General features: G+C 28.8%; 9 protein-coding genes across 9 annotated transcripts; 3 read left to right on the plus strand and 6 right to left on the minus strand.

The window, feature by feature from the left end:
• Nucleotides 1-9,076: 9,076 nt before the first annotated feature.
• Nucleotides 9,077-9,847, minus strand: OCT59_010649 (uncharacterized protein; the record flags this gene model as incomplete). Its single annotated transcript, XM_066136047.1, has 5 exons — nt 9,077-9,255; nt 9,329-9,366; nt 9,470-9,498; nt 9,735-9,774; nt 9,840-9,847. 5 exons carry the CDS (start codon nt 9,845-9,847, stop codon nt 9,077-9,079), a joined length of 294 nt encoding a protein of 97 aa, XP_066000721.1.
• Nucleotides 9,848-16,684: 6,837 nt separating this feature from the next.
• OCT59_010650 (uncharacterized protein) lies at nt 16,685-16,900 on the minus strand (the record flags this gene model as incomplete). The annotated part of the gene is made up of 1 exon (XM_066136048.1): nt 16,685-16,900. The coding sequence occupies one exon, from the start codon at nt 16,898-16,900 to the stop codon at nt 16,685-16,687; it is 216 nt and encodes a 71-aa protein (XP_066000722.1).
• Nucleotides 16,901-18,251: 1,351 nt separating this feature from the next.
• Nucleotides 18,252-19,454, plus strand: OCT59_010651 (uncharacterized protein; the record flags this gene model as incomplete). The annotated part of the gene is made up of 1 exon (XM_025330895.1): nt 18,252-19,454. One exon carries the CDS (start codon nt 18,252-18,254, stop codon nt 19,452-19,454), a length of 1,203 nt encoding a protein of 400 aa, XP_025166730.1.
• Nucleotides 19,455-26,413: 6,959 nt separating this feature from the next.
• Nucleotides 26,414-27,277, minus strand: OCT59_010652 (uncharacterized protein; the record flags this gene model as incomplete). The annotated part of the gene is made up of 5 exons (XM_066136049.1): nt 26,414-26,646; nt 26,840-26,936; nt 27,005-27,021; nt 27,089-27,203; nt 27,275-27,277. 5 exons carry the CDS (start codon nt 27,275-27,277, stop codon nt 26,414-26,416), a joined length of 465 nt encoding a protein of 154 aa, XP_066000723.1.
• A 3,854-nt stretch (nt 27,278-31,131) lies between these two features.
• On the minus strand, nt 31,132-34,950 carry OCT59_010653 (uncharacterized protein; the record flags this gene model as incomplete). Its single annotated transcript, XM_066136050.1, has 9 exons — nt 31,132-31,447; nt 31,518-31,566; nt 31,622-31,768; nt 31,834-32,082; nt 32,150-32,276; nt 32,339-33,082; nt 33,143-33,562; nt 33,630-33,872; nt 33,940-34,950. The coding sequence occupies 9 exons, from the start codon at nt 34,948-34,950 to the stop codon at nt 31,132-31,134; spliced, it is 3,306 nt and encodes a 1,101-aa protein (XP_066000724.1).
• A 4,464-nt stretch (nt 34,951-39,414) lies between these two features.
• On the plus strand, nt 39,415-39,869 carry OCT59_010654 (uncharacterized protein; the record flags this gene model as incomplete). Its single annotated transcript, XM_025332818.2, has 2 exons — nt 39,415-39,487; nt 39,556-39,869. 2 exons carry the CDS (start codon nt 39,415-39,417, stop codon nt 39,867-39,869), a joined length of 387 nt encoding a protein of 128 aa, XP_025166728.1.
• A 3,192-nt stretch (nt 39,870-43,061) lies between these two features.
• On the plus strand, nt 43,062-43,631 carry OCT59_010655 (uncharacterized protein; the record flags this gene model as incomplete). The annotated part of the gene is made up of 3 exons (XM_025322245.2): nt 43,062-43,205; nt 43,286-43,331; nt 43,429-43,631. The coding sequence occupies 3 exons, from the start codon at nt 43,062-43,064 to the stop codon at nt 43,629-43,631; spliced, it is 393 nt and encodes a 130-aa protein (XP_025166727.2).
• Nucleotides 43,632-47,457: 3,826 nt separating this feature from the next.
• On the minus strand, nt 47,458-48,081 carry OCT59_010656 (uncharacterized protein; the record flags this gene model as incomplete). The annotated part of the gene is made up of 1 exon (XM_025328430.1): nt 47,458-48,081. The coding sequence occupies one exon, from the start codon at nt 48,079-48,081 to the stop codon at nt 47,458-47,460; it is 624 nt and encodes a 207-aa protein (XP_025166725.1).
• Nucleotides 48,082-48,121: 40 nt separating this feature from the next.
• OCT59_010657 (uncharacterized protein) lies at nt 48,122-48,874 on the minus strand (the record flags this gene model as incomplete). The annotated part of the gene is made up of 1 exon (XM_025311954.1): nt 48,122-48,874. One exon carries the CDS (start codon nt 48,872-48,874, stop codon nt 48,122-48,124), a length of 753 nt encoding a protein of 250 aa, XP_025166724.1.
• Nucleotides 48,875-53,612: the final 4,738 nt, after the last annotated feature.

Below are 53,612 nucleotides of genomic sequence, written 5' to 3' on the forward strand. Positions count from 1 at the left end.
CTTTTGCGTCAGGACCTTATTAACGCCTATAATCTAACTAACGGTTTTCAGCAAGATCCTAACGAAGTTCTCTATCAAGTCAGTGAGACTACCACCTCACCAGAACCTGAAGTTTTAAGTGATACCACATCAGAGAATTCCGAGGAAGAAATTCCCCATTTACATATTCCTTTACCACCTATATACAACACACCGAATAACCCAGCTCCAGTAATCCCACCGGTAATTAATATGGCTCAACCTAACCAGCAGGACTTTCAGCAATTACGAGCGGCAATTGCAGCACTAACCCAGGTATTGCCAAATACCAACAATGCTTTGGTCGGGAATACACAGGCCATTGCCAACCCTCCAAGACGAGAAGGAAAGGTGGCCGAATTGCCATCATTCTATGGAGGCAATCAGGACCCGGTCGCATGGCTGGAAGATTTTACTAGAGCTTGCAATGCTAATGGTATAGCAAACGGCCGTAAATTGGAAGTGGTACCGGCCTATCTTAAGGGTGCTGCTTCTACATGGTGGAATGCCAATCAGGCGCTACCAAATAATAACCCTAACAAGATCACTATATGGACCGGCAATAATAACAATACCGATTTTATTCAGAATTTCCCAGCGGCTTTTAGGACTCAGACTCTAGTCGAAATCTGGACTACAGAACTAGAGCAAAGACGACAACAACCTGGCGAGGATGTAAATACCTACGCCGCCGCCTTACAAGAATTATACCGAAGGGTAGAGACGAATGCTTTCGCCTATCCCGAAGCAATCAAGGCTCGGAAATTTGTAAACGGTCTATTGCCTGACCTATATGTCACCGTTAAGCCTCACAATGATCAAACGTGGAATGGCGCGGTGGATAGAGCTAAAGCGTATGAGTTAACGCATAGGGATCAGGGCGCTGTCAGCGCATACCTCAATAAATTTACGCCGATGACAACTACAGACCATACCGGCGATTTACTTAAGGCCATCCAGGATTTATCTAAACAAGTGCAGTCGATAGGTAATGGATATAGAGGCTATCGGAATAATAATAGTTTCCGAAATGCCAACCAGCAGCAGACGGTCCAAACAACGCAAGGTAGACCGAATCAGGTCGTATGTTATTCATGTGGAGAGCCGGGACATATATCTAGGACTTGTCCGAATAGAAATAATGTTGCTGGACGTCCCAATAATATTCCAAGGAATAATAATATCCCGCAACCAACAAATACAAATGACCAACTTGCGCAGATACAACAATTGCTGGCCCAATTGGTACCGCAAGAAAGTACCGAAGACCAGCATTTAAACTAGGAGGCGTACCTCAGGAGGGTGAGCGTACACGCCAGACAACAATTCCCTCGAATTTGACGTTATTGGAAACATATCCCACTACGAGAACTACCCGAAGCAAATCTAGACTTGATCCGACTACTGGAACCGTAAAGGATAAACCTCCGGAAGAAGAGACAATAATACGAACCATACAAAGCTCTGGTAAATCTAAACAACCAATAAGGTCGACTGGAGTAAAGAAAGTCGAACCTAAGAAGGTGGTTAAGAAGAAGTCTGCCGCTGTAGCCCCAATTTACAAAATGGTAGAACCATATACGCCGCAGCAGTTCTTTGATCAAAAGGCCGATATTACGAATGGCCAGTTGCTGGCAATGAACCCAAAGTTCGGCTTAACAGTGGCCAAACAGCTAAGAAAACCGGTTGTTAGGACAAAAACTGAAGAACAAGATAAAAAACTGGTTAAGAAAGATGATGAAATTCCGAATAATGGAAATGTTTCCGAAGTTGAAGATCTCATGCAGGTGGCTAATACCGCCGGACCGAATGATGATCGAACTTCGGCATTATATTGTGAAGCCTCGATTAAACACATAAGATTCCCGCTGATCGTTGATTCTGGATCGGCTGGAAGTATTATTTCCTTATCATTATTGAAAGATTTAGATATGGAAATAACGAAAGCCTCAAAAACTATTATGGTGAATGTAAATGGAGAGCGTCGACGACCATTGGGCGCTGTAACTGACATACCGTTGAAGATACATGAATGCATCATTCCGATGGATGCCATTGTCACCGATGCTAATTCATATTCTGCTATAGTCGGAAATGATTGGCTGCGTAAGACCAAGGCCGTTCTGGACTATAACAACAATCGGATGACCATCAAGTGGAAAGATCAGGTTTTAGAAGTGACCACCGAATGTAGAGAAATGCCCCACCACATAACCAGCATCGAGATACCGAATATAGAAGCCGAAGAAGAGGTTGAGGATGAATCCGAAAAGGAAGTTGATGAAGAAGCCGTAGAAGAATCGGAAGAAGAATATGAAAGTGACGACGAGGAGACACAAGAGCAGCTATTCTGTAACGCCGGATATATTACTCAGGAAAAGGCGCAAGAAATCGAAGAAGAATTAAAAGAAGGAAATTTCGTCAGTAATGAATATTACTACCAGTATGAAGAAATTGAAAAAGGAAAATTTCATACCGGAAAATTGGACGAAGAACAACATCGGAAATTCGATGATTTTATGGAACGATATCAGGATCTGTTTGCCTGGGATCCTAACGACTTCGGAAGAACATCGGTAGTTACACATAAAATCGATACCGGAGAAGCTACCCCGGTTGGACAAAGATTCTACCGAACATCTTATCAAAACCAGCTGTTCATAAAAGAAGAAATACAACGATTGTTGAACGCCGGTTTAATAACTCCATCAAAAAGTCAATGGACTTCACCAGTTGTAGTGGTGGAAAAGAAAAACGGCAAGAAACGTCTTTGTGTGGATTATCGGAAGTTAAATCAAGTAACGAAACGAGACCGATATCCCTTGCCGAGAATCGATGACATGCTGGAAACGTTATCCGGATGTCAATGGTTTTCCTCCCTTGATCTTGCCAGCGGGTTTTGGCAGGTCGAACTTAGTCCGAAAGACAGGGAAAAATCGACGTTTATCACCCGTTTCGGAACCTACGAGTTTACGGTTATGCCATTCGGCCTATGTAATGCTCCCGCCACCTTCCAGCGCTTGATGGATACAGTATTACGGGACATATTGTGGCAATATGTTGTGGTGTACATAGACGATATTAACGTGGGCTCCAAGACGTTCGAAGAACACCTACAACATTTGGAACAGGTTTTTCTTCGATTAAAATTAGCCGGACTGAAGCTGAGTCCGGAAAAATGTTTCTTTTTCAAGGATGAAATCCCGTTTCTAGGACACGTTGTAAGCCGGAAGGGCATACAAACCGACCCTGAAAAATTAAAAACCATTAGGGAATTTCCCATACCAAGAGACTTGACGCAGTTGCGAGGATTTATCGCTCTAGCGTCTTATTATCGTAAATTTGTCAAAGGGTTTTCATCGATAGCCGAACCCTTGAATAGACTTTTAAAGAAAAACACCCCGTATATATGGAGTGACGAACAACATGATGCTTTTGAGAAGCTTAAAACATGTTTGATGACGCCTCCTATATTGGCTTACCCAAATTTCGAGAAGCCATTTATTCTTTATACAGACGCATCTACCTTCGCTTTAGGTGCAATTCTATCCCAGAAAGACGAAGACAAACGCGAACGCGTTATAGCATACGCAAGTCGCACTTTAAACAAGCACGAACGAAACTATAGTATAACAGAACTCGAGTGTCTTGCGGTAATTTGGTCAGCGAGACACTTTCACCAATATCTGCATGGTCAGAAATTTACGGTGATTACGGACCACGCTGCGTTACGATATTTAATGAATTTATCGAATCCTGTTGGCAAACTCGGACATTGGTTAATGACTTTGAACGGCTATGAACTTGAGATTATAAACCGCCCCGGAAAACTTCACTCCAACGTCGATACATTAAGCCGAATAAGAACTTAACGCATCTTCGTTGAAAAACTCTATTAACCACCCGATTTGCATATATACGACGCCGATTTATTGAATTACCCATATTTTTGACTCAACATGGATTTAAACACCTACTTCTCACTCATACACTTTTTGACGACACACTCAATGCCAACACACCTCGATACGCAGCAACGTGCTTCTATTAAACGAAAATCGAGATATTTTATTATCTTGAATGATCAACTTTATAAAAAGAATAAAGTTAACCCCAATAGACCGATACGAGTTGCAAAAGAAAATGAAATAGAGGATATTCTATATCATATGCACTCGGATCCATTAGCAGGCCACTTTTCGATAGATGAAATGTATCGAAGGATAAAAATTCGATACTACTGGCCGCAAATGTTCAATGACGTTCGCCGATATGTGCGAACCTGTGATGAATGCCAACGAAGGGGCAAAAATCGCCGTAATGAACCTCTCCATCCGATAAAGGTCGGACAACCATTCGATAGACTAGGAATGGATATTGTCGGACCGTTGCCTAAGACGAAAAACGGCAACATGTATATTGTCGTTGCAACCGAATACCTGACCAAATGGCCGGAAGCCCGTGCAATTCCCAACGCTAAGGCATCGTCAGTTGTCTCGTTTTTCTACGAAGACATTATATGCCGCCACGGGTGCCCAAAAGAGCTATTAACTGACCGTGGGACGCATTTTGTAAACGAAATGCTAAACTCCTTATGCGAAAACCTTGGAGTTAAGCATAAATTGTCTACGGCGTATCACCCGCAGACTAACGGGTTGGTAGAGCGCTTCAACCGAACGTTATGTGAAGCCCTTGCCAAATACGCCAATACAAATAAAGACGATTGGGATTTGTACCTATCATCTGTTTTATTTGCATACAGGACGAAAAGCCATAGCACCACATGGCATGAACCTTTCTACTTGATGTATGGCCGTGATGCTGTGCTTCCAATAGAATTCGCTGTTTCCACTGTGCAAAGTAAATGCGCTGGGGAAAATTTCCAGGATGATCTCTTTAATCGAATTCACACCCTTACTGGAAAGGTGATAGTTGATCGCCTTGAAACACAAGATAATATATGCAAGGCGCAACAAAGGCAGAAAGAGCAACATGATGCAGGTCTTTCCGAAGTGCATTTTAAAATCGGAAACCTTGTGTTGCTATACCAAAGTCAACTAAGAGGCAAGCAAAAATTCCAAGAAAGATGGAAAGGCCCCTATTATGTGCATGAAATATTAGGAAATGGCGCATATAAGTTGCGCACAATTGAAGGAAAGGTTTTAAAAGTTCCGGTGAATTCGGAACGGTTGAAATTGTATCACCAACGCATATAGACTATCATGCATGAATGCATGATTGATGATATAATGAATGCATGCATTTAATGTATGCTAAAAAAAAAAAAAAAAAAAAAAAAAAAAAAATTTATTTTTATATATATATATATATAGTTATTTATTTTTTTTTTGTTTATTTATTATTATTATTATTTTTGTTTATTGTTTATTGTTTATTATTATATTTATATATTGTTTAATTTAAAAAAAAAAAAAAAAAAAAAAAAAAAAAATGGCCGAAATAAATGCTTATCAAAGAATCTTGGAAGATTTGCGACAATTACAGCCAACCGAAATTGTGGCATATCCGCCACCTTATACGATTACCGCAGGCTTGGAAGAAAAATTTGATTTAATCAATGCTGCCATAGAAAGGTCCAAGCGCATTGATGACCGAATATTAATGCTAGCAAATGTCTACTATTTAGGACATTTTCTGGAAGTAGAAATTCGGGATAATACAAGACGCGGTCAATTTCTACAACAATTATCTATACATTTCCGGACGATTGCTATCCGAACCTATTATATATTTGAGGTCTCCAGAGTTGAACAGATTATGAGGACAACCCATACAACCCCCACTATGATCCGGAAGCTAAGTATGGCAGAATATAAGGATTTGGTCTTTAAATCCATCGAAATTTTCAACGGGGTTGAAAATCCGGGAGGGAGTGGTGTTAATCGAATAATCACATGACCGGCGATCATGTTACGAATGTTACGAATGTTACGAATGTTGCAAATGTTACGAATGTTTAATATGTTTAACATGTTAAACATATGCAACATATTAAATATATAACACATATTTAACATATTACATTTGTTAAATATATAGCATTTATTTAATATTCTTAACATGATTAGCATAGAATTTATTGTTATAAATACATGCGTTCTAAATCAATGTAATAATAGATAATTCTGTTATATTTTAATAAAAGTATTTATTAAATAAATTATCTCATTTTTATTTTTATAGTTTGTTATATTTGTGAGTCAAATATTGCGTCTGAGTGTATATGCCTGTGTGTGCAATACCGTATTCGCATTTGACTGAAATTTCATTTTATTTTATTGTGTAACCTTCGTAAATTGATCGACAGTGATACATTTACTAATATTTACATATAGTTATTTTCACTTTGCGTTCATTAATATTATTTAACATTTATTTTATTCAATTATCCTTCTGCTTACCATATACCCATACGCTTATTTTTAAGCATACAAGAACTGGCTTAACAATATCTAACCTTAATTTCCATGCGATCAAGTAGGCCAAAAATGCAAATGAAAATTTAAACATGGTTACTTGGCTTATAAATAATATATATTTTGAAAATTTGAATGTATATCGTTATGTAGTACCAACGTGATCAACATTCGTGTAATGCAAACTTATAATATATCTAATAAATGGAAGGAACCATTTAAACCTTTCAAATTTTGAGGTTGAGGAAGTTAACGCAACACTGATTATCAAGCTGGAACATTTCGGACGCTCTAACGGTTCCTGCTGCCAATATTTTTTCTCTTCAAACTCTTCATCTTAAAAGAAACCAATCATAATTTAAACTTAAATATAATTTTACGCGTATGTATTATAGTGTTACAGTGTACAAATCTGGTTAATTTTTACAAGTAAAAATTCACCTTGTCGATAGTAAAATATTATTTAATTTGAGTTAAAAGGTACGTGTAGTTATCAACGATCTGGAGTAAGATTATCTTGAAAATCAACCATAATATTATCCAAATCGGATCACTTGTTTTCCCTTTAGTAGGAGAGTAGCCTGTGAACAAATAGGGAAAAGACAAAAAGGGCAAATCTAATATACAACCCCATGTGTGATGCTTAAGTCTCGCTTTTATCCCAAAAAAGGATATTTTTATGCCGATCATTTAATTCTGGCCAGAATTAAATACGACACGTGATTTAACGGACAAACCCGAAAAAAAGTTTTGTCAAATAAGTCAAAATGACATTCAAAACCATCTTTGATGCTTAAGTAGACTTTTAGAGCAGGTAAAAATACTTTTTTAAAAAGTTTGTATATTAAAAATTTTTATTTTACAAAATTTTGTTAGATTTAAGCATCATACGGGGGCGAGACACATTTATCCATTATCCATTAAATATTATGTCTAAAATAAAACTTTAAAATATTTGTTACAACTTACAACGTAAACTCAAAACTAAACCAAAAAAAATAGAAACCAATAATATACTCTTTGCAGAAACCCTATCAATATAAAAAATATGTTAGCGATATTTTTAAAATATACCAGACATATGATAATCATATTTATGTTATCTCTGTTTTAACTATATGTTGACAATATGTTGAACATATAATATAAAAATCTGATTTTTATATAGTAACTATATGTTAGTAGGGATTGGAACCGGTTAAGGTTAACCGGTTAATTAACCGGTTAAGGCGGTTAACCGGTTAAGACCTCTCAAAAAACGGTTAACCGGTTAATTTAACCGGTTAAATTAACCGACTAATTAACCGGCTAACTTAACCGGTTAAAATACAGATCATCCTAAATTAGTAATTCCTAGCCAACTTCTAACTTTAACTTTACTAGCATTAACTTTAATTTTGCCCACCCTAATAGATTCGATGATAAACCTGCAATCTTATATTTTAATATAATATATTGCATATGATATTTATAATTTAACATTATTTATGTTAAAATATTCTAAAGTTATAACCTTGATTTATGCAGAAATCAGCATATGATCGGGTATAGTATTTTAAATAAGAAAAAATGCAAAAATTTGAATATTACAGTGGCCATCAGAATTGGAATGGAATTTCGGATAGAACTATAAATATAATTAAAAAACTTTTCAACTTAGTGCTGATACCGGTGACCACTGCATGACTGGGTAGTAAGTAATTACAATATACTGTATGTAATTTTTTACTAATGTATACATTTTAATATAAATATTTACCAGAAATTACTCTTAAATAATACTATTTAGTTAAAAACACAAAAATTTATCTTTAAATGCGCGTTAAAATACAAAAAATAGGCCTCTAAACACACGTTAAAATATAAAATTTATATATTAACCGGTTATTAACCGGTTAGCCTCATTACAAATTAACCGGTTAATTAACCGATTAATTAACCGACTATTAACCGGTTAGACGCTCTAATTAACCGGTTATTAACCGGTTAAGCTTTTTTTTGACGGTTCCAATCCCTATATGTTAGAGACATGGTAAAAATATTATTTTGAACATTAAAATTATATGACTATTATATGCCAAATATGTATCAGAGATATGATAAAAATATTATTCAAAATATTAACTTTATATGGCCATCATATGGTAAATACGTATTAATAATATAATAGAAATTTAATTCTATATAGCAATTATATATTGAAAATATATCAATGACAGAGTAATAATAACAAAATAATATAATAGTCATGTGTCAAAAATAATAAAATAATATAATGATTGTATGATAAAAATTTCGATTTAAACCTCCAATAAATTCATGTACGACTTGATTTTTTGAAAGAATTTTTTCTCTAATGTAATATAATAATATAATGTTAGCGATATAGTTGTCTAAATTGACTAAACTGCAGTGTCATAAAAACTATTTAAAATATAACCTTGATTAGCCTCATCATGTTTGGTGTTACATGTACTTTTACAATCGTGAATAAAATGAACTCAAGGCACGTGATCAATAAAATTGATTGGAAAGATTTGAAACCAATGTGATTCTTCCAGTTCCTGAATATTATAAATTGGGCATCTTGATATAGAATCAATATAGTTCGTCACCTGAAACTAATTAAATAAGAAAAAAGTGTAATATTGACCATTATTTGCTTTATGTTGAATAATGAATTCAATTTTAGCATATGCGACACCTTCAGATTCTTCATGTAAATCTACAATATATCGGCAATATGAAGTTTTAATCGTGCTCTCCCTACTAAAATCCACGCGTCCAGAAAATTGGCTGTCTAAAAAAATAATAAAAATAAACATAAGTTTTGTTAAAATAAAAAATTCAAAAAAGATTACTGAAATGCCCACCTAAATTACATGATTCTACGCATCCTAGTACTGGTCGCCTATAAAATATATAAAATAGAAGAAATAACAAAACAATAGGAAGTTTTGTGGAATGTCAATAACTATTTCATTAAAAAATGATTTAAAAATCACTTTTCCTACCAAATTCCCATGCGTCCAATATTCGAAGACTACAAAAATGAATAATAAATAAATGAAACGTCAGTGAATGTTTTGTCAAAAGAAATAATAAATAATAAAAAAAAAACTTCACCCACCAAATTTTTCATGCGTCTAGATACTGTATTTCGTCTACAAAAAGAAAAAAAAGAAACTTTAATTGTTTCTTTAAAAAGTAAAAGAGAAAAATGTTAGAAAAGGGTTCTTTTTTAATTAACATAAAAAACTGCTAAAAAAAATGATTTACCCACCAAATTTTCCATGCACCCAAACATCTAAAAAAATGCCTAAAAAAAAAAGAAATGAGTATTAGTAACCTTCATTAAGAGAAATAACTTGAAGAGAGACTTACGAAACCATGTTCAAGGAGATTCAAAGCAGCCGCTAAAAAAAAGTAAAAGAAAAAACCAGGGGAAAAGCAAAGAGTGAGAAAAATAAAAGGAAAAAAGAAAGCTAACGAAAAAAAAAGATTAAGCTTAAAGCTAACGAAAAAAAAGATTAAGCTTAAAGCTAACGAAAAAAAAGATTAAGCTTAAAAAAGCTTAGTCTTTATCAAACTGCAATTTGCGGATCATTAATATTGGATGATTTTTGAAATAAACTATTCTCTTTTGTATTTAGTGATTTACATACGATAATTTCTTCTTTCCATGCATGTTCTCTTTACATTATTTTACCCACTTAACTTTATTTCTTTTTTTAATTTTTTTTTACATTATTTTACCTTCTTAAATATTGAAACTTTTTTTTTTAATTTTTTTTTAAAGTTTTTCAAATTGAACCTTTTTTTAATTATTTCTTTTAATTTTTTTTTAAAAAACTGTCAAACTTTTTTTGAAAAGCTTTGAAATTTTTAGTATAAGATTAGAGATCATAAGCTTTCTCACCAGCTGGCAAAATGTATGAAATTTCTTTTAAATCACAAAGAAAGCCTTACTAAAGTCATCTTTAGTGTAGGTCTAGTAATACATTGCCTTAATTGAGCGTGGCTACGAAGTTTGTGATTATCTGTCTTTTTTTTGTTATTTTGTAATGACAATGATAATGGTGTAAAAAATGGTAATTTTTTACGATTAAGGATGTGTAAAAGGCGTAAAAAAGGAGAATTTTTGATTAAAGGACATAGGAATAGATGTAAAAAAGGATGTTGTAAAAATTAAAAAAGATGTAACAAATCAATAAAAAAAGAACGTAGTTACGTTATTATTATTTGTGCAGATTGATTAGTCATGAATTTTATTTTTATCGTAAACTTAGCCAAAATTATATAATCAAAATTATATACTAGTTTAATATATACTAATTGTATATGCATTTGGAGTATGGTATCATTGTTATCACTATGCAATTACAAGTATTATATCATATTCATTCATATTCCAACAACAAATTTGAAATATATTAACAACATATTCAAAATATTCACTATATCATTAGTTTAAGTACATGTTTTAACATACTTCAAAAATATTGTAAAATTATTTTATTCATATTACAAAAATATTTACTGCATTATATTAGTTTAATTTGAAATTTAAACATATATTAAAAATGTTATAACATTATTTTATTAATATTACAAACATATTGCGTATATTACAATATGTACAACATATATATACCATCTGTTAGTAACATGTGGTGATTATGTCTAACATATTTTGTAAAAACCAGAGGTTTCTGCAAAGGCTAATAATAAGATTTAATAATAATATGAAATGTGTGGCCGATAAAGAAATACCCAATCTTTTGCTCTCGTTCATGCAGTCCCGTTACGTAAAGTAGGGTTCAAATATGGAGATTAAATTATGTAGTACATATCAAAATTATCTAAATTAAATGGAAATTCACGTATTTGTTTATTTTGATACTTTATTAAAGGGTAAATGTGTTTCATCTTTGAAATATATTATAGAATAAACATTTAAATAAATAATCTAAAGGAAAAAATTTTTTTTTTTGACAACAAACAGCTTATGCATCATGGACAATTACTAAAAAACGTAAACGTTTAATAGTACAATTATAAGTATCCTTTAGTATAGGAAACTCTTTTTAAATTGTTTTATGATGATTATCTATCTATAGTGGCATTGATATAAAAATGATTTTAAAAATCGATAAAAATTTAGTTTAATAAAGAAAAACAAATACGATTAATTATTATTAGGAGCAAGTAATTTTACTAAATGGATTTTTTGGAGATTTTATAAAAAAATTTCAAAAATTCGATGGTATGTACACTTTAAAAGAGATTTGCTTTTTCAATAGCTATTGGTTGATTTTAGTAAAAATTTAGGATCATTTAATACATATATATAGAAGTGATCAGAGTGTATATATAAATTAAACATAATCCGTATAAATAATAAGTCAAATAAAGAATCTAATAAATATTGGCAGAAAATATAAATTTCCTATAAAAATTAAAATATGATGTAAAAAAATTAAATAAAACAAATAAATCTATAAATTTACTTAATTAATAAATTGTTTAACATAAGTTTTCATAGTTTTCATAGTTTCATAGTTTTCCAATTTATGTCATACAGTACTATCTAACGCTAATAGATAATAATTATTAGACAATTTTTTTTTTAAAAGAAGCACAAAAAAATAAATAAACTCCATAATTATACGATAATATCTTACCTCTTACTATTTTGCAATAAAATTATTTTTCATTAAAAGCACAAAAATATTTTTTTTATTTATACAATGAAACTTATCCTAACTAAAGTAATGATGATTGATGTCATGTGATTTTTAACTCACCAAGAAATCACAGGCACGTGATCAAAAATAGCCGATGATCCGATTGATTCGACTGATCCGTTAACAAATAAAACTTAGCAGCCACTATACAACTAAAGTTGAATCCGTTTCGGACTCAAAACAGGAGTTTTAAAAATTATAATAAAAATATTATTATAATATAAACAAATAATTTTAAAAAACACAATAACTCGTATCATGGAGTAGAAAAATCAAAAATTTTTCTGGAGGATTAAATTTGGCAATTTCCATGATCATAGATATTGTAATTAAAAATCGTGTAGTTTCTAATTTCTGAACGTTTTAAATGTCTCTATTAACAAGTGAATGATATAATAAAATATGCATAAGCGCAATATTTAATTAAACAAATTACATATTTATTTTATTTTATTTTATTCTAAAGAGTGGTAATCCATGCCCAATTCAATTATAGCTATATGTTATTAAACAAAGTGAACTATTTGGTATAAAGAACTAGATATTCATCCCGACGCCAGGACCCCAGTCACCCCACCCTTCGGATAGCACTATTTTAACAGTAAAACTACGCTACTGTGGTCTGTAATGATCACGTGTTTGAGTTTCTTCGGAATGAAAACTAGAAAAATGATCATTTATCGGAGTTTTTTCCAGAATTTTTTTATAGGGTCTCCAGTTCATTGAAAAAAATCGCTATATCAAAATTTATATATGTTTATACATAAATTATCGTGAAATTCGTTATCATATCGCATAATTCTGCTGTACTCTGATTTTCATGGACATTGGATTTTATTTATTTGGCGCCAATAATAGCACGTACCGATGGTGAATGACTTTCCTTTTTAGTCGTCATTTATTTCAGTCCTGTACTAATAGTAATAATTCTTTTGATCATTGAATTCTTGCAATTGTAGATTGTCATCAATTTTGAATATAAAAATGAATATCAGAGGTAGTGCTTCGATCCGGATGAAAACTTGAATATTTTCATGTGACGATTATGGCTGAGAAAGATTATGAATTTCAGATTTAAACAGACTATAATTTAAACCAACATTAAAGTATTATTATCCCAAAAATTTATACTAATTCTGGCCAAACTCATAGTGCCAGCGAAATTTAATGAAATTCAATCCGGATGAAAATCCGGATAAAACCGCTACGGATCGAAGCACTAATCAGAGGTCCGTTTACAGGCAGAAGGCACGCCAAAAGTTAAATAACTTGAAGGGCAATAAATTAAAAAAGTCATTTCTGCGAAAACAATAATTTCTAAAATATAAAATCACGATTACGAAATAATATAGATAACTTTTAAACAGACATAGATAAACAATACTAATTTTAAGTTTCTGATTGAAACTATAAAGATCATTCGGCGTAGTGGCCATTGAAAGAAATGAACGTCGATTTCACAAACAAAATGACAAAATATTTATATTTTGATATTAAATGGGAAATGATTTCAATGAGTCAATATATGGCTACATACAACCTATTTTTGATAATAAAATAATATTAAAAAAAAAAACACATATCTATTATGATAAATTTCGTGTTAATAAAATCGGTCAAATCTTTTTTATCCCTTGCTTTATTACTGTTTAAGAGGAAATGCGGTTAACGTTATCGTTATAAAGCCTCATTGAAAGTGCTCGATGCGCGCACAAAACTATTTGGTAATCTCATCATAATAATTGGTGTGCACAGAAAAATTTAAGTTTTATGATCGCATTTTTATTATTATTAATTATTATGACTATATAATATCCAATCAATTGCAGTAATTTCAAATTTTATTGAGAACTTTTTTAAAACGCGTAATATTTTATTACTCAGCCATGATGATCATCTTTGCAATTTTTTATATTACTTTATCAAAAAAATAAAAAAGAAGCAAAAATAAATGAACGAAATATTATTTATAGATTAAATTACCTTTCTTTTTTAAAAATATTACTCTTAAATAACAATATTTATAATATAAGAAATTCTTTGGATGTAAATATTCGTTTTATATTGAAAATCCAACGAAACAAAACGAATTAACGAAATATAAATAATCAAATGCAAGGAGTGATAAAATGGTATCATAATTGTCTTATAATTATAATTTGTTTTAAATTATTATTTTTTTCTTATGGTAACATTTTTATGCACAACGGATCAATTTTCGAAGGTTTCAAATAAGTTATATTTAAATCGCCAAAAAAAAAAGTTTTAAAAATATCTAAAAATATATATATATATATATATATATTTGTTGTAATCAATCATGTTTTTTTTCCTCGTTGTAATAATAATTTTACATTTTCTATATACTATTATCCGCTAACAAAAGTTTCGCTGGATTTTCTGTGTACAACAAAAAAATGTGAAGATTTCTTCGTTTAATAGACTTTTTTAATTGTTAAAGAATGGACACAAGTACCATGTGTTTCAGTAGTAATGCGCTTTTTAAATTACATTGGTGTTATCAATGTTGATCTGTAAACAATAAGTTGTATGACATTACCCCTTTTCGATGTCAATCACGTAGAATGTAGAAATATTAATTTTGTACTGTACGTGTCATAATCCGTTATTGTATCACATAATATAATATTCAACTTTTCTTTAATTTTCGTAATTTTTGTTTATTACAACGATATGATTCTGAAAATAAAATAAACATACTCATGTACAAGGCGTTTTTGATTATAATATTTCCACTTTTAGGCTAATCCAAATATTCGTTACAGGTGCCACGAAAAAAAAACTTACGGTATAAAAGGTATTCATATTTAGCTTAATTACCCAAGAAGACGATACATTCGGTTTGAATCATACCGATCTGGCCGATTGGTTTTAATTATGGATAAATTCGGCGACAACGAAATATTCGGTATATACAACATAGCGGACATCCCTATTTTATCACAATACTGTTGTCGATCATTTGCCGATCATTTATTCAATTATCACATAATATAAATACCGTTGCTAAAAAAATTTACATAATAATATATGCTTAAATTTCACAAATAACTTAAATTTAGTTTTAATTTATTGTGTATTAAATTTCATTAGAAACTTTTTAGCTTTTATTAATTATTTGGCATATATTTATTCATTTTACGAAATTATTCACTAATTATGTTACTAATAAAAAACCTGCATTATGAATCAGATCACTGCATTATTTTTTTTTATAGATTCTACATAATATAAAGAATATTTGTGCAAATTCTTAAGTTTCGCACTCGCATATTCATCTTCGCACTTTAATTTTTGTCTTATGATCGGCAATAATTAGTGAATTATCATATACAAATAATATATTTATAATATTATTAAAAATTGTGCAATTAAAGTCATATAATAATTTAGTGTTTTTACTTAGATTCCATTATTTTTTTGCCACATTATTTGAAAAATATTTGTGATTTTGCAATAAGTTTTTAAAATCCGGAATTAGTGATCAGCAAATGATCGGCAAGGTGATATGAGCATGTCCGCTATGCACTTCGTTATGTTAAAAAATTGAAGAAAATGATTTGTTATCTCAATGAAGCAAGCCGATAGTGTTTATAATGATTAATCACGCACTTACATATAAATTTATATTCACGAACCAACTGTCCTCCAGGCAAGGCTTGGAATATTAATCAATACAATCACTGCCATATAATGGTAATTATAGAATAATTATTTAAATAATACCTAATTGCTTGTTTACTTCATTATTATCATTATTATTAAAATGTTTGCAGTATAATAAGATTAACAATCAGGTATTGTCTCTCTCGTTTTTTTTCAAGTTGAATAATGATTTTTAAAATGCTTCGTTACTTTATCATCCTTATAAGAAAACTCTTTGTCCAAGTCCAAATATATTTTGTACTTTTAAAAATAATTATCAAGGAAAAAAGCCCAGTTAAACTTAAATAAACTTATAATTTTTATTTTCATATGATGACTTAATCTGCAGAGTAACAATTTATACTTATCAGACCTTATTTGCTTACGTAAGAAATACATACTGCATAAAACTCTTTGTTTCCAATTGCTGTATTACTATGATGATACAGAGATAGTATAAATAAAACAAAGTATTTATAAAAATTTCTATTTGTAAAAAGAAACACAATATTTGTTATAATAATTCATAAAAAGATATATTATATATAATATATTGTAGTTATATTCGTAACTTTTAATTGTACTAAAAAATATTACAACCAACGAAATCAACGATAATTAATTGCCCTCTGATCATACATTCTATTATAAACTGGACGATAAAAATCTTTATAAGATAACTTGTATTTTGATTTTACACTCATTAATTGTTCAATTTTTAAACAAAAAGATGTATGGAATTGAACTTAAACAAGGCGATGAACAACAACAAGAATTTTTGACTTTTAGTAATTATCAACGTAAATAATTTAGAATCTAATTTGAAGGAGTATTTATTAGCGTAAAAACAAATTGAGAGTTCAAAAATTCACAAGTAATATGGTAAATTTGATAATCGTTTTGTGGATTATAGAAGAAAGCCATTTTAATGTTGTCATTTGAACGGTTGGACGAGCTGGTCAATTCATTTAATTGTTCAATATTAGTGCAACCTTTGGCGTAAACAACTTCTTGATCGTGTGTTGGATTCATTTTTAGAAAATTTATTTTAGTAAAACTAAAGACGATTGGTTGTGAATTTTTGATGAGGAATTAATGCTTATTTTATAGATTTTTTTATACTGATTACATTATTATTACAGTTAGCCAAAATAATCGATCGTAATGATTGATAATGAACAATCAGATAATTTCCAAATTTTTCTAAGTTTATGCTGTCATAGCACCTTTATTATCTTTATTATGCTACTAAAAAAAAATAAAAAGGGAAAGTTTCAAAGAGAAACAGATTTTATAAACTTTGTGATTCTGATGCATAATCAGCAAAAATTGCGTTGTATCCAACATTTTTTTTTTCCATAGAAAAGAAGTGAAACAAAACAAATAATATTAGTCTCAGCTACAACGTTTTTATTAGTGACCTCAAACAAATTAGTCACCACAGAGTTGTACAAATGATTACCAAAAATGAAACTCCGTTTTGCTCCGGACAATAATTGATTTGTTTTTTTTTGAAAAGAGTATTTAGCTTAAAAAGCTATTCCAAAATTGGTTAAATCTGGCGCTAAACGCGAAAGAATATCTGATATGGTATGCTGATTCCGATTGTTGCACAATTAGTAAATTCATTATATATAATAAAAAAAAAAAATATGCTATATTTTTTTTATATTATCAAATTATACAGTACGATCGACATTTTTTTTTTTTTTTTTTATAAAAGGCGGGTTTTTTTCTTTTTTCTTTTAAAAAAAACAAAAAAAAATAAATTCCATAAATAAGAGTATCAATTAACATTTTCTTGATTGTCTTAATTCAATACTATATTGAACTTTTCCAATTAAAGAATAACGAGATAACCACGCATAAGTCGCATAACACACCTAATAAAATTACTTGCTCCTAGTAATAAAATATCTTATTTGTTTTTTCTTTATTAAACTAAATTTTTTATCGATTTTAAAATTATTTCTCATTCCAATATCACAAATCACCATCATATAACAATTTAAAAAGAGTTTTCTAAACGATAAAATTAAAAAAAAAATATTTTTAAGTTTCTTTTATATAAATATATTAAAGTTTAGGATGCTTGTCTAAAGTATCCATTCGTGCAAATATATTGATTATAGTTCTCAAAAATAACTCTCTACTCATTTTCCCTCTTCTTAACCTAATTTATTTAATTAAAATCGCGAATAAAATAGCATATGTTAGTAGATTTAAATTAAAAAACATTTCTTCACCTCTATTGTATTTAAAAGGATTCTTTTTTTGTCTGTGATAAACCTCCTCTCATACTATCTAACTACTACATTGTTATCAACAATTAAATGCTGCGACTACTGTGCCAATGATTCAACATACTAGTACACAAAGTAACATGCAAATGAATGAATGTAAATTTTTTCATTATGCACCAAACGATGATAAGTTTTATCATATAACTAGCCAAATCATTTTACAAGGCTCCGTCTCTTCGGATGATCACAATTATGATCATGGGTTCTTTTATAATATTAACCCTACAACCAATTATTATGTCTCATGCAAAATACTTCCACATTCTTTGATCATTAATATATTGAACAAAAAAATATATGGAATAGATATTGCCATGAATAACTTGGAGCGAGAAGAATCATTATCTTTGAATCAAAAATTGGATTTGGAACAAGACTTGAAACAAGTTCTTCCTTTTCATCTTACGCATTATCAATTTCTTAATAGTAGAGAAATAAAAATGAATTCTGATCGAAACTTAAATCCTTCATACGGTGATAATACACAGACAATTTCATTAACTGATAGTCAAACTAATTTTGAAAATGGCTTTCCTCAACAAACTAGAGTTATTAATCCACAACAAGAAGTTTTCAACAATATTCCACAACAAATCCCTGAAGGATTACGTTGCAATGGAAATATAAATCCATTTCATGGAAATGTTGGGAATAATGTAATGGTAACGCAAGGAGCTTCAATCGCCAACAGCCAAAATAATGATTTTCTTCAACCCATCAACCCCCCTTCAACATCTGCAGCGCCACAAAATAGAATTGCATATGATGTGATTAATTCGCAACAACAAATTGGTTCCAATAATATTCCGCAACACATTGCTGATAGAGATATGAGATCGAATTATCATGGAAATATAAATCAAAACAATGGTAATGATAGTCAGAATGTAAATGGAGCTAGAAACTTTACTTACACACAGCAACAAATTGACATCAACAATTATTATGGAAATTCAGATTTACATAATGGTAATAGTGAGAACAATGTGATGACAACGCAAGCTAATGACTTGACATGCGATCACCAAAATGATATTCAACAAGTTGATCTCAATAATAACTATGGGTACACAGACTTGCAAAATGAAAATATTGGAAATAATATAAGGACAACGCAAGCTAACGGCTTGACACGCGATTACCAAGATATAAATGATATTCACCAATTTAAACATATCAACGATAATTATGAGGACACAGATCCGCATAATAGTAATATTGGGAATGATTTAACGACAACGCAAATTAATTCACCAAGTTACTCAACTACAGCAACAAGTTGATTCCAATCATATACAACCTCAGTAATGAACCTTGTTGATATTAATGCTTTACAGGGTTAAAATTGACTGGCTTGTAAAAAATAACTTAAGGGTTAACCTATGCAAAACAATTTATTTTTATGTTGGAATGAAAAAAAGGATAAGATAAATTTGAACATGTGTAAACATATGAAAAGATAAATTACTTAAGTTTTAAATCATTAAGAATTATCCAATTACTATGATCCAACTAAGGGCTTTTTTATTGTTTTTTTTTTAATTAAAATTAGGGAAATATGAATAATATATATTATAGTATGGAAAACATGAATTCTGCCAAATGTATTTTTGATTGAATATCTTTGTTTTAAATAAAAACTGTATTGATGAAACAGAAATGCATTTGATTATAATTATGTACTGTACCTATCCCATCACTTGTTTTGATATTATTTTATTTTATATTGTCTGTTATTTAATAAGTTATATTATAATAATTAAACATTTGAATACCGAAAATGCTCTTTTCCTTCACAGAAACGCTTCATATAAATGAATTGAAGAAGCAAAGAATAAGTTAAATTAATTTTCTATCAGGTATTCAACATTAATTTTATTAATTTTACAATTTTCAATTTTAAGTTAGTAATTATTTATTAAACTATTTATCATCCTTACACTAATGCTTACACTGATCCATAAATAATAACATGTTAAATGAACATGATTAAATGTTAATTGATGAGTATGATAAACATAACAGTAAAAGCGAACAGGCCATTGACAGAAGATTCAAAAACACAAAAGATGATAATCGAAAAAGACGCTATTTATGTGGTAAAAAGTTTTTCAAGTATTGGTGTAGGAAAAATGCAAGGTCAATTTATTCAATACCAAAAGGCAGAAGTAAAATATTCGTATGAGTGATTTTTGTATAAAGGTATTAAAAATAAGTTTTATTAATTAAGTGTATAATAGATAGAAATTCCAAATAAAAGTATTGTAGTTACAGCAAGACAGACACTATTCGGCAGAAGTTATAGAGTAATCTAAACCTAAACTCAATTATAAGCATTTGGCAATTGTTAAGAGGAACGTGAAAATGCGCAGGACAAAAAAATTTTTAGTGAATTAAATAGTTTTTTGAGTAGAGGGTAGAGATGGAATCGGTTCAAAATGAGTCGACTCGAGTAGATTCTGGAACCGATCTTAAATTTAAAGGATTCTGGATCTCTTGGGCTTAACTTGAACTTCAAGAACCGACTCAAATTGAGTCATCTGACGATCACACACCAACTAATCTACCCCAGTATCGCCAGAAAATTTTTTCACCCCCACGTGACTTTGGCCGGCATTATGAGATTTGGCTGGAATTAAGAAATTAACCATGTGACGAATAACGTGTGACAAATAGGATTTTAGACACCGAAAAAAATCAAGTTCCCAGAATACTTATAAAAAATGAGAAAGTGGAGTGATGTGACGCGGGTGACAAGTTATTTAGGGTCACGTGGGGTGAAAAAATTTTCTGGTGAAGATACACCAACTATCATTTGAAGAAATTCTGATTGATCATCATCACATGCTCTACTTGTGTCTTAAATTTGATGCACGTAGCTGTCGTAGCTCATATTTTATTTCTTAGAGCCGATGTGGAACCGAATTAGAACCGACGAACCGATTTCCATCCCTAGTAGAGGGTGAGGAAAGCTTCTAAATAGACTTATAATTAATTTTGTAATCCAATACCACGGTGTTGTAGAGAGTGCATATAGTGACGCATTGAAAATATATTGTCACGTGATTGATGATCCTGCCATATACGAGAACAATCGGTCGGAAGCGAAGTAAAATCGAGTGATATAAATATTTTTTCATGTGAACTGGCCTAATTTAAGTAAGTTAATAAATAATAATCTCATAACAAATTAAAGGATAATACTTGGCGTAATGGCCATTGAAGAAAATAAAATGGGTGAGTGAGTGATCATTGATATTGTCTCTTCACGAAAAAAATGACGAAATATTTATATTTGGTATATTAAATGGGAAATGATTTTTTTATGAGCCATAACAATATTTATATTTATTACGATAAAATAATTAAAAATTCGGTTAAAAATTTACCCCTTTATTATCATTTGAGGAATCTATTAGGAAATATCATATAAACCATATTTATCGCTTATTAAAAAAAATTTTTTATCATATGAAAGCGCACATACTAGTTATTGACAATCCCACATTATAATCATTGGCGTATGCTGTGTATCCAAAGAACAGTCTCATATGATAAGAGTCAAACATGGTAATAATATTAAGAATCAATGTTGAATTGTTAAATAATACAAAATATGCGGCTGATAAAGAAATGTCCAATCTTCCTTTTGCTCTTGTACATGCGGTCCCGTTTTCGTGAAATTAGTGTTCAAAATATGGAGATTAACATGTAGTACATATCGAATTTATCTAAATTAAATGGAATTTCGCGTATTTGTTTATTTTGATACTTCATTAAAGGGTAAATATGTTTCATCTTTTGAGATATATTATAGACCCTCTTATTATGTAATACCATTCGTTTATATTTACGCCAATATCATTTAATTTGGGGGCAACAAACCCAATAGAAAGTGAAAATTCCCTCGAATATGCTGCTTAATTACTCAGGATGCACTTAGTGTTATTTTTTTTTAATATTCTTATTATCACTTTTATGCTTTACGTCTCTAGTAACTTTAATTTTTTTAAGGTTCAGATAGGTAATTCTAAGTATAATTTTTGACAAAAAATATATTTTAGCAGTCTAATGTGTTTGCTGCTTCCAGGATTGTAAAATGTTTGTCATTAGATTTTTATTTGAATACAGTCATTTTAGCTTGATAAATAATAATTGTACGATCGTATCATAGGGCTTTTCAGTTGCATATTTATTTATGTTTATGTCCAAAATAGGGCTAGTTACATATGTTGATCATTATTCGTAAATTTTTTGGAGTAATACGAATGTGGCGTATAGTCATGTGAAATGATATTCAGAATTGTATATTTTGTAAACCTACTACTGCGTATATTAGTATGTTGCATCAGCAAAATTGTCACGTGATCGAAGAATTTTCTTTTTTTTTCTTTTTTTTGTAACGCATTTCTCTTTATTAAGGATAGATATCCAATAATCGAAACCATACGTGCAACATGATATGACTCTATAACAAAAATTAATCTATCCTAATACAACAAAAAAACAAAAAACAACAAATAAAAAAAACTGGATAAACAAATCCTTCACTCAGCCCCACTATAAACTAAACACTATCTTTCTATTTAACAAATAAAACACGAAAACTAACGATTACAGGAAACACTGACTAATACTAGACAATGCACAATGGCTAAATTTAGCCTAACGGAGCCCGACCTTTTCCCCACGTCAATTTTTCTGGGTGCTGTTTGGGTAGTTTATTGAACTTGTTAATAGACTTATCATAACAGTTCTTTTTGCGCGTGCTATAGAACTATAACAATGGTAGACTGCTATCTGGGTTGCTACTAATCACTATAAGAAATATGTATACGGAAAGGATACGTTTTGTATACATTTTTTGTACGTTTCTATAGATTCCGTATACAAATTCCGTATATTTAATAAGCAATTCATTTTTGAACATTTTTTAAAAAAGCTAATGTATAAGAAATGTATACGGAAAAAATTAATCATGCGGAATGTATACGGAATTTTTAAACTTAATATTTTTAGAAGATAATTTTACAAAAATCCCGTATCATAACACGAGATCACATGATTGTTTATTGTTTTGTTATGATACGTTTTTTGTTTTTTATATAAACCCTTACTTTGATGAGTTTGATCTTCCGATCTTCCTTTCTGTCTTTTCTTTCCTTTCTCTTTCTCTTGTCTTATTTTTGTTATTTTTTCTAAATTTTTCTTCTTTCTTCGTCACCCCCTTTTAAAAATAATTTTTTTTTTCGTATCTTACTTTAAAAAAGTTTTTTTTCGTCACTTCCTTAAAAAAAAATTTTTTCTTTTATTCCCACTCTTTTTTTTAAAAAAAATTTCTTCTTTCTATTTCTTTTTCCTCTTTATAAAAAATTTTTTATTTTTCTAACTTTGACGTCCTCCCTTTAAAAAAAAATTTTTTTTGGTTTATTCTTTATTCCCCTTTCTTTTTTATTTATATTTAATTTCATAGGCCAGCAGATTTTTTTTTTGTGAGAATATTCAGTTTCTTTTTTCTTTTTTGTAGATCAGTTTGGGAGTCCTTTTTTTTTGTAGGATGATTCAGGATTTTTTTCTTTTTTTAGGTCAGTTCAAATTTTCTTGTTTTTTTGTAAGTTGGGTTCAGATTCTTTTCTTTTTGTAGGTTGTTTCAGTTTTGTTGCTTCAGAGTCTTCTTTTTTTGTAGGTCAGTTTTGGATTTATTTTGTTGTTTTGGTTTCTTTTCATTAGACGCCTCATAATTCTTTTCTTTTATGTAGGTCAGACATTCTGGAGTTCTCTTTCTTTTTTTGTAGGAATGCTGACCTTTGGTGACTTGGACTATTGCAGATACTATATGGGGTTTTGTTTCCAATCTTTTTTTTTTGTTCTTTTAGGTTGTTTGACTCCAAATGAACCCGAACTTATAGATAATTTTGGTTGCAATAGGTGGTTTTAATAAGGAGGGAATTTTCATAATGTATTTGTACTTTGTTTATTTTTTATTTTTTATTTATTGCCGTTTTCAGAAATGTTGACATTAGAATGTCGATCATTTCTATAAATCGAACACACCGAACACACCGAACACAGCAATTAAAATTAAAAAAAAAAACAAATTTTCCTTTAAAAAAAGCAAAATTAAAACTTTAGTAATATATTTTTAGGTAGTGTGCATAAAAAAATGTATAAAAATTATATTATTTGCATATATGTATTCACTTGTATTTGCTTGTATTTGCCAATGTTCGGTGTGATCGGTGTGTGTTCGGTACAAATTTTCATATTTTCAATTTTATTCATATCTAAAAAGTGACAAAAATAGTTTTTATATAAAGTTATGCATGAATACTTCAAGTTTGCATAATTTTTTGTATGTGTTCACGGTGTGTTCGGTGTGTTCGGTATAAAATGGTCAAAATTTCAGATTGTCAACATTTCTGAAAACGGCAATAATTTAATAAAGTAAAATTAGATTTTATGTAAATACAATTATAGTAAACTGTAATACAAATAGTAAATTCAGTGACCAAATCGTATAAATTTCGTGATAAAATCAGTGATCAAATCATGTAAATTCCATATAAATCCCGTGCAAATTCCGTATCCAAACCATATTTTTAGTGATACGGAATTGTGCATTTTTCCGTATCCTATTATGATACGTTATTTCTAAGGAAAAAAAATCGTATAAAAACTTTATAAAAAACGTATCCAATTTTTTTATAGGGAATCTATCTTATGTATAGTATTTTTTAATTTATATTATATGCTATAATTTATCCTAATATTAATGTAATTATTATAACACTGTTGCAAATATTAGGGTGAGACGTTGGGATGCGCTGTTAACTATGTAAATCCAAACTATATCAAGTCGCCTAAGATTTTATATAATTAATGTTTTAGAGTCTAAATTTGATAAACAGAATTTTCATAATAAATTACTATAAAAAACACTACATTTTTTTTAGATGCACAGATCGAACAACTTCTTCTTTCTCAAATATTTTCACACTTATTAGCTTCTTCAAACTATCTTTACAAAATTACGAAACTTTTTTTACATTTACTGGTAAATTATTTTTCATTACAGTCATTAATACCTATAAATTGTATTTCTTGAATTAGATTATCAATTTGTTCATTTCCTGTAAAAAAAGTCAATCCATTTTTTATATTCCATCTTTTTTTCCGTAAAAGGTTCATATTTCCGGAATTAATAACCTTATATCACGGAATCTATCGAATTATTTTCATTTTCCGTGAAAAATTTTTTATAGGGTCCATGGTTTAGCCCTTCTTCCTTTTGGTAATTATGTAATCATTTTAAAGCGGCATAGCTGGCTACAGTACAATGGTAAATGATCTCAGTCCCAAGTTATGTTGAAAGTATTTCACAGCCTATACTACTGCAAGACTGTAAATCCTTGATTGCAAATCTCATATTAATGATTTTCATATCCCTTATTTTAATTTTTAGATTGCAGCTAAAAAAAAAATGATTATAGTTAACAATTAAAAAATAATTTTATACTAAAATAAAAAAATATAAAATTACCGTTAATATCACATTGTAATTTTAAAAATTATCAGTATAATTATATATTAGGATAGTGAGATTTCGGTTATCATGGATATGATTTGATGCCTGATTGGATTGTGATTGTCATAAACTCGAGACACGAGATTTCGTAACAAATACAAATCCAAATTAAAGAAATATTACTTTATCATGATTACAGGATAACACGTTAAACGATATTTAAGTATTTTCAGAATAATATAATCACTTTGATGTGTGTGGTACAACTTTTTCAATTTTTTTAAAAAAATAATATTTATTATTAACTCATTAGCGGATATTTTGTCAAATTTATATTAAGTTCTTATTTCATCTAGTAATATTCAGAATTTAGACGTTCATATAAAAATATGAAAGTATTTTTGAATTAAAATCGGAATACAATTTTATATTAAAAAGTATCTGCACTCGTTAAAATAGGGAATAAAAACGTAAAATTGATGTTTCGAGTATAAAACTGTTAAACAACTATATAAGTATAGTCGTATACTTGTTGACGTTCAAGATGGATTTGGTTTCACAATACAAAACTACATCATGTGAAAATTTAAACTCGCATTTTTGGGAATTTCAATAAACTAACGACTTTTATTTACAATATTGCTTTTAATAATTAAAAAAATATAATTACTAATACATTAAAAAAAATCCTTTTACAGTAATGTACCATAAGAAATTTCAAAGGTAAATTATTTTTTTGGTCCTCCCCAAAAACAATATTTTAACATCACTATCCCTCATAAACCAATATTCAATAACTTCATGATAAAATACTTGATGAATTTGAGAAGCAGGTGTATACAAATAACCACCAGGGCGTAAATCATAATCAATACCTGTTGTAAGATTCTTAACAGTTTTATGACCACGAATAACAAAAACGTCATGACCGTGAGTATGATGATGTGATGCTAAAAAAAAAGAGAAAGAAAATTCGTTAATTCGTTAATTTGATACAATTCTTTTGTTCTTCTCACTCTTTTGGTTAAGAAAGAATAAATAACAGACTTACGTTCCATAGACCCCTTTGGAAATCTGAGTCTTTCAATACTATCATCATTATTATCAGAAGCGTTTACATGTCGTTCTTGTCTTAAAAGATACGTTCATCTCCCCCACTTAATGCTTGAGTTGAATAAGGAATATGTGAATGATTACTAATAAGTTTTGGAATTTCTTTCATCGAATTTTTAAGGAAATCCTATAAAAAAAAAAGATGCTATCATATGTGATATTTTTCAATTTCAAAGAACATTTTTATGAACTTACTTTAACATCCTGTTTGTCTTTCCATCCACTAGTAAACTTGTTTTTCGATAATTTCCTTCGCATTATCATTGTTTGTGACCATACTTCCTAAAGTTAAGACATTTGAATTATTAATTCCACGAGAATCAAAAGCAGTTTTAACATCTTGACATGGAAAAGCATTAACTCCAGGAACTTTATTCGCAATAATTGACATACCCTACAAAAATAAAAAAAAAATAAAAAATTTACAAAAATTTAAATAATTATTTAAATTGAATAAATTCATACCATTCCGGTACCACAAATAAAATTCCTTTTTATTCTTCGGAATTTTCAAGTTTTTTTCTTTCGCCAACTAATGACGCAAGTTCAAAAGCAATATCATAATATTTGTCTTATGCTCCTAATCAACAATTTCTAAGTTTGAAAATTGATCATTAGTCGATAAATGATTTTTTACTACATCTTTTAATTCTTTTCCATATGAATCAGAACCCAAATAAATTTTGATATTTTTTTCATAACGGCAATTTTTTGTGTAATGGAACAAATTCGAAATTTCTAAATTCTTTTAAAGGGATCACAGGGATCACTTGATTAGTAATCATATCACAAGATCAATATTAAAATTATCATTGATCCACAAAATTCTTTTAAGGATCGTTGACATTTACGTACAATAGGGCTCAACTTGGAGATCATGATTTATTTCATATGTGAATATTTTACGATATCTTTCTGAAAAAGATGATTCAAGCATGAATTTATAAGAAAATGAATAAGAAACTACGAGTTTAATGTACAACTTCTGAAAAGATCATAGGATACTATTCGGAACGATAATATCTTGCTTGGCGTTTTAAAATGATATTGAATTCTTAATTATCGTTTGTACCTTGTATACGCATTCCGGAGTACAACCCAGATAGTAATTAATCAAACTAGTAATAGATGAAGTGCAAATGGGATATATTAAATGTTATACAAAACAATAATAAAAGATTTGATGTCATTTTGCAAAATACTGTATGATTTTTCATAATGTCGTTAAACGAAATCAAGATTCAACTCACAAGTCTTCTATTAATTTTTAATTCGAGTATTTTTAATTCGAGTATATTAAAATTTAAATTACTCATATTTAATGAATTTCTACAAATTTTATTATTTAATTTCTGAACAAATTAAAGCTTGCCTTTATAAAGTAAAAGTAACATTAAATTGTTGTATAATCCTTATATAAATTCATCGTTTAAGAAATAAATTGTTATAATGACGAAGATTCAATTCTATCGCAGCGTAATTGAATTACACAAAGCTGATAATTAAATAAAAAAGTTAATAATAGTTAATAATATTTAATTACATTCTTAAAAAAGAATACCATTTTTTTTTTTTTGGTAAAAAGTTTGAAATTTTAAATGAAATTTGCGTTAATAATAATAGTTCTTTCTTTACAACCATTCTAACGCCTTTTTTAAAACAAATAGATATGGTTAGATTTAGATCAAACATTATTATACAACAAGCCATATTCAACCTCTGGATGCCGGAATAATTGTAAGTTTCAAAAGAAAAAAGAACTAGATGTAATATCTGATTCTCACGTTACTTTATTAGCAGATGCATTAATTCATGATGAGATACGTGAAGTTAGTGCTCCGCAAAATTCGGGTCTAACCTAGATAATTCAACCCGAGTGAATTTTAAATCGGGTTGGTATTACAGTAACAATTTTAATAACCCGTGACCCGCATGACCCAACCCATCAGGTCGGGCCATTCATTTCCTTGACTCAGGTTTTGACCCGAATTAGACCCGGATGATTACTGATCACATATTTACGCGTTAATATTGATTATGTTCATATATCATTATTGATTACGATTATCCAATCTTTTTTTCCCAGCTATTCCACCAAGCCACCTCAAGAAATATTTGATTACCGACCTTATAATGTCAATTGATCTAACACACCTCCGCCATCTAGTCGTCTTGGAAAAAAGAAAAGCTATCTTTTTACTTAAAATCTCTTTGTGCAAAGAGATCTTCCACCAACATAAGGATGCAAAAACTCATCGTGAAGTCCAGTGTCTTAAATGTTCGTAAGTAAAATTTAGTGCTCCGCAAATTTTGGTCTAACCCGGGTTATTCGAATTAAATATATTTAAGATCAGATTATTTCTATTTTTCCCGGGTCGTGTCGAATATATTCTCCAAACCTGGCCGAACCCGACCCAATAGGAACACTACGTGAAGTGAAAATGATCCTGAAGAAGTGCAAATTCAAGTGTCTTTGGGCGATGTATTTAAACTTGGGTAAATTTTTTTGAACAAAAAAACATAAAAAACATCTTACTTTTCAGCTTGCTATCATGTAATTTCAAGTTCTAATAACTCAACATTTTAGCTTATAATTTTTTAAAATTATATTTTGCAAACTACCTTATTAAATTTTTATTTTTTGGATGTATTTGATCAGCACGAATAATTTATTGATGTTACTATATCATTATCGAACCGTTTGAAATCACAAATACTGTATATACATAAAATTTTCTGGGGATTTAAGTCCTCCCTGTCCTCCTAGACTCATCTTAAATCTTTTTGTTTATTTTATTATAATTTTGACTTTCAACTTTTATTATTATTTTTATTTTATTTATTCAGTTTCGTAGTGCTACGAATTTAATTTTAAACCAATAGGTTTACACTGCATAATTATTACTTTGTATTATATTATAATTTCCAACTTCAGATGTGGTAATTATGCTAATTATTGTCTTTGCCGATCATTTCCAATGCGGTTTTTCAAAAAATCAAAAAAGTGGTATTCAAAACTACTTTTACCACCCTAAGTAAACTTGCAAAGTAGCCAAAAGATACATCTACTTAATGACCTTCGGAAGTTTATGTATTATATATTAAGAAAAATTTTCTCCGTCCGCGCAGCAATGACGCTTGATAATTGATAATCCCGGATGCGCAAAATTTGTCGTACATGCGATCAACATTTTGCATTTTGTATATTATTACTATATATACCCATATCAATAAAGGCGTAAAAAAAAAAATAAAGTTATTTACATTATCTTCTCCATTTAAGTAAATGATAATGGCCCACAGTAATGATAAAGGTATAAATCATATATATAGCATGAACATTTAATACGAATTAGAATTCAATATTTTTAAACAAATTTTGCAATATAATAAAATTAGTTACCGAAGAATTTGAAGGAAGTAGCAATAAGGAATCCAAAGGTAAATATAATATATTAAACAAGCGGATATATTGAATTTTTATTTAATTATTAAGTAAAAACTATTTAAACTAACAATTATATTAAATAATAATTTAGCTCGTAAGTTAATAGGTTATATTATAATTGAATAATAATGAGAATACTTATTTTTGTTATATTTCATATTACCAAATAATTCAATTATTGATTAATAATACTATTTCAAAGTATTTGATTAGCACCTCATAAGTTGCTTTAACATCTCCCATAATGTACTGTCTAGATAGTTTGTAAGCTATCAGTTATTTAAATCTTTAGTTTTTTTATTTTATTTCACATAATATTCAAATAACTAAATTCTTTGTTTAATCAACTATTTAATATTACAGATGGTAAGTTACAATATTTGAAAACTATATTTATTTGTTTAATATTTCGTATAACTTAACTAATTATATTTTTCATAAATGATTAGATTGTAAGTGATATATTTAATTTACAGTATATACTCTTATGTCCATATTTAACTAATTAATAATTAATAATACTACAGGGTGTAAGTTATATGTTATCTATATTTCTATTCTATATATAATTTAATTCGTGATCCGCCAATAAACCATAAAAATTAATTAGACAAATTTGGTGAATTTTATGTCGATCATATAATAAAAGATTCCAAATTGTAAAAATTGATCATGTTATGAGTACGACTTAAATGCGTAATACAAAAAAAAAACTCCTTATTATAACGTGACAAATCCTGAATTTTTATTTTATGAATTTAATCGAAACGATTTAAAAAAAATTTTTTGACTTTGCCTTCCCGGAATGTGAGATTCCAGGTATTTTATTGATTATTAAGAATGACGAAAAACGACAATTTTTGCCTCAAACTACTTAAAAACCAGCTATAGCTTGTTCAGATAAGTCCTTTTTGGACTTTGCGGCAAATCTTGCTATCCAATTATTAATAGAAGTTACTTCTGGAATTTCAATGTCTCGTGCTAATTCTCCGTTTTCTTGTTTTTCAACTAGTTTATCTCGCATATTATGCCCATTCATTCTTCTGTTTTTGTGAACATTACCATCCAAGAAGAACCGTTCTAATAAAGCTATAACTTGAGGTGCAATTCTTTTTCCTGAACCCTTTTTACCATATTTTTGATTATGCTTTAGTGCCCAACCACATAGCAAAGGAAATGCACTTACGTTGCTGTTTGATTTACAAATATCAGACTTTTCTTCTTAAGCGATATTGAATATTTTATAATTTTTTATTTTACCTGTCATATGACGTATTGGTTATATTACCTAAGATTCCCCCTTCGTTATCTATAATAGATTCTTGTTATTAGGCGCTTTTATACAATTGACTTTTTAAACTTACCAATTTTTTTGGTTTGCATTTCTTTAGCTATTTCATTTTCTAAAATTTCAATCATTCCTGCACGATTTTCTTTTTCATTTGTCATTATTCCTCGATTTTCCAATTCCTCTTGCAGTTGTTTTACCTTTAGTCGCTTTACACCAATATCTGGTAAATAAATTTGATTTATCAATTATCTGATTTTATTTGTATAATGTAATCAAGACACTTACTTGAACTATGTGGCATTGGTATCTTCCAAGAGGATTTTGATGTCGTGTGCAAGGAAATTTGAGGTTGCGGCATGTGCATTCCAGCTTTCGCCCAATTGGATATTTGATTTGGAGTAAAGGTTTTCCATTCGCCAATGTGAGGTAAGGCTCTCGCTTGTATACACCCATCTAATCCTTCTTCTTCTGGCCACCTCCATTCAAAATAATTCGAAATTCCAGGAATTGTTTTTACTTTATTTTCTTTATTTTCTTTATTATTTCAAATAGTGCGTTAAATTATGCATAAAATCAATTCTCTAACAAAAAAATTATTTACCATTATCTCTATCAGGTTCTAAATGTGCTACACGAATTCCAGCAATATCTTCAATTGCTTCTTGAATATTTTCACCATTCCTTATTTCAAATCCCAATTTAACACGCCTTTTGATTGATTGTGAGATCTATTTAATTCAACAATTAATAAAGTAAGAAAATTTTGAATAAATTTAGAACTTTTATATACCTGTGCATGATGGGAATCGATAGAGGTTTTCGCCTCTCCTGCTTCTAGAAATACCCATTTATTTACTTTTATATCGTACCATTCTTTCCAATAACTCAATATTATCATCAATTCAGAATTGTGATAATGGGGACCATTGTCCGAAATGATGCTTATCCATTCAGGCTTCTTATCAAGAACTTCTATTACCCCATGTAAAGATGAAGCAGTAAACCACGCGTCCTGCTTTGCATCACACGACCAGTGATCAAAAGCTTCAATACGGATTTGGCTGTTACTGGATTTTGTATAAACTAGAACAGAATGCAAAGACCACCCTTTTTTACCATAAAAATCTTGCTTTGTTTCTCTTGCAGTTTGTGGTAAGATTTTCATTTTATAATCTACTAAGAAAATTGCCCCCTTTTCATCTAATTCTAATATTGTTGCATTGAATTGAGAATTCAAGTAAACTTTTCTTGTTTGATGCGATAGGTAGTAGATTAGCTTTTCTTCATATATTTTCAAATCGTCAAGAGAATCCAAGCCAATAATTTTTTTGAGATCATTAAAGAAAGTAAATAACTCTTGACATTCATTACATATTTGAGTATGTAATTTATCACACGTTCCAAAAGCGTATAGCAAGCAATGATTAATGCAAGGATCATGTCTGGTTGTACCATTTTCTGATATTGTGAACTTTTGTTCATATGATTTTTTAAGGTAACGTTGTAAGTTCTCAGCGCGTTGAATGAAATTATTCTAAAATTATTTAGTTAATAAGTTGTTTGTTTTGTATATCAATTATTAATCTAACTTTACCTGAATTTCCATCAAACTAACTTCTTTTTGAATTAGGTTTTTCAAATATCCAAATACTTCGTAACCATAAGTATTACAAATTGCACAAAGTCCTCCCATATCTTCACGATATTGGTAGCGATTTCCTTCCAACTGACAATAAAAGGTCGTTCTTTTTAAACCATTTGGATATGTTTCCTGAAATTTCTCCCAAAGTGCTTTTTTTGTGTTTTTTAGATAAAGAACAGGTAATTGAGTTTTGGCATCTGATTTGTAAGATGACATAATAACGTTTGCTTTGTCTTCAAAAAAAATGCTAAATTGTTCCAGTTTTTCTTGCGATAATTTAGCTACTGTTCTTATAGGTTTCTCAATTTGCTTAGCGCCTGGACCATTTAATCTAGCATATTTGCGAGCATCAAAAATTGTAGTAGGAGCGACCTATATTGGAAATTGATAAGTAAAATTGTAACAAAAAAAAAATAACTGGGTAAATCAATAAACTAACCAGTAAGTTTGTCCTAATTTCTTCATATGAAAAATCATCCGCAATTATTGATAGAATTCTTCTTTTTCCATCAATCCCTTTTTTGTTCACTTTTAAAGATTCGTTAAAACAAGACCAAAATTTATTCACAATAGGATTAGGATTGTCATCTGGGAGAGACATATCAAGAAAATTATTCTCATACAAATAGATAAGAACATGCTTATCATCAATTGGATTTTCAGCTTTAGTCCAAAATTCCTTCTAAAAAATTATTTCGTTATTAATAAAATAAAAAAAAATTTTTTTCCAAAGCAATTACATAACTCACATCCGATTTATCTTTATCAAATGGTGTAATATTAGTACATCCAACGCTACGTAGTAGTGCTTTCCAAGCACGAAATTCTCTTTCTTTAAATTGATATTCTTCTGGATATATATTTTCAAGAGCGCTATATAGTTCTATTATATTGCATTTATACTCTTTCCAGTTAAGTAAAAATTCATACCAAGGGATGCTGGCAGGGGTAAACTTATATAAATGTTGTTTATATAATTGTGTCATCATAATTTCATTGTTCCATTCATTAATTGTACAAGAAGGCGTTCGAAGAATATTCACTAGATTTTGAGTCTTTTCATGATTAATACCAAATAAAGTTTTTCCATCCCAATTTTGTAGCACTTCAATTTTTTTCCAAACTTCTTTCCAGACTTCAACTGGATTTTTTCCGCTATATTTTAATTTAATTCGCTCATCTTGGTATAAAGCCACAGAACAATGTCGCTGATGAATTTGCTGTACAAATAATGTTCGAATTTTTTCTTCACCAACTCTATAAATGAAAGAAGACAAATATCCCGGACCTACATATCCCAAATTCTCCTGATCTGAAACTCCAATCATTCCAATAAATATTTGTAAATTACCGACCATTATTGTAAATGGTTGAAAAGGAATATCATCCAAAATTCGTTTGTTAATTTCCTTATCATTAAAACCACATATTAACGGACCAGAAAATCTTGTTTTTGAACTGAATAATATGTGGTATAAAAAGTTAATCGCACCAGAGGGAGTATCGTAAACAGAACTTGTAATGCCATTTGCTTCACAAATATAACCAGGTTGAAAGGCAGCAACTGAAGTTCCTTTAACTACAGTAATTATAAAGTGAGTTTTATTAAGTGTGACAAGGGTTTTCATTTCTAAGCGTATAGGATATAATATATTGTCACGTGACTTCCACCAGAAACGTCCAAATGCTCCAAAATGTAGTTCTTCATCTAGTTTTCCTACTTTTATCAATGAAACATCATATTTTTTACACTTGTTCATTGTTATAAACGCGGTTTTTAAAGGCTAGTAATTTTAAGAAATGAGAGATTCAGACGCGAAGCAAATTTTCATATAACAATTATCACCGCCGATCATTAATAAATTTATCAAATTTTTTATGTTTCACAGGCGGATCACGAATTAACCTAAATACTTCTTAATTTAAAAAATTATTTGGTAATTTCTTTTAGATAGTAAGTTATAAATTATTTATTTATATTTATTCTTATTATATGTTTATATTTACATATAATTTAAACTAACTAAATTCATTATTTAAAAAATCATTTATTAAAATAGCTCGTAAGTTATTCTATTAATATTACATATTATATAATATTTACATTTAAACTAATTAAATTCTTTTCTAAAAAATCATATTGTAATTTCTTTTAGATCGTAAGTAATTCTATTATATTTATATAATGTTTACATACAATTTAAACTAATTAAATTCTTTATTTAAAAATTATTTAATAATATAGCTCGTAAGTTATATATTTAATGCCATTATTACATATTTATATAATATTTACATATATTTAAACTAACTAAATTTTTTATTTAAAAAATTACTAAATAATATAGAGAGTAAGTTATTTATTTAATTCTATTATTATTACATATTTATATAATATTTAAATATAATTTAAACTAACTAAATTCTTTATTTAAAAAATTATTTGTAATTTCTTTTAGGTGGTAAGTTATAGGTTATATAATATTAACATATCGTTTAACATAACTAAATTCTTTATTTAAAAAATTATTTAATAATATAGATTGTAAGTTGTTATTTAATTCTATTATTGCATATTCATATAATATTTGCATATAATTTGAACTAACTAAATTCTTTATTTAAAATGATTTCTTTTAGATGGTAAGTTATAGATTATTTATATAATATTTACATATAATTTAACCTAACTAAATTTTTTATTTAAATATTATTTAATAATATAGGAAGTAAGTTAGTTATTTAATTCTATTGTTACATATTTATCTAATATTTGCATATAATTTAAACTAATTAAATTCTTTTATTTAAAAAATTATATTGTAATTTCTTTTAGATTGTAAGTTACAGGTTATTTTATTTATCAAAATGCATAATTTTTTTATACACGAATTTAGCGTAATTTTAATGATAATTGTTCGTAATAATTTATTTAACATTATATTTTAATTTTTATATAGAAAATTTATATTTTCTGCCAATATTTATTAAGTTTAATACCGGCATACTAAAAAAAAAAAAAATTAAATAAAACAAATAAATCTATAAAAATACTTACTTAACAAATTGTTTGACATAGTTTTCATAGTTTTCCAATTTATGTCATGCAGTACTATCTAATGCTAATAGATAATAATAATTAGACAATTTTTTTTTTTGAAAAAAAAGCACAAAAAAAAAATAAATAAACTCATAATTATACAATAATATCTTACCTCTTACTATTTTACAATAAAATTATTTTTCATTCCTTTCATTAGAAAGCACAAAAAATATTTTTTTCGTTATTATTATTTATACAATGAAACTTATCCTAACTAATGATGTATGATTGATGATCATGTAATTATAAAGCTTTAACTCACCAAGAAATCACATCCACGTGATCAAATCTGCAGACCATTTTCAAAAATAGCCAATGAAAATAAAACTTAGTTACTATACAGAAATTAATTTGCGTATTTTTTCCAATTATCCAAAGTAAGGAGGTAATTTTGCGTACTAAACTTATAGAAAACCCTTGCGTACAGCTATTAGTAAAAAGTTCGAAGGCCACCTTACCTTTTTATATATATTTCGGGGTCCTATTTGAGGAATGGTGTAGTGAAATTTAATTCAATTTAATGATGTGCTATTAAGTTGTAATTTCGAGAAATTTGAGACATATAGTAGCTCTGTTTTCATCATGAGAAAAATGAAGAAAATTTGGTAACTTCAAACTGCAGGAATTTGTCATATCTGATATTAAAGATATATATGCCTTGCCATTCATATTACTTATAGTTCATGCATAAACAAATTTAAGTGTATACATCCTAATAAACACAAAGACATTTCAAAAGATTAATGTTATAAATTTTAGACGCAATAAATTTGAGAGTCACATGAAGATCTTATGACATAGCAGGTCATATGAACAAAATGAATCACATACTAAATAAATCACAAATTTTTTCCAAATAATATTAATTGTCCGGAGCGAAGCGAAGGACTATATATGTTTACGCACTATGATGATCTATGGAAATAACGTGTAAATTTTTAATCACGTGAGTTTCTCTGTCCAGGAATTCCAAGGCGTTATGCTGCTAATTAGTAGAATATCGCTACATCTTTATTATTATACCTCGCTCCGGACTTACAACGGTTCCCGTTTCCTAGTTTAACTATATTTTAATTTAGGAGGAATTTATATAAATGTATCCAAATTATAATGTACTTATTTATTTATAATTAAAAAAAATCTTGCTTTTTAATTTAATACTATCAAATAAAATTATTGGTTCTATCATAAATTCAATTATAAGTAGAACCGATACTGATAAATGTTACAATTTCTTTTATTATTTACTCAAAATATGCATATTTTTATATTATTACCAATTTATTTAACTCGGCCCACCTATGCCAAAATTACTCTAGTTGAAGATTAGCTAATTGATGGCTTAATAGGTGTAAATAATTATATGATATTTAGTATAAAAACAAAAAAATAAACAAATGTAATAAATAATGTTTTAGCAAATGTTCATTCGGCGAAATGGCTTCGGCAAAATGGAATTCGATGAAATGGGGTTTCGGCGAAATGGCTTTCAGTGAAATGTCCCGATAGGGAACTATATTATTTGCTTAGCCACATGCTGTTTTGACAGGTTGCTAAAATTAACGATATTTACTGGGATTTTCAATAAGTCATGTGTTATGATTGCTTAATTTTTTATGAAATTCTTAATAATGAGATCGTCAACTATAAAAAATAAATTGGGACATTTGATCAAAAGAATGGCTTTCAAAACATTTCTATTAGTGACATAATGTACCATCTAACATAATTTATTATATCTTAGAAACAAAAGTTTTAATTGATGGGCTGGTAATATACTAAGCTAATATGGAATGAAAAAAAATTATAATGAATAATTTCGTTGTGATGACATTATTGAAAAAATGATGAAATGTTAAATTGTATATCGCTAACTAATTGATAAAATGAAAAATAAATGACAATAATTGGAAATTATCAACGTATTTATTATTGTGATTTCTAAAAAATTTTATAAGAGCATATGATTTGATTGCTTATTTTTAAGCAATTAATGAATTCACACGTTATTTATCTTAATAAAAACCTTGCGTAGAGCTATTATAAATTTTTTGACCTTTCTTGTTACCTATATATATATATTGAGTCCTGGAACAAAATCTTTTATCGGCAGACTATATAGATGATCCCGATATTACCCGGATGGAAGTAGAAAATGATTATAGGGGTATATAGACTCAGACAACCATATTACTAATAAAAAAAGGGATATGGAGCAAATATATTAAAAAAAAAATCTCTTTTTAAGGAGCAGTTGATTAATATTCACCCCTCATATGGTAAGAATAAACTTGCAGTAATATGATTCTTACTTTCCAAAATAAAACTACTTATTTTATTAATGTATCTTAATTTTATTTAAGGTTACTAATGGAAAAAAGTTGAAATAAGTAAATGATATTTTATTAAAATAGTGAAGTAAAGAACAATTTTTTTGTTTTATTAAATTTACAGTAGCTATAAAATTACAAAAAATGTATTGTTTTCAAATTATAACAATAAAAATGTGTTAAACTTTAAATTTTATAAAATTATTTACCCGAGTATATCAGGATATTACTCGGGTCATATATGATAAAGTGAGGAATCGGATAACCCTTTTTTATTTATGTATGATCCGGTCCATCCCCCTTGCAGATCAATAAGGATTAGCATCCCACGCGAAATAAGGATTGCCAGGAATACCCGAATATTGATTTACTGAATTATACCCCTAATAAAGGCCGGCCTTTAAGGCCAACCCTAGAGTATAATTCTCGTCAAAAAAGTTGAAAGAAGGTGGAAGGACAAATATTATGAATTAGAAAGAAGGTATCAGAGACTTTTGGAAAAATGCGGGTACTTTTTTTGTTTAGATATTTTCATTATAATTTTTGTTATTATCATTATTACTTACATTTTCAAAAATAAAGTTTTTTTTTTTTAAGGAACATAATGATTTTAATCATCTATGTGAACATCCAGATTTGCATCATTCTCCGTGTTATTACTAAGGGATACATTTATTGCTAATTTTTGTTCACATGATTAATACCAGCCAAGAAATCTAATAAAAGGCTCCCATTTCATCCACCGAAAAAATTCCTCACTGTATCTACTGAAAAAAAAAAGTTTATTCACCATGAAATCTTCCGTTTCTTTTACCATAATCGTTGCAATCATTTTTATCCAAGCCTTAACACCGTTCACTGAAGGTAAAATTTGAATAATCATGACAAAATAATTAATAATCATCTGTTCTAATAACTTTCTATTAAATAAGTGTATGCGGGCCATACCGTATGGATACAAAACAAGGTAGCTCGTGGTTCATATACTGAGGCTGCAATCGTCTTAGAAAATAAAAAAGGGGACTTTTTTTGGAATGGTGATACTGGTATGATTGACGCAGAGGGCGCCTGGACTCATACCGGTTATAGCTTGCATGTTCCAGATAACGTGGGATCATATTGGGTTGCTTTTAGAGTTGCTGCGTCTACTGAAGAAGATAAATGGCGCGGCCCAATCAATAATGATGGGGATAAATGTTGGCACTTTCATGGTACTTTAGAATCTTGGGAAGTACACGAATGTTAAACCAATTTTATCCACAGAGCGGCAAAAATGTCACACTATTTCTTTTTTCCAATCATTCAGTTTTTTAGCGGATCCTGATCATCAGAACCTTAAGTTCTACATATATATGTATACAATATATTGTAATCTTATCTATTTTACTATAGTTTTCGCTCCAATTTTAGCTTTCAAAACTTTCTATCAACTATTTTCTTTCGATTTACTTTTATCTTTAATGAAATTTTTTTTAATCTATTAATAATAATTAATTAAGTAACAATAAATGTATTTGAGTTGACATTAAATTAACAATGTCTCTCATAACATAATAATAATTAAATTATTTAGATTCTAAAATATATGTTTTCATTTATTTCTCACAATACAAAACCTTTTATTAGGCTTTTGTTAATTATGGTATTTTTTAATGAAAAGATTTTCCAGATATCCGTACAGATGGAATCAGCCTTGACGCATAAACGCAAAGCTGATGAAATCGATAATGGTCAGGATGTAAATTATGGAAAGCCGAGCTGAACAAAACCATCAAACCTGGACTGATAAAGATCAATCTACAGTATGTGCTTGTCATAGTGTTCCAATCCATTTACCCGTTAGCCATTTTTTTTGTATTATGAGAACTGTGATCGTATATGTGCTATGTGGTTATAGTATTCAACTACTCTACAGATTAGTCATATAAAAATGATTATTACATAATAATTACGATGGAATTATTTTCGTGATCAGATAAACATATTCAATAATATGATCAAGTGATCCATTTACGAAATATAGGTTCCGGTATATCGAATTTCACTGTGTAGTAATAAAGTCATTGGTAATAATAACAAAATAATGTTATCTTAATAATAATAATACCTCTCGCTTTTTCTATGTAAGATTTGTAGTTCATTACTTAATTCATTCATATAACATTCATTTACTGATAGTTTTAGACAAATTATTATTGCGTAAAATATCTTTTATATTTTTGACGCATTACGTCATTTAGATTAAATATTACACATATTAATTTTTGTAAAATACCTATTGTTTACTATGCATAATAACACAGTTATTGGGTATGGTGTTTCGCAGTTCGGTGATATTTCAACCCCCTTACCAGAACCCAGAGACAATATAATAAATAGGTAATAAGAGATCGTCACTCATTTACTACGATTTGGAATTACATGATTCCGCCTGGAATTATCCAAAAAAGGACGGATCTACACATTATTTTGTTTGATTCATTTCCCATTAAGGCATTAACTATTATATAGCTCTCATATAATACGAGATTGTACTGTACAGTCGCGTCCGAAAGTGTTGCCCGATTACTTACAGATGAAGGCCATAATTATTAAGTCACTATGATCATCTCGGCATCCAGTGATCAGAATTCGACAAACAAAGGCTCATTGGATTCATCTCGTCAAGACGAAGTGAATGGTGGTTGGCCTATATCTCTAGGATCAATAGATGCCAAGATATAACTTAAAACATTCTTTACCTGAAAATTTTTCGAAACTCTAAATTTCACGAAATTGGGAATATCTCACTATCCAGTGATTCTATTCTGACAAACAAAGACTCATTGGATTTGTCTCATTGATACACGTCGAATGGTGGCCAGTTCATACATGTAGCATCATTATATCTCAGGATAAAGGCCAAACCATCAAAAAAATGTTTTAAGGTACACCTTAGTATCTATTAACCCTAGAGATATGAGACATTCACCATTCAACTCATCTTGACGAGACGAATCCAATGAGCCTTTGTTCATCGAATTCTGATCACTGGATGCCAAGATAATCACAGGTTTCCAGATGATTATATCCTTTATCTTTAGGCCAAAAATAAGCTAAAATTAAATAAAATTGCAACTACTAATTTTCCAACAAATTTATTTGGTTTAAACCAAGTAGAGAACATTTAAAAATGAACCAATATATTATCCAGAAGTGTGTCCCTCTCCCAAGAGCTGTAGGCGAATTTAAAGCTATATTAAAGAAAAAATAAAAATTTAAATAGTTCTGTTTTTGAGAAGGTTGCCACCCTGGCATTATGAAAATTTGATTTAGTATGAGAAACAAACTAGGTATGAATATTTTACTAATGTATACACTAGTGAAAAAATACAGATATTTTTGCTTTTGTCTTCATTTTCAAATCGGGCGTCACTTTCGGACGCGACTGTACATTGTACTGTACACGAAATCATCCGAATAAAGAAGGATGGCTAGGTGAATAATGAAATTTTTCGTACATGCAGTGACGTTATTCATGTGATTTTATCTATCTAATAATATTGAACATTCGGTATAAAATATCCTCCTCGTTCTCGTTAAATTCGCAACTATTGACAAAAATAATGCCAGTCAAATTATCGGACAACTACGATTTATCAAAACATGTTATAATTCTTACTGGTGCAACATGATGGTAATTATTTTTCTCAAGTTTTAATAATTATTGATGAATTATAAGGCATCGGTAAAGAGATGACAAAAATTTTTATTTGGATTTAATCCAAAACGATTGATCTTATCCTCTCGTAATAAAGAAAAAGGAAATAAATTATTAGAATATCTTAAAATCTTCTAAAGGACATATAGATAATGTTGAAATTTGGAAAATGGATTTAACAGATTTACAAAGTGTAAAAACTTTTGCATTAATGAAGTTGGAGAATTACATATGTTAATTAATAATGTAGGTAATAAGATTTATTTACGATATTTACGGGGGGAAAAAACCCCATCACGTGACTTCGAACGAAAATAATACCTTTTTTAATTTAATCACGTCGTTTGACATTGTATATTAATTTTGATATTCTTTCAGGTATAGAAACTAAAAGACAACTCCTTAAAACGAAGTACAGTCAGAACTCGATATACCGATATTCGATATACCGATACATTATTAAAAACTTGATATACCGATAAAATTTTACATTCCCACTATATGTGAGGACATATAAATATCGGTATAATTTGATATAACGATATTTTTTAAATTTTTTCTTATGAGTCCCGACATATCGTTATATAAAGGTTTGACTGTATATCTTGGAATTACAATTTCAGGTAATCTTTCTTTACGAGTCATTTGTATAATAACCGAATTTTAACGATTATACATTTATTTTTTAGGTTAACCATTTATCACAATTTTTTGCTTACCATATTATTATTGGATACGATGAAAAAATCAGTCTCTGCTAAATTACCCGGAAAAATTGTACTTACTAGCTCGAGAGCAAACAATTTCGGAGAAATTGATTTTGATAATTTAAATCTTGAAAAAGGTGTTTACTTAAGGGATATGCAAAATACAAAGTTAATGGTAAAATTTCCAATTAAAATTTATATTTATTTGTTTAATCTTTATTTAATAATCAATATGCTCTAATTATATAAAACAAGAATATTCTTATTTGTAAAGAGTTAGGTTATATGCTTCAAAACGATCGTAAGTATAATAAGTTTTTATAAACATATGAAGAAAATTAAATATGCAGATATTACAACATATTCGCTTCATCCTGATGTGATTTTAACTAACATAGCCCATTTGAATACCGGTTTTTCCATCTCAACTCTTATCATAAATACACTTTCGAGGTTAAACGGAATAACAGCCGAGCAAGGCGTTACCAATGTTCTAGTATATCCTGCGTTTTCTCTAGAAACAGGAAAATATTATGATGAAGGCATTGAACAAGAGCCAAATAAAATAGCGAATAATCAAGAAATCGCAAAGAAACTATGAAGTGTCTCTGAACAAATGTTATCACCAAATTTTTAAAATTTTTATATCTTATTTGTACATGTTAAAAGCAATTTATTGAATAAAATGATTTTTTATAAATTTTTTGTCATAAAAATTTTTATTTAAAAGTAGTAACGTTAACGTTAGAATTACTTCCTGTAACGGAAAATTTCGTAATTTGTTAATTGTTTGAGTAAATATTACCATAAATTAAGTGAAATTATATGTACAGTATATATTACTTTTTAAAAGTTACAGTCACCATTATTATTAAGCTAAAATGACAATTGGAAATACTAATTGCTGATCCGGTAGTAATTAAAACTTAGTTATACTGTCTCCTGAAAACAAAGGTTTGCTGTGTATCGCGAGTTGTGAATCACGTGAAATAAAAATTATAAAACAGCCAAATATAAAATATTAGCTGCAGTCCTACAATAGGACCGAAGTATTTTTCAGTATATCATGTGACTTTTATTTATAGTTAATATGTCGTCTATGAAATATTTGTGTTCTAGCACAAAATCGGCAAATTTAACTCGAAATTAAATGAAAAAACAAATATAAATTTGGAATTTAATTTAATTTGCTGATCAGAGTAGATTTAGGCTCATTTTACAGAAATAACGGATAAATTTTTTTATAGAGAATTTATTTTTATTTCTGCATGGTCTGATAATCCACATTATGTGGATTCGGAATCCCCGGATCCCTATGATCATCATCATAAATTTGATTCAAGATGTGTGATCGTCAATTATACAGCCGATTCGTAATATTTCATTAATTGAATATCACGATCTCATTTAAATAAATTTTATTAAATGAGACGATTGATAGACTTGTTACAGTATGGTTTCCTGAATGTCATTTTCCTGAAATCAATTTTCCGATTGGCCATTTCCCGAACCGGATCATTTCCTGAAGCAAGCTCCAATATCTCGAACTTTTACTGGAATAAATGATATACCGCTGTATATATATATAAATTTCTTTTTTTAGAATAGATTTTGTTTATATTAAGTAAATCACAATGACAGAAAAATAAAGATTAATTCCTCAAATAATATTTTCCCATAATTTTTAGGCTTCTTTTTAACCTTTTCCATTTTTGGCCAAAGATTATAAAATTACCCGACTTGCCATTTCACCAAAATTTATTAGCTGCGCCTCACTTCTTACTGCGCCTTAATTTCAAATTATTTCTACAAAAAACTAGATTTTATAGTCTATTTTTTTTCAAATATTATAATTATCATAGAAATTTTAGAAACAAAAAATTTATATCATTGAAAATATTCCTTGCTTTCTTAATACTGTAAGGGCAAAATTTCATGATCGTCGGCAAAATAAGGATTCGTTAAAAAAATGTGATGTCGGTAAAATAGCAAGTAGTCGGTAAATTTTATGGGTGTCGGTAAAATGGATGAATACGCATCTGATCTACTACGCAATAATTATTGCTGGTGCGTACAGTAAGTACATAGATTTAATAACTTGACAATAAAATTCTTGAAGTAATAATTCCTTAATCCTTGTTCAATATTTACATATAATTTAAACTAACTAAATCCTTTATTTAACAAATTATTTAATAATATTATTAACTAATTAGTTCTATTATTACATATTTATATGATATTTACATAACTTGTTTTCTATTTTGTTACCACCTTTTTTTTGCCCATTTCGTCTAGCCTTTTTTTTTTAATGTTGTTAAGTTATTTTATTTTTTTGTTTTCATTTTTTTTTATTCTCATTTTGATAAGATCAAATGTTTTTCACCTAGGCTTTCCATGGACAATAAGTATTTTTTTTTCCTTCTCGTATTTGTCTAACTTTTTAAATCTTTCAGCCTAGACTCTTTAATGGTGGCAAATAATGGGAGTTCATTTTGTTTATTTTCCTCCCATTTTGTTTCCGGTTCGCCTTTTAAAATTTTTAGTTTCTTTGGTCGCCGTTTTCAAAATAATGTAGCAGGGCATATTAAAAAGATTAACAGATTACTATATGATTACCGGATGATTACTAATATGATTACCGGTAATCTTTTTTCACTTGAATATATAACTTACCACACTATTTTGAATAAGGCGATAATTTATATTTGATTTTCTTTTTCTTAAAAATTTATTATTTTACAATTGTTGCATGTCGATCATGAAGATTTTCCTTTTTTAGTTGTAATTCCAGTCCCGCAGCCAAAGTTAATATATCACCTACAAGGCGATCTGCATTTGCGAAACAAGAAAGTTCTTCACAATTTTTTATATGATCACTTTAAACAGAAATAGATAATCAATACTAATTTTAGTTTTCTGATTGAAACTAAAAAGATAATATTTGGCGTAATGGCCATTGAAAAAAATGAAGGACGAATGAGTGGTCATTGATATCATCTCTTCACGAAAAAAAATGATGAAATATTTATACTTGATACATATGATTTCCACATATTTTATGAGTCACCTTTTTATAATATACTGTCATAACAATAAGATAATTTTAAAAAAAATATTATTTATATTTATTATGATAAATAATTAAAAAAATCGGTCAAAATTTTATCCTTAATTACTATTTGGGGAATTTATTAGGGGAATACGGTTAACGTTCTCGTTGAAAATAAATTTCATCATATGAAAGTACGCAATGCGCGCACAAAGTTATTTGGTTGTACATTCAAAGAACAGACCCATAAGATAAGAGTCAAACATGATGATAATATTAAGATTTAATGGATTGTTGAATAATACGAATTATACGAATTATATGGCTGATAAAGAAATGCCCAATCTTCCTTTTGCAAGTTCAAAATATGGGGAAATTCGCATATTTGTTTATTTTGATACTTTATTAAAGGGTAAATATGTTTCCTCTTTTGAACTAAACTATATTATGATGATGTAATCGAACGTAAATTTAGAATAAACATATATCATTATATAATTTAAAGAAAAAAGAAATATATCTTTGACAACGAACAGTGGCGTCTGTTTTTTATCTTGCAGAGAATTTTGTACAAAAAAAATGTAAACATCTAATGAATATAAATATTAATTACGTAAGTTCATTAGTATTATCTTGGCTTAGCAAAACTATTAAATGAATTTATATTAATGCATCATCTTTATATTTCTTTTTTTGGCTTTTTTTAGAAGCATCTCGCTCTTGAGAGTGTTACTCGTTGTCCAAAAAAAAAAATTTCCCCAAGAAAGCATGTTCGTCTAAATTACTTATTAAATGTATATTATAATATATTTGATATATATTTGATATAGTTAATCAAAGTTCTGTGTTACTCACGTGTGGGAAAAAATGTCAAATTGTCAAACGAGAATCGGAGAATTGTATTACATAATTTTTTGTTTATTTATAGCGTAACGTACATTTACGAATTTTACCGTCAATCGTAAATTTGAATGAAATACAGTTTCTATTTAAGACAAGATTTTCAATCAAACAATTCATTTGACGGAACTTATGTTTAATATACTTTGAATGACATACTATTCCTTTATTTATATTCATAATTATTAATTTCATAATAAAGTTAATATTTTATATATTAAAAATCATAGAATTAGAGAAGACAACAATAGAAAAGTTCTTAATTGAACCATAATTGAACCATAATCATAGTAATTTTTCTTTTCATATGTTAAAATTCGTCTTTTTTTTTTCTTTCCAACATAAAAATAAGTTGTTTTTGTTGGTATTAGTATAGGTTGTTAGCCCTTAAATTGTTTTTACAATCCCGTCAATTTTAATCAAGTATATACGAGAATAATAACTTAAAGTTGAAAGCATTAATATCAACATGATTTCATTGCTGAGGTTGTACATGACTGGAATCAACTTGTTGCTGTAGTTGAATAACTTGGCGAATATCATTTATATCTTGTTGATCATGATCGCATATCAAGTCATTAGCCTGCGTTGTCATCACATTGTTCCCAATGTTTCCATTATGCGAATCTGTATTATTGTTGAGATCAACTTGCTGTATTTGAGCAACTTGGTGAATATCACTTATATTTTGGTGATCGCATATCATGCTATTAGCTTGCGTTGTTATCACATTGTTCCCAATATTTCCATTATGTGAATCTGTGTTCCCATAATTATTGTTGAGGTCAACTTGTTGCTGTAGTTGAGTAACTTGGTGAATATCATTTATATCTTGGTGATCACATGTCATGCCATTAGCTTGCGTTGTCGTTATATTATTTCCAATATTTCCATTATGCGAATCTTTGTCTCTATAATTATTGTTGAGATCAACTTGTTGCCGTGTGCAAACAAAGTTTCTTTCTCTATTTATATTCTGGCTATCATTACCATAGTTTTGATTAATATCAGTTGTCAAAACAGATTGTGTTGCGAGTGTATTATTATGCACAGTATTATCATGAAATGAATTTCTATTTCCATAATAATTCAATCCCATTTCTCGTGGATTATTGTTGAAATCAATTTGTCGTTGTGAACTATCTAGTGACATGATAAGCAACTCTATTTTGTGGCGCCGCATATGTTGAACTTGAAAAGGGATTGGTGGATTGAAGAAGCCCATTATTTTGATTATCGGCAATCGAAACTACTTGTGTTGTCATTACATTATTCCCAATATTTCCACAAAATGAAGTTGTATTTCCATTACAACGTAATCTTTCAGGGATTTGTTGTGGAATATTGTTGAAAACTTGTTGTGGATTAATGACATTATTAGTAAAATATCCAACTCTAGTTTGTTGAGAAAAGCCATTACCAAAATTATTTCGACCATCAGTTATTGAAGTTATCTGTGTATTATCATCGTAAGAAGAATTTAAGTTTTGAGAATTCATTTTTATTTCCTTATTAGGGATATGATTTTGTGTAAGGAGAGAAGGAAGAATTTGTTTCAAGTCTTGTTCCAAATCCAATTTTTGATTCAAAGATAAAAATTCTTTTCGTTCCAAATTATTTATGTCAATATCTATTCCGTATATTTTTTTGTTCAATGTATTTATGATCCAAGAATGTGGAAGTACTTTACATGTGACATAATAATTTGCTGTAGAATTAATATGATTATAAAAGAATCCATGATCATAATTGCGATCATCCAAGAAAACAGAGCCTTGTAAAATAATTTGGCAAATTATATGATAAAATTTATCATCATGTGGTGCATAATGAAAAAATTTACATTCGTTCATCCGTATGTTACTATGTTGAATCATTGGTATAGCAGCCATAGCATTAATTAATAAACGTCTGTTAGATTTATTTGAGAGGAGATTATCACGGATAATTAAAAAGAATCTTATTGAATAATAATAGAAGTGTAAAAATGTTTTTTTAATACAAATCTACTAAAATAAATTATTTTATTCGAAAATAATTTTAATTATGTTGGAAAAACTAGAAAAGATAGTGGGAAATGAATAAAAGTTATTTTTGAGAGAACTAAAATGATCAATATATTTACACGAATGGATAGTATAAAAATTTTTTTTTTTTGTTTTTTTATAAATAAAAATAAATTTTTTAATTTTATCGTTTAGAAAAATTCTTTTAAATTGTTTTAATTGTTTTATGAGTGATATTGAATAATTTTATTAAAAGGATTTTTTGGGGGATTTTATAAGAAAATTTTATTGTTCAGTGTTATCTGTTATGTAGTACTCCTAAATAATTCTATCGCTATTTTAGTAAAGATTATCACGGAAGTCTTTCTCTGTATTAACATAAATAAATGAAATAAATGTAGTTTTTTTATGTAAATTTATTCCCACTTTAGTTTTTGTGTAATCACTTAAGGCATCTGTCACGTTTCACAATATATCCAGTTGTATGTGTATCTTGAGTGTATGCGTAGCCCATTTGTCACAAAAAAAAGTGCATTTTTCACGGCCCAGAGTAGTTTCAGATGATTAAGAAATGTTTGTATTTATTAAAAATATATTGGTTTAAAACTATTCCAAAATCGGTTAAATCCGTGTCTGAGTTTCTTTGGAGTTTTTTCCAGAATTTTTTTTTTATAGGCCGTAATTGCATAAATATGGATTGATTATCAACCATACGATTTTTTTTAGCAGTCGTAAAAAAATACAACAATGGTTCGACCTGAAGTAACTGAGGTTGTGACGAGATTCGAAAGCTCCAATCTCGTTACCAATCCTCTTATGATTAAAGAATATAATATATAAAATTCATCCCAATTCTAATCTTGTACTACCAACAAAGCAACATATTATTTTAAAATTTATAATTACACTGTGCTGTATATAAAATCATTCCTATAATATGTTAAACGGAAAAAACTTTCATTTTAAAACACTATTGTTTAGGCCAAAATTAAAACAATAAGAAAAAGAACATTTGTTCTACAACGCTATTTCAATTGTGTCACATGATCTTCATATTAAAGAAAAAATTTATGTTCCATAAATACAAATAAAAACGCGAAATCTAATTGGTTTTTAATATTCCAATGGGTTTTTTTTGGTATAGGGGACAATTTCATGCTATTCACATATTAAATATAGTTGGAAACTATTTTTTTTTGTTTTCATAAAGTCTTTAACATACAGTGAAGTTTGTTAGAAATTGTAAGTTTTTAGAACTTTAAGCAAAACTTAGTATGATATTATTTCATTTTTTTTTTGTATCATATTTTAGTAAAGATTAAACATAAGTTATTTGTTTTTGAAAAATAATTTTAAGTAAATTGCTAAAGCTCACCGGCGGTGATGGTCACCGTACCAGCATTATGATGCATTTTCGACCAGAATTAAACCCCTAATAAAATACTGGCCGGAATTACATCATAATTTCACTATCGGTGACCATGATGTTTAGCAATACCCTAATTTTAAAACTATTTTGTAAAACTACTATCATCAGAATATATTTAAAATGGAGCTTGTAGTTGAGCATAATTTCGCTTGGTTTAAATAATAGGGCGTTAAAATACATAATAGATAAATTTTTAAATTTTTTTGAATTTCACGTAAATGTACGTACGCACGACGCACGTGATAATATCGTTCATCCGGATGATTATACGTCAATTCCAGAATTAGTATTATTTATTTCATGGGGAGTTGGGAATAATAGGGTTTTTTTCCCAAAGAGAAAAAAGCCTAATGTTCCCTTCCCATGAAATAAATGGGTAATCCCCTTGGAGCGTATCACTCATTAAATATTAACTAATCACTCGCAATTTTTAAAAATTAGTATGTGATCATGAGTGACACTTAGTGCGACAGGGGATTACCAATTAAATTTAAATTTATGACACGTTAATCAAACCTTGTACATTTCCTAATAAATACAACCTACTACTGTATAAATCTAGAAAGTTATCTCGAAAATATAAAGAGTAACTTCTCACGCATGCGAGTGAAATTTAACATTATACTAACATTGGACTTTACATATTATTTTATAACCTAAAAAAGTGAAAGATATAAGATTGTAAATATACGATTTGAAAATCTGATACAAATCGGCAAAAAAACATTATAAATACCACTACAAATATTGTAGGCCAATTTACTAAGAGTAATTTTACTAGTTAAAAATTAGAAAAGGTATATACACAGTTTAAGGGCAACTTTGCTGTTGCGGTTGACAAAAATTTTTGCAGTACCAATCGATAGTACAGGTATCAAATGGACCAAAAAAAACATTCTAAACCCACGAAATTTGAAAGATTCGAGATATTTATTGTTAAGGACGGGTGAGAACAATCCAGATAAACTGAAGCTATACATTGTTGGTCAAAGAGAACGGAAGAAATTTGGTAAAAGTAAACCCTATAAAAATGAAATGTGTTAAATTTGTGATCATGTGTAAAAAACGTCCAAAAAAGCACCATTTTGTCCGATTTATGTCTTATTACAAAAAAACAAAAATTAAACAAATGGTGTTTTTTTAGACATTTATTACACATGAGCACAAATATTAAACAAATTTTACTCATTTCGTTTTTATAGGGAAAGTATTGGTTAAACTACTCATGATAATTGATTAAAGTCACGTAAAAATTTCCATTCACCAAAACTCTCAGTTGGAAAAAGATATGAGTATTGGTGAATATTAAATAAAGGAATGAAATACTAATGTATAATTTCCTAACACTATTTATTATTTTCAAAATTTTATAATCAAAGTAAAAAAAAATTCAGGTTATAAAGAAATTGTTTTTCTCATATATATCTGAATTTGATATAAATTTTCACTTCGTTTGTTGAATAGTAAGACATTATTGAAAGTAATTCAGAACCTAATAACACAATTTAAGCAAGTTAACAATCTGTAAAAGGTGTATACATTATTTACTAAATTCAGCTTGGAGTGATATGGAAATTTTCGAGTTATTGAATGCAAACGTGGGTTTCATTGAATATATGTGGACTAAACAATGTTATAAGTACAAGACCGTTAGGGTGACGCTGCGCTTTAGCAATGCTTATGAAAAGATATACAAAGAGGGCGGCGTGGACGTGTCTTTAACAAGAAAGAACCGTACATTTTTTCTGAGGATGTTTGATTCACGTTTGTCGTATGGACAGATTAAAGACAAGTTTTGTTGGTAAGCCAGTAAACGATTAGAGGATGACGTTCAGCACGATGATATATTAGTTATAAAAGATTTGTGAAAAATTATCGCTCTTTTTTTGGAAAAATTATTAGAGTCAAAGGGATGAGATTTATAATTTTATATTTCAACAAGGAATTGGACTTGATGAATGCGATCAACAAATCTATAAAGTTACATGATATAGGACATGGATTATGGATTAAAAAATAAAACGATTTTATTGACGATAAAGGAGAACTGCAAGAATTTATTCGACGAACAGATTATCAGAATATGGCCTCAAGTTCAAATGGTGTTTCGATGGAGTGGCAAAAAAGTAGGTCATTTCCGAATTTTGCTCCGTCGAGGACACAAAAACAATGGAGGTAAAAATATTGGGTGGTTTGTTTTTATTTGGTTTTATTAAAAATAGAAAAAAGAAAAAACAAGATAAAATGATTATATAGAAAAGATGTTATGTATAGAGACCTATGTATGTAGTGTATAGTGATGTGCACTATACGTTGATTTTGTGATTGTACGACATGACAAACATATTTTTTGTACGTATTTACACTAACCATACGTAATTGTTATATGTATATATAAATGTATCCAGTGGCGCAGCATATGTGAACCGGCAAATTTTGCAAACAGGGCCGCATTACGGCGTTATGCACTAACACGTGAAAACAAAGTGACGAATAAAGGCGTGACGAATAAGTTTTTACTCACTCGAAAAAAACTAAGTCCCTCAGATAATTATAAACAGTGAAACAAGGCTCGGGCGTGACGATGTGATGAATTAAAAATAGATCACGTGACTGTGCAAAAATTGCCGGTGTGGCTGGGCTAGTACTAGTGTAGACAGTTACTGCGGCTGCGCCTTATCATTTGTATTTACGTGCGTTTGGTCTCTTATTTCATTCATACGTACGTACGTTTTGATTTAATTAATATTTATTATTATTTATTTGCCATGTATGTACGTACAGTACACTCAGTGCAACCATACGTACATAGCTAAATTTCACCATACACTACACACAAGGGTCTCTATACACTACATGTTTCCTAATTGCCCAGATAAAATAGTTAAAATGATTTAAAAATAGATTTAGTAGATAAAACAAAGGGCGACGTATTTAGATTAGATAGTTTAGTTTGAAGTTTGAACTAATATAGCGAATTAGGTAATTGATAATTTAGTAAATACTTGGATTAGTCTAGTTTTATGTTTACAATAGCACGTTAGTTGCTACTTTAAACGAGGTTTAAAGTTTTGGTATGGAGAGATTTAGTTTAATTTTAGACTAAATTTCAATGTAATTTTTTTTTGTATTTAATGACTATTAAAATGAAATAATAAATACGTTTACCAAAAAAAAAAAAAAAATATTTAAAAA

Source organism: Rhizophagus irregularis, chromosome 19 (assembly GCF_026210795.1).
Source record: "Rhizophagus irregularis chromosome 19, complete sequence".
Taxonomy (NCBI): domain Eukaryota; kingdom Fungi; phylum Glomeromycota; class Glomeromycetes; order Glomerales; family Glomeraceae; genus Rhizophagus; species Rhizophagus irregularis.